General features: G+C 37.5%; 1 pseudogene across 1 annotated transcript; it reads right to left on the bottom strand.

The window, feature by feature from the left end:
* Positions 1-36841: 36841 nt before the first annotated feature.
* Positions 36842-70319, bottom strand: LOC306885263 (protein 4.1-like; annotated as a pseudogene). The gene is made up of 16 exons: positions 69963-70319; positions 66118-66537; positions 66023-66036; positions 64557-64688; positions 64284-64389; positions 63319-63471; positions 61216-61273; positions 60161-60404; positions 59696-59770; positions 58390-58476; positions 50012-50063; positions 49634-49786; positions 40474-40613; positions 37686-37775; positions 37247-37329; positions 36842-36940 (listed from the first exon to the last, which is right to left on the bottom strand). The product of its transcript is annotated as a protein 4.1-like (transcript).
* Between the last annotated feature and the right edge of the window lie 1770 nt (positions 70320-72089).

Genomic DNA, 72089 nt, shown 5'->3' with positions numbered 1-72089 from the left:
CTCGGCATCGAAGTTATGAATTTCTGGAGTTTTGGTGTTGGAATTTGGTCCCATTCTTGCCTGATATTTCCAGTTTTTAAGCTGCTGAAGAGTTTGTGGTTGTCTTTGACATATTTTTCGTCTAATGATGTGCCAAATGTTCTCTATAGGTGAAAGATCTGGACTGCAGGCAGGCCAATTCAGCACCCGGACTCTTCTACGACGAAGCTATGCTGTTGTAATAGCTGCAGTATGTGGTTTTCATTGTCCTGCTGAAATACAAAAGGCCTTCCCTGAAATAGACATCATCTGGAGGGGAGCATATGTTGCTCTAAAACCTTTATGTACCTTTCAGCATTCATAGTGCCCTCCAAAACATGCAAGCTGCACATACCGTATGTACTTATGCACCCCCATACCATCAGAGATGCTGGCTTTTTAACTGAACGCTGGTAACACGCTCAAAGGTCTCCCTCCTCTTTAGCCCGGAGGACATGGCGTCCGTGATTTCCAACAAGAATGTCAAATTTGGACTTGTCTGACCATAGAACACATTTCCACTTTGAAACAGTCCATTTTAAGTCAGCCTTGGCTCACAGGACACAACAGCGCTTCTGGACCATGTTCACATATGCCTTCCTTTACCGACAGTGGTTTCTGGAAGTATTCCTGGGCCCATTTAGTAATGTCAGTGATAGAATCATGCCGATGAGTGATGCAATGCCATCTGAGGGCCCGAAGACCACAGACATCCAACAAAGGTCTTCGGCCTTGTCCCTTACGCACAGAGATTTCTCCAGTTTCTCTGAATCTTTTGATGATGCTATGCACTGTAGGTGATGAGATTTGCAAAGGCTTTGCAATTTGACATTGATGAACGTTGTTTTTAAAGTATTCCACAATCTTTTTACGCACTCTTTCACAGATTGGAGAGCCTCTGCCCATCTTTACTTCTGAGAGACTCTGCCTCTGTAAGATATCTCTTTTATAGCTAATCAGTTGCTAGATGTTCTAGATGTAACTGATTAGCAACTGAAATGCTAATACGGCTGTTTATACAGTGCACAGTGTTTCTGTGACTGTCCAGAGCATGTGAATTTGAGACATACAATTGGGTATCTGTTGCTAAACATCTAGCCGTACCATTCTAACACTGTATTGTTTCACAAAGTACAAGTTTGGCAATGCAGTGTGGGGTTAACACTGCAAAACCGCTGCTAACCTTCTCCGGAACAAGGTTTCTTAACCCTGGCTAGAAAGCAGTGCTAACCCTGCTAAACTACAAGTATGAATCATGCCTTTATTTGGGGTTAAAAGTGGGGTTTAGAATGGTGATAACCCAGGGTTAAGCTCAGTGTGAAAAGCCCTTGAAAGTTTAATGCTTGGGAGTAAATGCATTTAGTTTTTGTTTTCGGAGCAGGAAAGCTTAGGATTCAAGGTCTTCTGTACCTCCACCCACTCATTAACTCACTCACTGATGTCTCATGACAATACCACACAGAATCACTTCGTATTTGGCAATAAACAGTCGCTCTGGAGAACATTCCATTAATTATACAGTGAAATCATGTGCTGGTGCTGCCAAGCAGAATAAAACCACCAATCACCAAGACACTGGTGAGAGTTGTTGACTTTTACACATGAGGTCATGTGTTTAGGTCTCAATGGGACAGATAGAGAATCTCTCCTCACCAGCCCAAAGGGATTTCTCATTAATGTATCAGCAGTTCTATCTCATATGCTGTCCCAACCATGCAGGTTATGAGAGGAGAAAAAGCACTATTAAATACGCAATTTAAAAAAAAGCTCAAGAGCCCAGGAGACAAGATGGTAAGAAGTAATTTAGCAGAGGCCTGTATCCAAAGCAATTTAGAGGGGAAATGTTCCATTGAGTAACCTACAGTATATCTTGTCTAATGGCGCAACAGTGTTATCCCACAGATCAACGCATGCACGAGTTCAACTTGTTGGTTACCATCCCAGATCTTTAACCACAACACCACTTAAAATCAGTTGGCAGGACTTGATTTTGCAACGCAAAAAACGCACTAGTGTAAATGTAGCCTAACAGATGCATAAACTAAAAACTATTTTTACTTTATTAAAATTATTTGCACTGATTTATTGTATAGGATATATTGTGTTCCTTTGTGCAGTGGCTGAGGAGATTAAGTTTTGAGTCTGTATAAATGTCAACAAGGTGAAAAAATAGTTTTTTGAGATAATGATATTTGAGATTTGAGATAAATATGGGTGGTGATGGCGCAGTGGATAAGACACATGCCTTTGGTGTGAGAGACCCGGGTTCGAATCCACTGTGAGACACCAATGTGTCCCTGAGCAAGACACTTAACCCCTAGTTGCTCCAGAGGCGTGCGACCTCTGACATATATAGCAATTGTAAGTCGCTTTGGATAAAAGCGTCAGGTAAATGAATAAATGTAAATGTAAATGTAATCTTGTTAAAACTGATTTCATAAGATTGGTATCGGAAAAAGTTCAGGAACCAGTATCGAACTCGAGGTATCGGTATTGATATCAAATTTTTTTGAATGATACCCAGCTCTAGGAATTAGAGATTGCGATAAACTAAAATGAGTGACAGCTTTTTATAGCCTTTCTTTCTTTCTTTCTTTCTTTCTCTCGATTATATATGGGTCGTGTCAATTTAAAAAGAAAAAAACAGGGTCACTCTGAAAAAAGTTTGAAAACCACTGATCTAGAACAATGCTTTAGACATTCTATTAACTATAAGTAACATTGTAGCAACATGTCAACGAATTCTCATTAATTTGCAACTATATGTCTACTAACTCTCAGAGGAGGCTGTTAGGTTTAGGGTTAGTAGAATAAGTTGACATATACTTGTAAAATGTATCATAGTATGTTGTATGTTGTGAACCCATCAAAATAAAGTGTTAGAAGATATTAAGCAGACAGTCTACTAATACTCTAATGACTGCTAGTCGATGCAGCTACAAAGTTACTTACTGTTAGTAGAATGTCTAAAGTGGATTATCGAAATAAAGTGTTACCAAAAATATTTTGTAAGTAGCCTACTAATAAACAGCCAATATGCTAGTAATATGCATGATAATTATCAACTAGTTAATAGTGAATAGTGTTCCCTAATCTAAAGTGTTACCCATTCTGAATTTTTAAAGCAAGTTCCTGGAGCGTCCGGCTTCTCTCATATTAAATTACAAGAGCGTGTATGCGTAAAATATCTCATATTGAGATATTTTACCCATGCACGCTCTTGTAATTTTCCAGTGGCTGCCAAATTCAATATTTTGATACAAGAAGTCCTCAATAAGATGGTTACATGGTACTTGACAAGCCCAATGGTCCCACCGGACAAGCTAATGGATTCTCTTGAAATTATTTCCTGCCCAGATGTGATTGTGGTTCTGGCTGATAGACTGAAATGCTAATGAGTGTGTCTTGAAAGGATTATCATCATTATCTTTTGGCTGAATCGTCCCAACAGTTCTACCAACTGGTCCATATACTTTATGGAATTCTCATTCCGTATAAAATTCCTAATGAACTCACACCATAAACTCAATGACGAACATATATGCCAAATGTGATGACTAGCAAATCAAAACATATTAGTGATATGCAATTTAACCCACAACCAGGTCATGACTTGACACACAATGTCGTAACTGAACATCATCATGACCTGTTTACAGAGACAAGCCATCTAGAAATTCCTGTCCTAAAATTAAATGCCTTGTCAAGGACAAAATGGAAATGGTTATTCCTTCAGGAATCGAACCACCTTCCTTCCAGTTTCCAGACCTTAGTTTTAACCACTACACCTCACCACCTCTTATTTCATAGCACCAACACTCTTTTACATTCATACAGCTCTCTTTTATAGGAGAGCACCTCAATGTGTCTAAAGCGTGTGTCAGACCTTTTTAATACAGTTTGAAGACTTTTTGAAGGCCTTTAAGCTGTATGACAAATTGAGCAGCAAGAGAAAAGCTAAATCTGCAGTTATTCTCTCAATTATTAACCTGCAGCTACTGCTAATGAAAGGAATGGGGCACGCTGTAATTTTCAGCCCACTGGAGATTTCCTGTGAGTCAGGAAACAGCATAGCGCTGACGGCTAAAGAACATGCTGCTGATTCAGAACACAAATCAGATTTCGAAGGATTACAAGTGTGAATGCCTGCATAATGGGACAACAGATGTTAAATGATGGACTCTTTGGTGAATAAGCCAATCTTTAACTCGTTTAGGTTAATGATCAATGTATGTTATTCGTAAACCATATGTTTCAGTTCAGGTGATATTAATCAAGTCACTTTGAAAATCCACATTGGCTTCATTTTAAATCTCAGAGGAACCGATAGATCATTTCGTTGCCAAAAATATGAGCAATGGTGTTAGAGAGAAAAAGAGTTGGAATGGTCCTTTGAGTGCCAAAACAAATATTTTATTTGCATAATTACAAATGTGTGATACTCGTCACTGGATTTGGTATTGTGTGAAATTCAGCATGCAGCAGACTACCATTATCTGGCATACTGTACCAGTCTGATCTCACAAGAATTTGTTGATATTCACATGGAATATTAAACACACTTTCTGCTCGCTCCCATATTGCTTCGTGTCATGTCCTGTCTCCCACATTGCTTTCCCAATATACTGTGTGCTGAAACATACAAGAAGGACTTATGGGCAGCATCTAAAATATATTTACAAATGATCATCTATAGAAACAAGTTTATAAACAAGCTTTTTTTTTTTCATTAACAATTTAAAGTTTATGCTTCTGTATAATGACTGAATCCATAAAAATAAGAGGTAACACCATGCATATTACTAGCATATTATCACTAGTCTAAAGGGGACTGGGCCTTTTTATTTGGAATAACCTGCCTTTGGATATTAGATGTTATACTACATTGGGTCATTTTAAATCACGTTTGAGGGTGGATTTACTTGCCTTATTCTGCATGATCATATTTTAGATAACATTAATCCACCCCATACCTAAACTTAACAACAACCTTACTATTACTAAGCAACACTTTAGGAGTTTACTGAGGCAAAAGTCATAGTTAATAGTTAGTTACTAGTGAGAACTGGACCTTAAAATAAAGAGACTAAATAAGAAAATGGCACCAGAAATCACAGAACTGAACGAAACTGTAATGTAAAATTATGTAAATGTGATGGCATTAAATACAAAAATAATCAACCTATTATTTCCATGAATTTAATACTTTATTAACCTAAGAAGTTGTTCATACTGTATGTAAAATGCTTAAGTTTGCTGTCAGTATGTGAAGAATGTATGTTTCAGTGTCTTTGCATGTGTATACAAAATGTGCTAGAACCACGTTTCATGCATTAATGACTATGATCATATTGGGCATACTTAACTGATAACATTTGTTCCACCGCTGCAATCTAGACACCCTAATTGACTTATTCAAATTTGAAAGTTAACTTGACTGCAGAGCGCATCTGGATATATGCCTGACTGTAATTCTTTTCCCAGCTGATTATCATTTGATGAATTACGGTTACCAAAATTTACAGGAACATTTAAAATAATAAAAAAAAATAATAAAAAAAAGAAATTAGCAGTGTTTGTTCTGAAAAAAAAAATGACACTGAAGCTTTTTCAGTACTCACGGCTCAGCCCTATTCCAACATTAAATTGTTGATGCTTAGTGAATGAGATGCCAGTCTTTGCACTGAAAACCATGCAGAAAATTGGCACAACTGTTCAGCAAATTCACCCCCTGCTCTGTAAGTTGTAGCCGCATGATGCAATCAGTAAGAAACGGAATAGCATACAAAGCAGAAAAAAAGCACTGGAATGAGAAGAAGGAGAGAGAGCTGAGATAAAAATAAATCGCGCTACTGTTGGCGAAGGTCTGTGCGGACGATAATGCTAACAATCTGCTGCAGAACACTGCCAATGTGTACAGGAAACACAGCGGAACTGCGCCGGGAGGGGGTAAGATGCATACACACATACACACATATACGCATATGATCGCTCCAACACCCAGAGAAAGACCAAAGAAAAACCAGACGAAACCCTAACAAATATTCATTAACAAAACTCAACACACAGTCCTAATTCCAAAAACACACTCTGAAAATAGACTATTGAACATGAGGCCTCACAGACTTTCTGGGCTTGGCTGCTTTTCCTGCACAGCTTTCTGGGTATTCAGCATGGTGGGAGCACATATCTGGATGTCTTAAGCAACAGATGCGACAGGACGGTTTAGGGACTGTCTGGGTCACAGACGTCACGCAAGCACACCCACATGTACACATAGGGGGCTGTGTGTGACTGCCAGAGAACTTGTGTTGCTGTGAATACAAACTAGCAGAGTGGTGCTTCATGGGAACCGTCACCAAGAGGAATCTTTTAAATCTTTTAGAGTATGTTTGTGAACATCTGGATGCCAAGATCAGAAGCGTTTAGGTTCTTGAAAAGCACCATAAAAATTGCATCATTTGTCTTGAATTTTCCATGACAACTACACACCTTGATTAATAAGTGCTGTAAAAAGGTTGTTCATTATTAATTTATGATCCCTCATGTTAACAAATTGAACAGTGCTATTAATTAATCTAATGCAATTAATTATTTGTTTTTGTTTTGTTTTTTCTCATCAGAATATATTAACTCTTTCCCTTATTTATTTATTTATTTAAAGTCGCCAGCCATCTCCTTAATTTTTCATAATTTTCATCATCAAAACGTTCATGGGCCCCAGAATATTTTGTTGTATGGATATTTTATCATGCAATATGTAAAAAGAAAGAACAGAGAATTTACTTAAAAAAAAAAAAAAAAAAAAACTAGCTTCATGCATTATTTTTTTATCAAAATTTGAATGTTGGTAAGTTTCATGAATTTTTTTTAACAAAAAGCTTAGAAAATCATGTTTTTGTTAAAGACTACATCTAGATTGGAATCAGATTTACGATCAAAACATAGATGTAGTAGATCGAAGTCCATCAAAACCCTCAAAGCCTCAGTTGTAAACTATTTTCTGGATTGAGATTGCATAGCATAGTTTTGATTTCTATGCTGTTCAATGTTTGATGATTGCATTATTTTACTTATGCATCTGCTTACATATGCAATCGCTTGTTTCTGTTTCTTCTTCACTGTATTTTGATCCAGATATTCAGTACTCTTTCAGAAAATGTGTAATAGCGCCCCCTACCGTAGTAACAGTGAAACGGCCAGATTCAGTGTGCATCCAGATCATATGGTCACTGCAGTCACCCGGATCCAGTCCATATCCAGCCCAGATGGTGGATCAGCAACTAGAGATGACCTCTACAGCCCTGAATGTCAGCGGAGATCAGGACAACAACATGAGCCCCAGAGACAGATCCCCTCCGAGAACTCATCATCTAGACGGCCATCGGGACGAGACCACGGGAAACAAATCCTCTGCACAATTTGACTTTGTTGCAACCTAGAATTAAACTGCTGGTCTCGTCTGGCCAGAGAAAAACTGCACACTATTTCGACACAGTATTTCCCTTTTTTACTACTGTAAAGCTGCTTTGACACAATCTGCATTGTAAAAAGTGCTATATACATAATGGTGACTTGACTTGACTTGACTCTGCAAGTACAAGAAAAACCCCAGAAAAGTTTGGCAGAAAAGTTTGTTTGTTTCTACAGATGGACACAGAGACTTCAAGAATTAGTTTCACCTAAAAAATTAAATTCTGTCATTTACTTTTACCCTCATGTTGTTCCAAACCCATAAGACTTTGGTTCCCTTTCAGTCGGTCACTCCGTGTCACATCGGGTGACCGATGAATTGGGATCTCGCTTAGAGAGACCAATCCACTTTGAGTGTAACTAAACGAGCCAATGCACATTGGCATGCGATTATTGCATCCAGCTGCCGCTGATCACAGCGTGAGTATAAGTAGGCAGCAGGTGCAGCGCATATTCAGCTTTTTGCTTTGGAGCCAAGCGGTTACATCTTTCTTCTTCTGACTTCTGCTAACGAGTGAATTCAACAAGTTGAGCACACTCTTCGGAAGACTCTCGTGCTGGTGGTACGGCGCTTCAGCGGCGGTGGTTCGTCCCGTGTTGAGTGGATTGCACACACCAGGTTGCACTACCCCCTTTTTGTGTTGCAGGCGACCATCTCCCCTGTGCGCTTCAGCACGCTAAAAGAGCTTTTTCCCTAAAAGAGCATTCACGGGTGCGTCTTTTAAAGACGAGTTGGGTCTTGCTACAGACAACATGTCACCCGAGCGTTTCTGGATGGGGTCGGTACCTGGTGCCGGGGGATGGTCATGATCACTGCCTCACGTGCCTGGAAAGTAAGCATGCTGAGGTGGCGTTCGTGGATGAGGCATCTTCTCAGGGTGGGAAGATGATAATCTTGGAGTTGCGGGCCAGGCTCCGTTACCTCGACAAAGGGGCAGAGATCTGTTGCCTCTGCCTCGATCTGGTTCTTGTTCTGGCTGCAGACTGACGAGGACTACTTCAGGCGGTGGGATGGGTGGTCTGAGGATTACAGTGGTGGCAAACCCTCCAGAGAACCAACCCTCAAGGGACCATCGCTCCTCTTGCGCTCCGAAACCAGTTGTGTCTTAGTGGAACGTGCTGGGCCCTCTACAAGGAGCATACCAGTAGTATCCTTGGTGCTCCTCCCAACGACCGGATGTCAATCGCTGCATTGGATGGTACGCCGGAGCTTTCTGGGGAAGAAGATTTGGCTGCGCTGCTGCTCCGGCAGTAGCAATGCCTGAGTCGAAGGAAATCACGGCTATGCTTTTACCAGAAATCACGGCTATGCTTTCCCGGGCTGCTGAGAGGGTAGGGCTCGAGTGGAGACCTCCACCGTGTCCCGAGCCCTCGAGGTTGGACGACCGGTTTCTCGGGGTAGCTTGTGCTGGTTCTCAGCACCCTGCCCCAGTGCCTCTCTTCCCGGAGGTGCATGGGGAGCTTACCAGGTTGTGGACGGCACCTTTTACTGCCAGAAACTGACCTGCTAGCTCCTCCTCCCTCAACACCCTCGATGGTGGTGCAGCTAGAGGGTATACGGGGGTCCCCTCAGTGGAGCGGTTTAGTGTCCTAATACCGCCTCCACACGGCAGGGCAAACCGTGCCTCCTCTTCCGGGCCTGTAGGTACTCGTCTGGTCTGTCCAGTGATGCTTATGTGGCCTGTGGAGAAGCTGCACTCAGGGACATGCACGAGGGTGGTCAAGATCCGGAAGTTCTGAAAGAGCTTTGTACCGCTTCTGACCTCGCGCTACGAGGCGATCCAACACATCCTGTCCTGGCAGGCAGCTGCTGCCTCCAACCGTCTATTTTTGCTTCTATTGCTTCTATTCTCCTCATTTGTAAGTCACTTTGAATAAAAGCTTCTGCTAAATGCCTAAATGGAAATGGAAACGCTGGAAATTTCAATCAATGGCAGGAAAAGTGTTAATGCCAATGCAACAAATAACAGGCTACAAAATGGGGTTTTCGCAATGATGCCATAGAGGAACCATGTTTGGTTCCTCAAAGAAGTGTTCAGTGAACAGAACTTTAAATAATAATTTTTTTATTCTTTAAATAATCTGAAGAATGGTTTCCGCTATAAAGAACCTTTTGTGCACTTGAAAGTTTTCATGGATGTTCTTCATGGAACCATCAATGCCAATAAAGAACCTATATTTTTAAGTGTACACGAGCAGCTGGATCCAGTATATGACTACGCTCTACTGTAATCATGACTTTACAATGTCACAGTGCACAGTTACATCAGTGTTAATGATGGTGATCTATCAAACCTGGAAACAATGCTGGCAGCCTCAGCGCGCTCCTGCCCACAGGACACAGTTGCACCTCAATGTTATTCCGATCTAGTAATAACATTTATGTCTCTAGAAAAATAGACTGTGTTAGAAGTCGCATGTCTGGAGAGAGGTTAATGACACACATGGGACTGAATGATGAGGTCTATGATGTGCCAGGAGTCAGGGTTGCTTTAGGAGAGGTCACCTTAAAGGTAGAGAGGCACTGAAGCAGATTGAGATCCACTGAGCCTTTTGAGCACTGTCCCTCACTCGTGTATAACCTTAACCACACCACAAGCACACACAACATCATATGAACGACTCCTGAATGCCCGTGTGCCCTTCAGCATTGCTGGATGTCCATTACACCTCTATTATATTGTTATAAAAAGATATTAACATTACTCAGCTGTTGTTGGAAAATGATGGAAAATAAAGAAGCTAAAGTAATCTTAAACATGACAAAATCCCCATAACACCATATCCTAATCAGATGCAACACGAGGCTGCGGCATGCAATAAATGTTATCTTTTGCATGTTCATCAGAGTTTTTGGCCTAATCGGCTGTGACGGCAATATCCCGCAGTGAATTCTATTTTTGGAGTGGTTTCTATTTCTGGATACAAACTGCGTGTCCAATGATGACAATGAAAACCTTAGGTACTGATTATACGCATTGTATTACTCTTAAAAAGGTTCAGTTTGGTCACACTTTAGTTTGGGTACCAATTCTCACTATTAACTACAACTTTAATATGTGCTTTATAAATACTAATAAACAGTCAATTTGCAAGTTATAATAAGCTCTAGTTAATAGTGAGAATTGGTCAGAATTAACTTTAATTTTAGTTCAAATATCATTGTGCGTGATTTTAATAGCCATAATGAAAGCGATAATGGATAATTTACCTCAGATCTTGAAAATAAATGAAAGCAAACAAGAACATTTAAATTGTAAACACTGTTGGTACAAACAAATGTATCCTATGATGAAGATTGTGTTAATAGTTTTAGGGCTGTTGATTCAATTACTTACTCTTTAAGATATTTACCACCACCTACTGGCAGTTTTTGTTTATTATTTGGAGTATTGTTTATTTTTATATATTTTTGCATATTTCCATGTAATAATAATAATAATAATAATACAATTAAAAGGATAGTTTGCCCCAAAATTTAAATGCTGTCACTATTTATTAATTTTTTTGTTTTGTTTAGTTTTTAATAAAAGAAGATATTTTGGTTGGCGTTGACTTCCATTGTGTGTGTATATATATACTGAGACAATATTCAACTTATCTTTTATATTCCAAGGCTTATGTTAGGATGTTGCAGCCTAAAAGTTTGTGTGATAAATTCAATGTTGAATCAAATACCTTTTTGTAGTGTTTATTTGATGTTTAAACAGAATAATGAATTTAATAGTTTTAATAGTTAAAATGGTTTAAATTTGACTAGTTTGATTATTAATTATCCATTTCGCTCCACCCACACATTCTTCTGATTGGCTGTGATGTGTGATTAATTTTGTCGTGTTTTGTAGCTAAGTCTGGTGTGGACAGATTAATTGCTTATCACTGGTATCTTATTGTATCATGTTTATTTAGGAGATGGTTAAATATAACTTGAACCTTTTGCTTTTATAAGACACTGACATCCACAATATAATATATAGACATCAAAGTCAATGAATAATTCATACAGTTTAACTTAAAAATTAATAGTACCATTCTACTCAACTGGATCATTTAAGTTAGCATTCATGTCCATAGCATAAACAGTGCTAGATGAGTTTAATATGTTTTCTCATTAGATTGTACTGAGTATCAGCAACATTCATGCTTGCATTCACAAACACCACCAATAAACAAATAAATAAAAATAAACCAAAAATTTGAAAGAGAATAAAGCTTAAGGCTCATAAGGCTTCAGAAAAGACTTATGTAGTGCAATTACACAGTATCAGATAATTAGCATTGTGTTACTGTTATAGCAGTGCTAGAATTAAATGTTAAATGACTGATGAAATTCACACGTCTGTTATTGTTATAATTCAGCAAATTGTAATCTAGCGGTTGTTGCCAAGCGGCCTCTGAGATGCTAACTATGAATCTTGCAGTACTGAGAATGCAGGCGCAGAGCCAGCACTCCTCATTACAGCGTCTGGAAAAGAGCTGTTACTAAAACACCAACCAAAACATCTTTATGTGACGCAAAAGTCACATTTAAATAGTTTAAACATCAGCTATTATCATCAATACAAAAGACTAGAGGAATTTGGCATTCAGCATTCAGACTCCCTAAGTGCTTTACATAAGCAAAAATGCCTCCTCACATTTCAAGCACTTGAAGTTATTAAATGTAATGAAAACACTTGACATCTAATAAATGGCCAGGCCCACACAAAATCTGTGCACGCATAACTCCACAGAAACACTTTCATATTCATCTGAAAATTGAACATTTTACTTTGTTTAAATCCATTACACTGAATTCAGATACAGATTTTTCCTCAAAACTATCAAAAAAGTTGGAAAGAAGAGATTGCGTCTAGGTCTGTACGTGACCAGTGAGTTCTCAACCGGGTCTCTGTGTTACAGTGGCTTCTCATGAAGGCCATGTGGCCATAGATAATGAGGACAGATCACCCCCGTAATGAACGGCAACCACTGACCCTCGACTGAGCAAGAGTGATGGTGTGACGCCAGATGAAACGAAGAGGGAAATGAACAAGACTTAAACCCTTTCAGATGTGATTACTGTGAGAAACCACCTGTTCATTATCTCAGCTCTCTTTTTTCCTTTAGTCTGAAGTTTTATTTTGCCAACTTTGGTTGTTGTTTAAGGCAGTAGAGCACATCAGAATTTCATGAGAAAACTATAAGAGGCTGATTGTGTATGAATTTGTATGATGTGATATGTAACATTTTTAGAAAGATAGAAAATAATAAGCAGAAAATTCCACCCCTAAACATAATTGTGGCCCTGGACCAAAAAAAACCCAAAATAAATAAATAAAAAACAAAAAACAGTCATAAGGGTAAATTTTTTAAAATTGAGATTTATACATCATCTGAAAGCTTCCTTAGATATTTGGTTCCACTGAATGGCGTGGCGCTTGATGAAAATCTGTCTGTTTCAGATTGGATGTGAGAGATAGACTATTACTGTTAGCACTGTGATCTGGCAGCGGTATCATGTTTAGAGATATTAATACGTAACATTTACAAGCACACAATGTACATTTCTTGACGTTTTTATTGATGCTAAAATGTACAATTTAGACGTATTTCACCATTTAAAACTTACAAATCGATACGCATTTTTAGTTAACAAGCGAAAAAATATTTACGTATCTTTTATATAATTCGGATATTCATATCAATGGATTTTTATAATTTTATCAATAAACTAGATTTTAGACCCTAACCTACCCGCGCTAACCTAAACTTACCCATTTTATAGCGAATATAATAGGATATTGAACGCAATTGACCAAAATATGCAAGAATTATAATTTTTTTTGTAACAATATAGCATTCAAAAATGTTTTTATAGTCGCTAATCCCACTCCTACATCTAAACCTAAGCAAAGCTAAATATATACAGTATAAGAAACACATGACAGACAGATATTTGCAATTGCAATCATTTATTTATTGCAAAAATATGTCAAAAGCACTACCAAAATTAATCCACATGACGATGCGTTGCAGCCGAATACAGTAGGTTTGTGTGAGGTCCAGAGCAGAATTTATGTTGTTAATTATGAGACGCCGTTCAAGACATTATTCAAACTTTCCTCGCGCACACACCAGCAAACTCTCTTACATACACTACTATAAGGTCTTTCACTCACTATCAAAGCTTTCACATGCACTATCAAACTCTCTCCCAAACTCTGCCGTTTGATCCCGTTTCAGAGCCCGTCAGTGTATGATATTACAGTACCGCGAGAGCCATAAGAGAGCTGGACTGGACCGGGAACAAACAGCATGGCGTTGGAAAGGTTACGTGGAGAACTTCAAGACCATACAAGAACAGTTTATTTAATTCTGTTAAGAACTGATCAGTCACAGGCAGCTAGAGGAGAGTGTATACCCTGCTAACACACGACGTAACAGTTACGTATTTGTTTTAGCTGGTTACGATCATTGGAGGAACTGTATTCATGTTTCCAAGCCATCATTACGCCAGGTCCGAATACAGTGTTGGCGTGTATTGCAGATGCTGCCTGCAACAGTTTGACCCAATCGGACGTTCTTTCCGAGTCCGACGCCGTCACGCAATTTGACGACGTGTTTACAGTGTTCAGACTCCGAACTAATTGTGTTACAGGGCTGGGGGTGGACGGCGTTCCACCTACTCGCATAACATAGCGGGCGATTTTGTGTATGATTAACTGCACGATGTCGAATTTTGTGATTGGCCATAATACCTGCAGACTGCAGCCAATGGTTTTCTTTGTCGGTGCGCGTCCCGCCCCTCATAGAACAAATCATGAAAGCTGCATTTTACTTATAATAAAGGGAGTTTGCAAATGTGATTTTATTTAAAAAAAAAAAAAGTTAAATATACAATAAGTTACTATTAAGTGACTTACATTTTAGGAACATGATCGTCTCATTTTACTCTAGTCCAACAGTTCCAAACAAATTCACAGCTAAGCCGCTGCATCTCCAAGCAAAACACAATGTTTCATTTATGAATCAATCTGCTTTTTTCTTTTTCTTGAGGAATCTAGTAAATCAATGATTGAATAATCCATTCATAATCCATCCATTGCTTCGTTCCTGAATGAATCAGCAGTTCCAACCAATCTATATAATTTCAGTTATTTAAATAATTTAACATTTTACAAGAGTTTGATAGTGCGTGTGAAAGCTTTGATAGTGAGTGAAAGAACTTAGTAGTGTATGTGAGAGAGTTTGATGGTGTGTGCACGAGTAAAGTTTGAATAATGTCTTGAACGCGCTCTCATAGATAATCGCTGAAAATATTATCCTGATTATTTTCCTGATCCTTTTGCTCTCGGTGAACTCGTGTGAAGGCGCGCGCGCGCTCGCATCATTCAAAGGCCCTGGCCCAAATGGAACACTTCATGTGCACTTGCGGTCTTACGGACGTACAATGGCCGCCGTGTGCACGTGTCCGTTAAATCCACAAGACCGTAGGGTGTCCCAATCGTCATTTTAGCATTCAGAAGGGTGCTCGCGAGCGCCCCTTTGTGGCCGTTATGCGCCCTTGATACGCACTTCTGTCGAGCACGCACTGGGGCGAGCTCCGCAGCAGACTTCTACCCGACAGTCAAAGCTTCATTACGTCACGAAAGTGCGGACTCAGAGGAAGACCACTAGGGTTTAGGGTGCCATTTGGGACTGGGCCAAAAACACTCCTCACCAGAAACACGGCATGTCGCAATCTGTGACGAATGCAGGCGAGAGCCAATGAGCGTTTGATTATCCTGCCGTAAAACCTGTAGTTTGAAGCTGCAACATTTGAATTCGAGTGCATCAGTCAATCAGCGTGGGCTTTGCTGTTTATGGTCACTGGACTTGCTGCTCGGGATGGAGATGAAGATCGCTTGGATTTGGGTTTGTTCCTCACAGGAGGATCTGGATTACAGCGCACGAATAAAGTTGTTTCATTTTGTTATTATGTTGCAGTTTTGGTGTCTTTTGTACTTCTATTGTCAGTCACAGCATGTCGGAGAAAATATGGCAAACAAAGTAAACATTACATGACAAGTAACGGTTAAATGATTTCAAATGTTATTTATTTTAAGGTTTAAAGTGAAGTCTTGTTTAACATTATGTAGGCCTATTATTGGAAACGAGCTGGCCGCAGAAATCACACAAAACGAAATGTTATTTCATATTAAGTAAACGAGTAAACAATTTAATGATGTAATTGAAAACAAGGTAATTGATATGACAACTAAAGACGTAATAAAAAAATGAATGCCGCTATTTCAAAATTCATAAGGATTAATTTTTAGATGTTTTCAATATGTCAGTTTTGTACGTTTAAATGCTGAATATACGTCAGTATTGTACGGTTTAGTGTCTGTTAAAACGTAAGTAAATGTACGTTTATAGAACCACATTTTAAGTTAAATACGAATTATGAGATCACAGCCCAGCCGAACTGAACATACAAGGAAGCTGTTCTCATTTCATTTCATGTTTCAATAATATTGTGTTCCTTATTTCCACATATTCATGGAGCAAATATTAATTATAATTTCCTTAATTACCATCTGCAAAATTAACAAGAAATGAAAGATGCCACAGTATAATAACACAAGGGTAGCTTACATGTTGTTTGGATCAATTGATAGTTTTCACATGACGTCACACCCTTATAGGAACGCCCACCTGGAGAACAAAACGCAGCTGTGCTCCACTGACCGCCAGCTATTTTTACGCTGATTACATCAAGTAATAATGTAGTAAAACGCAGATATTAAAAGGCGAGATTCAGTGGACACCTTATTGATGATGTATATTTTGTACAGGCAAGAGGATGAAGCCAGAATAAAACCCCAATGTGCAAAGTTTGACATTAAATGTCTTTCCATAGAAAAGCATTAGACGGAAAACACTGAACACTGAAGCGGACTGCGTTCATGTTCCCAGCCTCATCTGCTTGCCTGTGTAAACTATGCATCATTAATATAGAGATTACTCAAATCGATCTTTTAATATTACTGTTTTAAATATATTAAGGCACTTTAAGTGTTTTTACAGCGTTTTGTCGCACTGTTTATGATTTAAATATTGCCGTCGGTGCTTTTATTTTTGATTGCAAATAGCCAAAACTTGCATTTTGTTCAGAAATAATATGTTTCATTCTTTTGAGAGGTGATCTAAATATGTATACATAATATAAAAATGACATGCTTGTGCAGCAGTTCTATGAATGTTTTGCCCTCCAAGTCTTCGAGCCGGTCACATGACTGAAAACTATCAATAATTTTGGGTTGGCAACTGAAACTAAATGAATTAATTAATATCTTTATTATCATTGTACAAGTACAACAAAATTGAAGAAAAGCAAACCTTTAAGGTGAGGAGAAAAAAAAAATACTTTCACATTTCTGCTGGTCATTGGAAAACCTTTAAATGAATGTTTCTTCACATTTTGCTATAGATGTGTCCTCTTGGTCCTCCTTAAGATTGTTGTTGATGTGTTATTAAAGAACACAGTATTGTCTATTCACTGCAAATATGTAACAGAATATCAACAAGATCAGGGTAATTGGCTAGCAGTCCTGCTTCCAGTGCTATGTGTTGTCAATTTGTACAGCACATAATAGGCTACTGTGTTTTCTACAGTACAAATAGTTATTGTGATTTTCCACATGACATTAGCAGTTAACTGTGATTTTATATAAGCCCTTTCTTGCTACTGTGATTCTCTACAGGGCATTCTTGTTTACTGTGAATTTTACAATACTTCCCTTTTTACGGATACTTAGACTGAATATACAGTATAGTACTGTGAACTTCTATACAGTAATTTCCTGTGCACTAACACAGTAAATCACTGTAGATTTCACATGACTTTTTTACAGTGTGCAAAAACATCAATATATTGAGAAAATCACCTTTAAATTTGTCCAAATGAAGTTCTTAGCAATGCATATTACTAATCAGAAATTAATTTTATATATATTTACGGTAGGAAATTTACAAAATATCTTCATGAACCATGATCTTTACTTAATATCCTAATGATTTTTTGCATAAAAGAAAAATCAATAATTTTTAAGTCAAGTCACTATTATTTGTGTAGCACTCTTAACAATGCAAATTGTGTCAAAGTAGCTTTACATCAGCTTGATATAAAGCCGGGTGGCTTTATACAGCTTTACAGTATTTAGACGGGGAAATAGTGTGTCGAAATATCATTCTCCTCTTGTCAGACAAAATCAGCAGTTTAAATCTAGGCTAAAGTAGAGTCAGATTGTGCAAAGGACTCATCTGGTTCCTGTGGTCTTGTCCTGATGGCCGTCCAGGAGACTTCACTGGGGATCTGTCTCTGGGGCTCATCTAGTTGTCCTGGTCTCCGCTGACATTCAGGGCTGTAGAGGTCATCTCTAGGTGCTGATCCACCATCTGATCTGGATACAGTCTGGATCTGGGTGGCTACGGTGACCTCGGAAAAAGAAAGAAACAGACTAATATTAGCGTAGATACCATTCTTCTAACAATGTAACAAGTACATCAGGTGTTTTGGGAAGTGTTCCTGGTTCCGGTTGACCTAATTAATGCAGCCTAACAATCCTTTAACAGATTTGAATTATAGAAATGTGATAGTGTATTATGTGTAAACCAGGTTAAAGAGATGGGTCTTTAATCTAGATTTAAACTGACAGAGTTTGTCTGCTTCCCGAACAGTGTTAGGTAGATTGTTCCAGAGTTTGGGTGCTAAATAGGAAAACGATCTCCCGCCCGCAGTTGATTTTGATATTCTAGGTATTATCAAATGGCCAGAGTTTTGAGATCGCAGCGGACGTGAAGGACTATAGTGTAATAAGAGCTCACTCAAATACTGAGGTGCCAAACCATTCAGGGCCCTATAGGTAATTAGCAAGATCTTAAAATGTATATGATGTTTAATAGGTAGCCAGTGCAGTGTTGACAGAACCAGACTAATGTGGTCATACTTCCTGGTTCTAGTAAGAACTCTAGCTGCTGCATTTTGAACCAGCTGGAGTTTGTTTATTAAACGTGCAGAGCAATCACCCAATAAAGCATTACAATAATCTAACCTTAAGGTCATAAACGCATGAATTAACATTTCTGCATTTGACATTGAGAGCATAGGTCTCAGTTTAGATATATTTTTAAGATGGAAAAATGCAGTTTTACAAATGCTAGAAACATGTTTTTCAAAGGAAAGATTTATATCAAAAAGTACGCCTAGGTTTCTAAGTAATGATGAAGAATTTACAGAGCAGCCATCAAGTATTAGATAGTGATCTAGGTTATTAGATGCAAAAGTTTTTGGTCCAATAATTAACACCTCTGGGGGTTTTTTTCAGAATTTAGCAGTAAGAAATTGCTATTCATCCAGTTTTTGATATCAACTATTCATTCCGTTAGTTTTGCAAATTGGTATGTTTCATCGGGTAGCGAAGAGATATAGAGATGAGTATCATCAGCATAACAGTGAAAGCTAACACTGTGTTTCCAAATGATATCTCCCAAGGGTAACATGTAAAGCGTGAAAAGTAAGGGGCCAAGTACTGAGCCTTGAGGTACTCCATACTGCACTTGTGATCAATATGATACCTCTTCATTCACTGCCACGAATTGATGGCGGTCAGATAAGTACGATTTGAACCATGCTAATGCACTTCCTCTAATCCCAACATAATTTTCTAGTCTATTTAAAAGAATGGTGTGGTCGATAGTGTCAAACGCAGCGCTAAGATCCAGTAGCACTAATAGAGAGATCAGCCACGATCAGATGATAAAAGCAGGTTGTTTGCAACTCTAATGAGAGCAGTCTCAGTACTATGATATGGTCTAAAACCTGACTGGAAATCCTCACATATATATTTTTACACAGACAATGTATTGTTGGCTATTGCTTCAAATATACCCGTGCTACTTACAACTGGTTTTGTGGTCCAGGGTCACAAATGTCAGTGGGGTGTAAAGCAGACTGTATGAAAACCAACAAATGAGCGAATGTATGTGAATTAGCCACCAACTCACCAAAATGTCAAAGTTTGGGCTTGTAAAAATTGTAAAAACCAATTCATCTGAGCCTTATTTAATGTGCATACTGAGTAATAATTACACAATTCTAAAGTACTATAATTTTAAAAGGGAAACTTGAGGTTTTGCACATACTGTGCATATACAGGAAATACCAATTCACATGATTTACTATTCTGACACTGCAAACTATTCTGGAATGCGTTTCCCAAAAGCATCGCTAGCCAACTTACGTTTGCGTGACACAGCTTTAGACCTGTGGTTAGAAGCATAATTTCTTGTTATTAAAACATGGACTTTTATGCTCTTGAGCACAATAAGCAAGCTAACATGCAGCACAATCTAAATATTAAATTTTATCTAAATATATTGCAACAGTCACCGTCTGTCACAGTTATGTTCATGTTATGTACATACTGGCCACTAGGGAGACACATGCAGCTCATCCTGTATTACATAAAAACAGGAAGTAGTAGAGTAAGTGCTAGGTTCTGTTTGAAGCTGCCTCATGGTTACCTGTGACGTACTTCCTAATCCTGTTTGAGAAACCTTTGTTTTTCCTGCTCAAACACAAGTTTAATGATTGTAGCCATTGTTGTGGTGAACTTAAATGGAGCTTGCTTAATTTAATTAGTTTATTTGATGTTTTCTCTTGTAGACGATTATTTATGCTGTAGCTCTTAATCGAGTATGTGGATCCCTCTTTGAGTTTATGGATTATGGCCTTACTATATTGCTGAAGCAACTCCTTGGGTGATATGGAATGAAATCTTCATGCTGACCAGTCATCCAGGTTAGGATCATCAGCCCTCATAATTCTGCTCATCTACAGCTAGGACTGATTTTCCTTATTTTGTGAACTGTTTATGATCTCAACTTGCAGTGGACTGTGCTGACCATTTGAACTGCACACGCACACACCAATTCTGATATTTGCAAATAAGGTGACCCAACTTTTTTTTCTTGTAGCTCAACCAGGGCATAGTAACTGGCATGGTTATAATATATACATTCTACATATTTTTGTGCATCCTTGATAAGCACGGTTTTTGAAGAGTGCGCAAACCACAGAGTATAACGTAAGAGGGAACCCGCAATGAATCAAACATCAAATAAAGGAAAATGACAAAGCACAAAAAATAATAAATTTAATAATAATAATTTAATAATTATTAAATTATTTAATAATAATAATAAATCAGGTGCCATGTTCAGTACAGCAGCATCTCAAGAGATCTTGAATCAGTATTTTGTTGAATTAATGCGGGTCAAACAACGGAGATGCTACAGTGTTTGGGAAACAGCCGTGACTTGGTAGTGAGTTACGTCGTTGTACGAGAAATGCACCCATGATCTGTCCAACACACATATCTGAAAGCAGTGGTGGGGGTAATGCATTACAAGTAACGCAAATTACATAATCCGATTACTTTTTCAAATAACTAGTAAAGTAACACATTACTTTTTAATTTACAAGTATAGGAGTAAAATAAGTGACTCCATTTTTTGACTGACAGCTCTCCGTGTTGAGAGAAATCAGGAGTATGTACACAGGTGTTGTGTTCGCTGTGTGAACATGATCTTACTGTAGTTCTAGACTAAATGCGAACATGCATTTACTCATCTCACTTGAACAAAAACAATTCAGTATTCCTCGAAATGAATAAAAACAGTGAAATGCAAACTCAGAATATGATACAACCCTGCAATAATTAAATATTAAACACCACAAATATCCTATTTAATACCATTTCTTTAATCAGTGTCTTTGCTGCTGACCCAATGACCCAGTTCAACCATATTAATACACAAAAATGATTTTAGATAAACATAAGATTTATTTATTTTTATGATTTTTTTTGTGATAGAGGAGAAATTGTTTAACTTTATTTCCCATCTTCTTCATGCAATCCAGAATGGCAGCACAGCTGAAAGGTTTGTTTGAGCTCTTTGAATTCAAATTTCCTTCAGCCTGAGGTTTATTCTTTTCACTTTTTGTGTGAAAGGGCTTTTACATTTGCCAAAAATAAAGACAAACAAGCAAGTCCAGGCCAGATGAAAAAAAGTAACGCAATGTAATAAAAAGTAACTAAGTAACGCAATTACTTACTTTTTTAGGGAGTAACATATTGTAATGCATTACTTTTAAAAGTAACTTTCCCCAAGACCATTTGAAAGACATTTCATTTTCACACTTACAGTCCCTTAATGTGAAACCACTTCAAAAATAGCCCTTCACCACTAGCCTATACAATCTAAACCTACATGAATTTTAGATTCACATTTTTTAGTGTATTACCCAAACTGCATGTTTGGAATTCTAAAGACATTTTGTGTCTGACAGGGTTAAAGTGCATGAAATTTAGGGGGAGACAGAGGCAAGGACTGTAAACAGCACATATTGAATGATAATGCAGATATGAGCTTCAGTATGCAACAAAGCGTCTCAAGGGCTCAGACTGCAGGTAATGAGAGATGGAGAGAAATCATTTCTGCTCATCTTCATCATTCCAAATTGAACAGATTCCAGTGAGTTCAGTGTGAGTGGGAGGCAAATACAGGTGAGGTTCAGTAACAGAATTGGAAATCTATATCCTTCATACTCAGGTGAGTGTAGTCGAGCTCTATACTGCAAAACATAGTGAGCTATCTAATGTCTACATAGGCAGCTACCTTGTTAAGCAACACGGTATTTTATATAACTGTGCTATACCCAAAAATGTTTGTCAAGAGTGCATCTAAAAATAAGATGTTTTGGAACAGGACTGAAACATATATGCTTGTATACCAATAATACAGTATTTTGTTCCTTGATTTCTGTAGCTTTATTAAATTAAATTGTAAAATGGATTTGTAAGACAGCATTTAGCACCTTCAGGCACTGGTTTATTCCTCCACAGTGCTGTTGGTTGCCATCAGACAGTATAATGTCTCCTCGTGTGTCTTCTGTCTGCGCTGCTGCTGCAGGCACTCTCAGTGAGGAGTAACTGACATTGAACAAGGACAGTTTCTTCATGGACAAAACACAGTCACCAGCAGTGCTGGGCAGCAACTGAGGTAACAATTTACTTACACGTATAATTGATATTATAATGTTTAATGTTAGTACCTGTACATTTTTTAAACACAAAATAATTGTGTTTTGTGAGATTATTGATAAGAAAATATTTTATTTTAAAATATTTTCGGTGCTGCATTCTTTTTTCATTTGCGAATTTCACTAAATGCAAAGGTGCATTTAGTAGTTTGGTGCTAATTTAAAGGGGTCATGAACTGCCTCTGTTTTTTATTTTGTACTGTTTTCTGAGGTGCACTTATAATGTTATCATTTACATCAAAAAACATCATAATTTAGAAGTAATAGGGTATTTTCTGTCCTGTTTTAACCCCCCTCATCAGAACGCGCTGTATGAATAGACGTGGCAGATCGTAGACTCAGAAGTAAACGCCCACTGCTATGATTGGCTAACACTTGTGGATGATTGACAGTCTACATTCCTCACAGATGGACGCTGCTGTGATTTAAGTTAAAAATGCATAAATTATTAAGCAATAGTGATCACGTTATGAAAACAGTTACTCACACTTGTGTGTTGTGACATTACTGTTGGATCCAGTATAGTCGCACAGCATCATCTTTTAGTTTAAATCTTTCTGAAAATCCTGCGTCGAATTGTGCCTTGTTTGTAAACGAAGTGAACACTGTTCTAACTGACGTGGTCTGGATCTTCTTTAAAAATAAAGTTAATTCACTCTTTCCTAATGTTGGGATCAGAAGGGAGGCAATGCAAATACTGTTTTTTCCACAACTTGGCACTGCACGGCTTTGTGTTGCCTTCAGATCCAAATTTATCGTTTGGGTTCTGCGTAGATCTGTGTGTTCGCCTCTCTACATGTACGAATTTTGGTTTCTTAGTTCATGACCCCTTTAAAACTTTAAAGTGCCCCTATTATGGATTTTTGAAAATGACCTTTCATGCAGTGTGTAACACAGCTCTAAGTGAATGAAAACATCCTGCAAAGTTTTAAATTTGAAAGTGCACCGTGTATTAAGTCATTGTCTCTCAAAAGAAAGAGTCAACTCTGAATAATTGAAACGAGTCGTTTTTAAAACGAATCCCAAGCCATTTCATGTTGAAGGCAAAATTAAACTTTAGCATATTGCCCACCCAGTTGTTGGTCGCATTGGTCTGAATGAAAATGCAAATTCATTCTTTGCCACTAGGTGCCGCTTTTGGAGCGGTAAAAATATCGGTTTTCCCCGGTTACGCTGTACACAAAGCAGCACTGCGGTCACAAACTATCAGGCATCACAGGCATGATGAATTGAAAATGAGACCAATCGGATCATTCACCGCAGATTAGCGTCATGCAAAGGAGGGGTTTGGACAAATGAATCGTTAAACCAATCGTTTGAGAGTCGTTGAGCAAATAAGGTAAAAATAAATGCATATTATAAGACAACGAAAGTGTTTTTTGACCTTGCATGCATGTCATCCTGTTGTTGGGGACTCCCAAAACCAAAATTTGAACCTTTCATAACCCATAATAGGGGCACTTTAAAGACATTTCAAAGACATTGGTAAGGCGCACACACAAACTGGAAAGATTTGATGACGGAGAAAACCCCGAGTAGTAATGCCCAAATTACTCCTTTTGCTCTCAGCCTTTAATGTTAAGGAAACTGAGGGAATAATCAAATGTTCCCTCCTAAAATAACGTTTTATCTCTCTCATATGTACAGCTGGAAAGGGTGATATATCCAAAATCTAGTAAACTGGATACTCAATGATCCTCTTTCTCTTACAGATTGCTGGAATGCCTAACTTATTCTAGTGAATTGGTTCATCCGCAATGAATTCTTTTTCACAGCATTGGGGGATCAATTCATTAGAGAATCAGTTCATTTAGTGCGCAGAAGGTTTGATTTGGTCATTCCAGTGAATCAGTTCATCCTCAGTGATTTTGCAGCATTGAAAGATTCATGTATTACTGTGAATTGGTTCGTTCTGATGATTTCATTTAAACTGAACAGACCAAAGTCTCTATGTGCACCTTTCAGAATATTTAACTTCTTTTTGGTATGGTTTCAACTTGGTTAGATAAATTTAATTTATTCTAGTTTCTTGTTTGGATTTAGAGCAAATGTCTGTTTTATTCAAATACACTAATATTTGTGTCAGTCATTTGTGTCTGTCAAATTAATTTATTAATTTAAGTTGTATTCTTTTTAGCACAACATTTACATGAAGTGTTTCAGAATTTAATTCTGATCAAGAATTTAACTTACAGAAGGTTAAGGATGCATAGAATTTGGCTTTGGGATTCTGTATCTACTATCTACAGCATGCAGACTGAAAAAATGTAACACCATTACCTTTTTATAGGAATGTCCAGCCCGATCTCACGACAAATCGTACATATTTTACGAGGTGGTTAATTCGTACGACCTCACTTGTACAAATTTATACGATTTTTGCGAAATCATAGGCATTTTACAAGTTGCACAATTTGTATGAATGACCTACACCTAACCCTGCCCCTAAACCTACCCTACTAGCCACCTCGTAAAATATGTATGAATTGGTCGTGAGATAGCGTTGCAATGTCCAGTCTGCATTTTCTGCAAGTGCAGGCCTGTTTTTATGACTTTGATGCTGGCCATTTTGCACCTGAATTTGTCCTTTGAGATAAAGTCTCTAAAGCTTTTCTCCTACTATAGTTTGATTCCTGTATCAGTTACTGTAATTAGACGGTGTGTGTGTGTTTGTGTGTGACAGAGATGCAGTGCAGTCACCTGAGCTCTTGAGAGGGTCTGTCAGCATATGATGAGTAGATCATTACTGGCTGTTGAATTGTTTCTGTTGGCTGGTGAGACCCAGAGGCCACTTCTATGTCATGGACTTCACAACAAAGTAAATCATCCGCACATACATATAGCCTACTCATAAGCACCTCAATAAAACATTCTGTCATTCCTTCATCGTGAACAGCTGAATAGCAGGAAAATAAGAGGCTAATAAAACTTTAAATACTAAAGCCTTAAAATGAAAAAGCTTCAACAACAATGTATCAATGTGGTAACACATTAGAATAAATAAGGTTCCAGTTAGCTAATGCATTAACTAACATTAACAGTGAGCAGTAGGCTACATTTGTTCCAGTTTTTATTAATCTTTGGTAACATTGGTTCATAAAAATACCTCTTAATGTTATCTGAGGTCCATTAAATAATAATACAAAATATACAACGTTTAATTTTAAAGCAACTATATGTAGCTCTTTTTTTATTTTTATTTTAAATATCAATTTCAAAATCATTCTGATGGTTAACTGACCTACAATAACTTCCCCACATCGGTTCTGGGTGTTTGTAAATTTGGTGAGCAGGTATGAAATTCCCGAAAAGGGACAATTGCTTTACGGGCAGCAACAAATTCATGTCCAATTATGACAGTGAATTCCACAAAAATACACAAAATGTCATACAGTTGCTTTAATAATGCATTAGCAAATGTTAAAATAAAAATTAAATTGCATTAGAATTAGTTTTCATTATTTTCATTGCAATGAATTAGTATTCATTGTCAGTTCATTTTAACTAATGTAGTTAACTAATGTTAAGATAGTAACTAATGGTAAATTGTTGCCAATAATGTTTATGTCTAGGAGACATATTAATCTAAATGATTGTCTATTATATTTGCATTTTTTGAGGTTTTGTCTTAAACCTCAATACCTTAAAAATAAATACTTAAATACTTTTAAATGTCAGTCGTTTTTGTTTTACCATTTTTACTGATCTGTTGGCACATATATGTTAAGGTGCACTATTAAAAATACAAATGTCCTTTAAATCAACATCCGAGTTTAAGAGCCCCTTTTATCCCGAGGTTTGTGTGTGTGTGTGTGTGTGTGTGTGTGTGTGTGTGTGTGTGTGTGCTTATTTTCTCCTGCACTATAGGCTCATGTTCTGTAGGAAACTAAAAGAGCTCAGCTATTGTTACAAGCCTAAGAACACTAATCTGATAACTATTTTTTTTTTCTTAAGTGTGAATAGAGAAAACTGCTGCAGTTTTTATGCTGTTTTGTAGAAAGAAAGGTCAGACTTTGGTAGGCTCAAGATATATTCAGTACAATGTGTTTGTAATTGCCTGAATAATGAACCTGACAATTTATGCAGAGGAGTTTCTTATAGTAAAAGTCTTAAAGGGTCATGGCATACACTTTTATCAGTTTATTTTTCCCCTAAGGTCCACTTATAATGTAACATTATTGATTATTTTCTATTAGCATATTCTGTCCCTCTAATTCCATTTTGTATTAAATCAATTGACCATTTGAATTTTACTGTACCTTTAAGAGACCATCAGTTTTTGCAGTTTAGTTTTGGTAAATTATTTTTCTGGACTGTGGAGGAAGCTTTTACAGTATATAGCTAAGTCAAGGTCTTTAATTTCAAAAGATCAATGAAAAGTCTTTTTAGCAGAAAATTCTCAAATAAGTCAAACATACTCAAATTTGTATTATAAATAATGTAATTCAATCAGAGCAAACGGTGGTATTTATATAAGCAGGCTGGCTGAGCACACACCGTTCTCTAGCTGTAGGGCAGGACTGACTTCACTGAGCAGGAAAACATCCCTAAACAGAACTGTTAATGTTTAAAGATGACGGCAATAAGAAAACCAGGCCCTTGAGTTGGCATTTCATTAATTTTATTTTGCACACAATTTAGTTTCTAAAAATAGGAAAAGCATGTATATATTTACATATAAATTTTTTTTAAATACTAGCATCACAATGATGCCTGTAATCAACACCGATTTTAATGATAGATCATGAAAACAGTTCCCCAACAGTGTAAAAAAAGTCTGTAAAGATAGAATAGTCTCTCTGGAATGATTTCTCTTAGAAAAGATGTTTTAAATCTAGCACAGAGAAGTTTCCTTTGGCCTCAGATTTGGCTTTCAGTATTTAGGACCCAAATCACAATATGCCAAACTATTTAAAAACTGTTAAACTATTAAAGAGGACAGAACTTCGATTGACCTTTTGTTCAAATATTGTTTTTTTGCCATATCAACGTCCATCTTCCACTCAACTATTTTCACAAAGACAAATACGCTAGAACTCCTAAAAATTTGACACATTAAGAAATGTTGATTTCATGTTATAGTAGACCTGCTCAGACTGTTCACATTCACAAAACCAGGTCCAAAAACAGCAAAATTCTGAAAACACATGCTTACTCTAGTAAAAAAATAAATAAACACTAGGGCCATTCTGGCTTTTGGGAAAACAGCCTCCCTTTCTATTTAAGTGTGAAAGATCCTAAAGTTAAAGCTGAAAAAAAAGTTATCTTTTTTAAATTCCTCTCGTGGACCCTTGGATATCACGTCTGGGCAGATTCACATATGGCAGACCAGCTGCTGTTGATATGTAATAATCATTTTACTCAGCGCACTTATGAATATGAATTCAAGACCATGTGCTGCTGGCCTCACGGCTCATTTTGCGGCTCATGCTGGAAGCTTACATTATTTCATTACATTATTAATCGATCTGATTCACCCATGGGCGATACACATGATGCTAACATTTCAAATATTCTGTGTAAAACAGCTGGAAATTCTTCTAACAAGCTCTGCCAAACTCAAACCTTGACAGGCCAGATGTTTAGTCTCATGTATAGGCAATAACTGCATCCCAAATGACAACACTATGATACACTATGCACTTATGCACTATGCACTCAACCATGTAGTGTATGAATTATATTATGAATTATATATGAGGGGTGGTGATGGCGCAGTGGATAAGACACATGCCTTTGGTGTGAGAGACCTGGGTTCGAATCCACTGTGAGACACCAATGTGTCCCTGAGCAAGACACTTAACCCCTAGTTGCTCCAGAGGCGTGGGACCTCTGACATATATAGCAATTGTAAGTCGCTTTGGATAAAAGCGTCAGCTAAATGTAAATATAAGGTTATTTTGTCATTAATAATCAGAGTCTGATAGCCCCTCCCCTTCACGACGTAATTAAAGCTGAGAGAGTTGAATGCATGAAGTGTCCAACATTCCACACTTCATTTTTTTTGGTTAAGTGCATCATCCAGGTATTTAAAGTGCATTGTTTATTTTTGGAATTTTCAGTGTGAACACATTACTCGCACTATACTACAAAACGTCAACGAATAGTGCATAAGTACGCAATTTGGCACACGCCTAATTACAATTCAATGTTGCATTCATGTCACATTCCCGTTCATCTCAATGGCAGTTGCTCTGCCGGCGCAGGACTACCTGATAGTTTAGATATGCCAAATATGCATCCTTTTTCATTTCTTGAAATTCATCACGTTGTACTTAAGAAATTTTTGGAGTCCTAAACTCTTAATCCACTTCACTGTTGAGTACTGGGGTGTGCTGTCGCCCTAGCAATACTTTATATTTTCAAAGTTTTGGCATTTTCACAATATCATTTTCAACTAAAAACTGAAAACTTTTGTGTGTTTTGGCTGTTCGTGGACACAGCATTGATGTTTTGGGGGCTTTAAAACGCAAACTTATGAAAATGGTTTTTGAAAAAGATAAAGTTATCGTTTCCTTGTAAACTACAAAAAAAGTGAATTTGTGACATTATTCACATACGTGTTCACTCTATAGGAATATGTATGTGTGCAGGTGTGTAGTCTTTACAAAGTGGCATCGCCATCTACTGGCCTGACATGAATAATACAACATTTTTAGTTTATTTTCGCATGTCTGTGTGAATAGGGATTATTTTGATAATGATGTCATCTGTACACAAATCTTTTTAGTACATTGATGTTGTGTAAACATACCCTAAGTATTCACATCTGCATTTATGATGTTGTGTAAAGTACTGAGGTCGGAGCATCAAAAAATGCTATTCGTTCCTAGGTCCAGACTGAAACATCGTGGTGACCGAGCTTTTGCGGTTGCCGGGCCAAATCTCTGGAACAATCTCCCCGTAGCTATCCAGACAGCACCTTCTTTACAGACTTTTAAATCTATGCTTGAATCTTAATTATTTGAAAAACCTATGATGGGTTAAAAAATATTTTTTGTATATTGTTTATATTTTGATTGCTGTTGTGTTTTCAGCACTTTGGTCAACCTTTTGGTTATTTTAAAATGTGCTTTATAAATAAAATAAATAAATAAAGTATGAATTTGGTCTGAAAAAAACAAAAACTACAAAACTCACTGCAATTCATAACTATTTAACATTTTGGCGAATTGGTGGCTAATTTGTATGAATTCATTTCATTCATAAATTTTCATATGATCTGCCTAAGCCCCACTGATAGATGGGTTTAAGGGTGGAGCTTCATGCTTTTTTCTAAAAATCATACATTTTCATATGACTTTACAATTGTTCGCATACAATAATTTTGTATTTTTTTACAATATCACATGAGATCGGGTTGGTACTACACTTTAATGAAAAACTAAAATTTCTAACATTAATTGGCATTCTAGGGATAAATCTAAGGGGGGGTGTTTGCATAAAACCATTTTTTTTAAACTAAAAACTTAAAACGTGTTTTGGCTGTTCATTTACACAATGTTGTTTTGGGAACCTGAAAATGCAAACTTTTAAAAATAGGTTTCAAAGTGCATGTTTTTGAAAATAATACAATTATCGTCTCCATGTAAACTAAGAATACATAAATTTGTGAAAAACTGTGGCATCATGCACATACATATTGCATGTTCAGTCTATAGGTATGTGCGCAGGCGGCGCGTAGTGTTTCTTTACAAAGTGATATCGCCATCTACTGGCCTGGCATGTATAATACAGCATCTTTTGTCGTTTTCGCAGATCTGTGTGAACAGTAAACTGTCTGTACGTGACATTTTCAAAAACACAACAAGTAAAATGTTGTTGTCATGTAAACATATTCACATCTACATTTACTGTACAGTCTTGTGTAAAACATGTATCTGGTCTCAGACTGATTGTAGGAAAAAAATCATACATTTTCTTATTATTTTTCTTATGATTTACAATATCTCATGAGATTGGGTTGGAACTACTGAAAAACTGAAATTTCTTGTAACATTCATTAGCATTCTAGGGATAAATATGGTATTTAGCAGAGTGAGATATTGCCTGTCATCCATCGCTAACTGACCTAATTTACTGCAGGTGCCACGATTCGGTGTTTAATCCATCTGCTCCGCGAGCTGATGTTTAGAGTAAGACAGCCTCAAATCCTATTGGTTGGTAGAACAAATAATGCTACAGTGGTTGTGGCCCAGCCCTCTCTCTGACCTTTAAGGCGATGCTAATTGGCAGCCAGAGATTAAACATTCAAAACATTCAGAGTATTCCCATAAATAACAGCTCCAGGAAAAACTAATTGCCTGGATAATTCCTGCTGACTTCAGCTCATGAGTTACAGGGATGGAGCCTTTCTGACGCTCTTAAATATTCCTCCCCGATCCCTTCTGACAGACTGAAGAGAAACGCGCCAACAAGACACTCTGGCTGACATGATCAGAACATTAATATGCGTATGTTAATCATCTTTATATGATGTTAAGAGGATAATCTCAAGTTGAATAAGCAGATATCAAACAAACATAAGACATTAAAGTTGTGTACTAATTTTCATTTATAATATGCACTGTAATGTATGTACTTCACTGGTGACAATGAAAATACATTAGGGCCCAAAACTATGAGATCAAATAGGAAAACATTGGATTTAAATGTGGAAACAAAAAGGAAAAGACAACAAAGAAAGAATCTACTTGTAGTTTAATAATCAGATGTGACACTGACCCATTGTATGAATAATATTCTGACCCTGATGTAAATCATGTTATGGTCTTAGGTACAAAAAAGGCTAAATATAACTTTATGTCCAGAAAGAATCCTAAATGCAGTGTAATCAATTAATTCGACAACCCCATCTGTAGTGAACCGAAGCATAAAGTGCATGACGCAAGTATGAAGCAAAGACAAGAAAATCTCCAATATTTCTCTTTTATTTATCTGCAGAGCACTGTGATTTCCAGCTGAATTCGTCTTCCAATTTTCTCTCAGACCTTTCTGATAAATCTGCTTTATTCTGGACTCTGTAGTGTCGTTCTGTGTTCACACCACCTGTGGCAGCTCATCTCAGCCCGTCTCCAGGGCTATGAGCGAATCCGCTGCAATCAAAGCCATTAACTGCAGCCTCTTTTCATCAAGCTAAACGCTGGTAATAAACCACAACCTGCGAGAAAAATGCAGCACTCATTTGAGGAGAGCTAGGCCTGGGATATATACATGTGAGCGCCTGCATGACAGAGCTGTGACTCAAAGTCATTTCTGGGTTACTATGTTGAGTTTTTCTTTAATAACTACCAAAAATGATAAAATGGTGGCAACAGAGAACAATTAAATCAAATCTACATGAGGTCGATCACATTAACATCTCATATTACTTCTGTAATATGACTCATTTCTGTGAAACAATAAGTTTTATCTCAGGACGTTTTATCTATTGGGAATTGATTGGATTGTATGAAATGGGTGTTGGTTTAATAAGGACTGATGTCAACTGGAAAGGAAGTTATTTTGTTTTAACGAATGATCACTAACATGCACAAAGCAAGCGCTCATAAAAAGACCTGAAACATGCATTAAGAAAGCAACGAAGCTTGTGAATAACAAACAATCTTTAAACTGTGTGAAGAATGTGTCTATGGAGTTTATTCAGTGCATGGTGCTATATTGTACATTTGTCTTTTTTTTCAGTGATGGCAAAAGAAAAAGGGGTGTGATGAGAAGAAAGAGAACCTCTGAGGACAAACGTACGATTCGTTTCTTTTCTTCACCCCAAACTAGTATAGGAAAGGAGTGCCACAATGAAGAAAACAACTCACTGAACGAACTACAACACCTCGGTCTCTGTACAAGATACTATTTGAACTATTATAAAAGCATAACATTTTAAAATAGACATTTAAAAACTGGACGTGTTGGATTCGTCAGTTTGACGTGATTTTCTAGAATTGAATACCGCTCCAGAATTGTCAGTCGTGGCCTTTAAAGTCAATCAGATGCATTTGAATGTCTCGATGAATGACTGAGACTCATTTTATTTTGCTGTAGAATCCTCCTGATCGCTTTCAGATTCTTGCTCAGGACAGTTAATTACCATAATTGCTAATTAGCTCCATTCTTGGCTAATCGATTCCAGTTAATCTAAAACCACTTCAGGTTGTGTGTGGATGCTCGTTTTGAAGGCTTTGCAGATCTGCTATAGACATCATGGGTAAGAACATACTGCCCCCTCTAGTACAAAAGTAGAAATATACTAAAATTGAGCAAAGTTATTCCTGCAAATCACTACAATACCTCACTCCATCTTCATCGGACCCCCAATCCATGATGACACAGGACGACGTTACCAACAAAACAAAAGTAAAATTGTACAAGCCTTCAACAAATATGCAAAACTTTAAAACACAAGAGAACATCTGAAATTGCTCCAGCAATCTGAATGAAAATAACACATTGTTTTTACACCAAGAACAAAATAATACTTTCACATTTAAGAGGAACATAAAATATGGGACTTTACAACAGGATGGAGTTCTGAACTGTTCACTCAAAAATGAAAAAATTAAAAATTATGCAATTCACACATGTTTTTCCAAACCTTTCTTTCTTCTGAGGAATTCAGATGTTTAGCAGAATGTTCAAGCTTCTCTTTCCATACAATGAAAGCAAAAAAGAGTTCCAAAAGTAAGCACCATAAAAGTGTCAAAAAAAGCAGTCATGTGCCTCATCTACAATAGTCCATGTCCTAGGACATCTTATGGTGGTTTTAAGGAACAATTGCCATTTAATCACTGGAATCTACCCCTCCTCTGCAATGCTCAAATCTTATTTGCATGTTTAAACATTATTGATTATTGTAAAACCTGTCAAATTTGACTGCATGCGAACGGAAAGAACTCAAAGGAATGGTTCGCCAAAAATTATATCATCAATTTATCAATTTTGTATGACTTTCTCCTGTGTGGAACGCAAAAGATATTTTGAAGAATGTTGGTAATCAAACTGTTTCAGTGGCTGTTGATTATCAAAAATTCTCAAAAAAAATCTTCTCAAAATATCTTTCAAAAAGATAAGTCATACAGGTTTGGAACGACACTGAATAAATGATGACAGAATGTTCTTTTTTGGGTGAACTATCCCTAAATTTAAGCTTTCTTGAAAAAGAATGGAAAAGAGCAGTGTGAACATTCTGCTAAACTTCTCATTTTTTGTTTCATGGAGAAAATAAATTCTTAAATATAGCTTTTGCATCACTAAATGACAAATTTGAATTTTGGGTGGGTGAACATCCCGGTTAAGTCTTTCAGATTATGACAGATAATCAACCAATTTCAAACAAATATTAAATAATAAAAATCAACAACAACAAAATGATAATTTAAAATTCCTGCCGCCCAGTTGTTATAATGTGAACCATCCCTTTGGAATCCACCCAAAAAATACCGTATGAATTTGAGATAAAAAGTTGCTCTTTAGCCACTGTTTTAGAAAATGATTTTGTAACATGGTTCGGTCCGTCATGGAATGCCATTGATGTGGTGGAGGTCAGGCAGGTTTTTTGAAAAAGTCTGCCTGAGGTGTTGAGAACTGGTCTTTGAATTCTGCTTGTGGACGCTGGACAGGAGTAGATGCTGGATGCTCAGTTTGCAGTATGAGTCGCTTGAGATCTGACAGATGTTTAGAGCCTGGAAAGTGGTGTCTCAGACAGCAATGGCTGGATGGGACATGAGCTGCTACAGGAAGTGTTTGTCTGTGAGGGGAACTCGTGGGTTGATGGGAAGGGGCTGGTTGTGAGGGATCTTGCGTTGTTTTTTTACATTCATAAACCTGACTGGTCCCGTTTTTTCACCCTGCGTTGATGGGAGATCAAAGCTTAATCAGCAATCATGCGAGACAAACAAAACAGGACAGCATTTCTGGTAAAGCGAAAAGTAAACAATCCCACGGGTCACAGAGTCAGTGATGAAAACCGGGATGGCCTGTGGCATGCCGACCTGAACGACGGATGAGTGAAAGAAAGTGAAGTAAACATTGACGGGGCGAATGGGGTGAACTGGGTCTCTGCACGCACAACACGGGGCACTGTGGGAACAAACTAGAAGGGCGGCATTACCCATTATCCTCTGGGAGCTCTGTGTCTGTATACATACCACCCTGACAGCTGGTTAAACAGCACCAGACGCCCAGTGCCTCACACAAACACACTAAAAGACCTTCACTTTCTGGACTTGTTTTTCATTTTTATTACGCATATTTCTGTAAGCCAAGTTCTATGCAGTCAAAACAACAGATCAAAAGCAGTCTAAAATCCAAACATTCTGCTGATTTATTTATTTATTTTTAATTTTCTAAATGTTGAATGTTTTGACATTTTTGGGGTCAGATAAATGATTCTGGAAATGAAGTGTTTATCAGTGTTGTTTTTGTCAACTAAAAGTAAAACTGTTTGGTTAATTAAAAAAAGAAAACTGAAATAAATAAAATAGATTTTAAACTAAAAAAAACAGCAATAAAAATAAATGTTAAAGTACTAAAATTATCGAAAAGAAATATAAAAATCAAAATAAATATATAAGAAATTTTAAAAGTAAAATTGTAATAAAAATGACAAAATCACGTAAATAAATTGCTAATAAAGTAAACTGAACATTTTAATTAAAGGCTAATGTATTTTAAAAAAACACTAAAATAGCACTTCTTCATCATGGCCCAAAAAATTAGTAGTAAGCAGTAATTTAGTAAAATAAATTTATTAAAAAATTTTATAGGTGGCATTAACAACACTGAATATTAATGTCATCTAATTAATATGAGGTATCATCTAATCAATTCTAATATTAAATGAAATTCTGCATCCTCTTTGCCACCTCAATTGAAATTCTGGAGCTGAACTGGGATGTCACTGACCTGCTACAAGCATGTATACCGGCTGTAAATATGGCAGTAAAAGAGTGCTTTGGGACTGAGGTTTTTATTGGAGCACAGTTAATGGTGACAATAGATCATACAGTTTAAGTGTCTGTCTAATTCTCTGAGACCCTATAGGACTTCTTTCTGTTGGTATGAGATGTGCTATGGAGGGTTTCCATCATTACCATCTTATTAAGGGATCTTGCTTTATTTGTAATGGTAAGCTTGCAGTATTCCTCAATTTTTAAATGATACATTTTATAATTTATAAATTTATGTCAAATTTAAAAATTTTACAAGACAAAATCTATGAAATGCTGTAATGGGTTCAATGTATCATGGGAGATGGTGTGGCTGTATGGCCCATGGGAGAAGAGATTTAAACGTGCCATAAACACATGAAACTCTAGTGCTATTAGAGAGCTACACTAAGAGGGAGAGAAGATGATATCACTGATACAATAATGTATTTGTGCAGCAGCAATGCTGGTATAGATGCAGTAGTGAAAGGGAAGGCATGTTATGGGATGAAATCATAGATCTGAAATGTATATCCTAAACACAGAGGTCGGCGATCGTTTTGACATGGAAACACCTTGAAATCACTGATTTCAATTAAATACAGTCTCCATTTCTATGTGGAAAATAACTCAAATTAATTTCTACACATTTTTCAAAAATAGTTTGAAAGAAGCATGCCTAAATTAGTTTTTGCACTATAATAAATAAAGCAAGAAATCCAGAACTGTAGTTTTTTTTTTTCAGCCATATGAATAAAATATGCTCTAATTATGCTGCAGAAGATATAATCATGTGCATGTCTGCAGCAGATCTTATTTTGTAGATTTGCTGCAGTGGCTTATCATTTAATCACTGAATATTCACAGCCGTCATCTGTTAGCAGCTTTAATTCAACTGGCTGACAAAATGAAAAATCAGTTGTTTTCGCACCTTATTTAAAGGGTAAAAAATAACACAATAAGTGTTCATTAACATCAGCATGTTTTTTTTTTTTTTTTTTTTTTTGTAAATTGATCATCTTCCAGCTCAGAATGCAGCACTTTCCTCTCACTCCTTTTGTTTTTCCAGTGTTTGGTTTCTCATATTGATCATAACCGAATAAAACATGCTGAGTGACGACTAGAAAGCATTATCGCAATATGTTTTTTGGCATGCAGATCACTTCAGTGTTTCTAAAATAAAAAAGAATGTGCATATAATATTAATAACTCCAGCTGGAATCGTTCATGTGCCGAAGCGGGTCTTATATTCGGTCAGGTTGTGCAGGAGGAAACTAACCTGTGTCTCATGCAGGAGTTACTCAGGGGTGATCTCTGTTTCCTGATGCACCACCACTTTAGTCACAGACATGTCAGGGTGCTGCTCCTTCGCCTCCTTTATAGCCTGAGCAAGAGCCTGGAGAGCAGAGAGGACAGTACTTAAACCAGAGCAATAAACGCATACATTTAAAGGACCCATGAAATCAAAACTGAAGTTGTGTGGCTTTTAATTCAAGCTTTGAGGTCTTTATTTATCTGTTATATATCAGATATATGCATTTAGTTTTTCTCTTTCAGGAAAATAGACCAATACTTATGACATATTCTCCTCAAGAGCCTTTTGGATGTTTTTATCCTATAAATCATGTCTATGAGAATGTCTGTAAAACATTCTGCGTCTACTGTGTGGCCGACATGATTATTAGCTGTAGGTGCATTTCACCTTATCATGGTCAATCTCAGTGTCTCCAGTGATCACGATTCTCTTCTCGATACGGGTCGCTGAGATCCCGCCTTTCACTTCGTCTGAGCAGAGAAAGGGAAGAGAACGAGAGAACGAGAGAGCCAGAAACACAGTGAAGCAAATATCTCATCTGTGCAGTACGGCAATTCTTCACTAACTTTGCAAAATGGAAATATGCTGTGGAATGGTGATATAAATTGTAATTAACGATGGCTTTATCTTATATACGCAGCCTCTTGGCACCATTGTGCCCTAACTTGCAGTGTGCAGTATTGTATAGTTTTCTGCAATTATGTTTTGCAGAAAGTGCTCGTCTTATTATTTTAAGTTTAACATTGTGCTTAAATAAGACCATTTAACATCAATCAGTCATTCTTAAAGCAGCAGACACTGCAGGTTTCGGCGTAGCTTTATGTACCTTGGTGATCTGGGTGGTGCTGACGGTCTCTGAGGTGATGGTCTGAGCACTCAACAGCATCCCAGACTCCTTCTCTGACAGCGCGTTGGGCTATTAGCAAACAAACACACATGTGCTTAGAAATCTCTTCCATTACATCCCTCATTAATCACTTACATCCAAAGCCATTTCCTATGGAGCCCCAAAGGGGACACAATGACTGAAAAAAACACAAGCTTTTAAATTTGCTTCTGGGTTCTCTCAAACAATGTTTTGAATTTTCTCACAAAAGAGCTGAAATATAGTTTTGTCTCTCAAATTCTCAGAAAACATGTACAAAAGCTGTCACTGGGGCAGTATCCTTTCAAAAGCTACACATTTGTGCCTTATTTATCCCTAAAGGGTGCATGTAAACATATTAAAGGTATATATTAGTACCTAAATGGTACATATTAGTACCTTTTACAAAGGTACTGCCCCAGTGGCAGCTTTTGTACCTTTATTTTTTGATAGTGCACATCATATTTCCATCAGCAGTTTTGCATTCACTAGCAGGAGGTTAAGTTTTTCGAGAGAGCATAAAAGTTTCTTGAGGAAGCATTAAAGGGTTACTTCACCCCAAAATGAACATTCTGTCATTAATTACTCACCCTCATGTTGTTCCAAACCCATAAGACCTTCGTTCATCTTCAGAACACAAATTAAGATATTTTTGATGAAATCGGAGAGCTATCTGACACTCCATAGACAGCAACACAACTGAAATGTTCCCAGGTCCAGAAACGTAGTAAATACATCGGTAAAACAGTCCACGTGACATCAGTGGCTCAACTTCAGTTTTGCGACACTACGAGAATACTTTTTTTTCCGCAAAGAAAACAAAAATAACAATTTACTCAACCATTCTTCTCCCCCGAGTTACGTTGTCCGCCATTTTAGAGAGTATGAACGTAAACAACGCTGATTACGTGAAATATGTTCTTAGGTACTCTCCAAAATGGCTCGGGGGAGAAGAATGGTTGAGTAAATTGTTATTTTTTACCCCCTCCCATGCAGAACGAGAATTTCCAGTGCTAAACATATACTCCACTGTATCCTTGTAATTAAGCCTTGCCAATTTAAGTTCCTTCTTAACCTGTTTTTGTAATACCTTATACTGGGTCACATCACCTTGATTAAAACAAATGTTCCTCTGAATAATTGTGTTTTTTACAGATTTAGTGACCCATGGTTTATTGTTTGGATAAATGCGTTCCGGCTTAGTTTTCTTAAGGACCGATTTGTATAACGGAATCAAGTACACAACATTGTGATCTGATATACCCAAGGGAGACTACAAAAATATTTATACGCTCCCTTCACAGATCTATAACATAAATCAAGACATTTCTTATAGCATGTAAAACAGGTTACATACTGATAAAAAACACTCAAGGACTTCCCCAGTTCACAATGATTAAAATCACCCATAACGAAGTTCGGTGCATCTGGCGTCATCCTTCAAGTCTTTGCAGGAACGCTCTTGGTAAATAATAGGGTCATAGGGAAACAGATAAAAGTTCAATGTCAAGTGCACACAAGGTCTCCCTAACAACCACCGTATCACACCAGTTTTTGTTCACATAAAGACATAATCCTCCACCAAGTGATTTACCCGTCACAGCTGAGTCTCTGTCCAAGCGATAAAGTTCCCCAAAGCCATCAATTTCCAAATCGAAATGAGAATCTTGTTCCTTAAGCCATGTTTCCGTAAAAGCAAGAAGGCATGCACTGCTATACTCCTTAAGGAGATAGCTCTAGGATTTCATCAAAAACATCTTAATTTGTGCTCCGAAGATGAACGAAGGTCTTACGGGTTTGGAACGACATGAAGGTGAGTAAATAAAGCCAGAATTTTCATTTTGGGGTGAACTAACCCTTTAAAATACAATAATACATTAATACATTTACTGTTTTCACCATCACCATGTATGTCCCTTTAGGGTCTTTGTAATAATAATAAAAAACTTCCTACTTAAATAATCAGAAATGTATTGTTATACATTAATGCTGTCTAAAACCAAAATAAGTACTTTTTTAAATTGCCAATCTTTGGTTTGCCAAAAATAAATATTAATTAATTTAAATAATAATAATAACCTTGTTTTATAAGTTTCATATCCTAAAAGTGAATTAGTAGCACTTTTTTTAATTACTGCACATATTTTACAGTCCTGTTCCACCTGAACACTGGGTATGTACGTTGTGAGTTTAGTGTAAGTGCACATACAGTAAAATATACTGCAGCCAGCGAGTTTTGTATGCTTTAAGTGAATTCAGGCATTATAAAGATGGATGATTTTTCATCTGAAATATTAAAAAAAAAAAATAATAAGTCCTCATTATTACAGCAGTGGGACCTCTGGGATGCTGGTTAGAAACTCTGGCCTAAGGTTATACAGTAGAGCTCAAAGAGAGACAACTAATGGATCTCAATGATATAAACTCACACAGAAATGCACTGTGAAACTGACAGCACTGCAATAGATTACAACAAACACTGAACACATACAGTGCAGAATAGGAAGTTATGAAAGCGATACATTCTGAGTGCCGATACATGCACTGTTAAATATCCAATATTCTTGATTATTACTATTATTAACAAAATGACTATTACTGGGGGATGTGGTTACCAATATGTATTGATGCAGATACATTTTGCATCCAAATGCATCCTAGTTAATTTTTCATTCCATGTGTGGCATATTCAGTCAAACAATGGCACAGTGAAAGACTAACCAAAAATGCTATCAGCGACCGGGCTCACCTGTGCAGACTCATATGTGATGGTCTTGGTCTCTGTGTGCACAATCGGGATGTCCTTGGTGGTTATTTCGCTGCGGAGGGAGTTGGTGACATCAGAAATGGTGATGGTTTTCGTCTTCACCACAGGAGACTGCGAGAGGGGTCAAGACACAGTGGAAAGTGAATAGAGAATGGTTTTTCTCACTACATTAACTTCACCTCATCAACAATCTCAAAAAACCATCTGGAACCTTTGGCCAAGTCTTTGTACTGTAAGGTTGATATTCTGTGCTGACTATCTCAGAAAATGCTTAGCCACTTCAGTGATTTCATATGTACTTTATCACACTTTCCATTAAAAATAATTTTCTTTTATGGTACATTATGGCACATTGACTGGATTTCTTAAACATCAATGCTTTCAAATTGCCAGCCAGCTGAGTTAATAATAAAGGCAGATAAAAGTGTGCTAAAATTAGTGCTGTCCAATTAATCAAACATAATCGCAATTACGATATCAACTACAATTAATCTACGAAATTGCAATTATGATATTGAGTAATACAGGAACACAGTTCTGGGTTTGTAGTATAAGAAATAATTGCATGCTGTTGCTCCACATAAAGTAAGTATATTAACATAAATAAGGAAAATAATTGAAAATGATGATTTCTGTCATGATCAGTCTCAGTCGGAATTAAATTATGCTTCACAGAAGTGCGTTCCAGTGGAGAAAAATATCAAGAGGCTCCACAAACACTCCTCCTTTAAGAGTGAAGAGTGTTTATTCTAAAACTACATATTGTCTGAGAGGACCTGAATGAAGCCTTCATCATGCCTAGAAGCCCACCGCTCCTATTACCCACAATGCTCGGGTTAAATATGCAGATTATGCATTTCAAAACCATCACAAATTAGTATGGTTTTGCTTGTTAATCTTTTATCTATAGGCACTTGGCCAAAAAAGCTTTTGATTTAGGAACATTTGGCACATTGTAAGTCAAATATTATTTTCATCCAATAATGTTGACGTCAGGTTGACAGATGATGATGGGAATGAATGCGGAGGCAAATTCAAGCCAAATCATGGGCTCACCATGTGGCGCTTTCAAAAGAACAGATCGGTGCGAAAACTCGCATCCGTCTGTAAGTCTCCTTTTAGTTGCATTTAAACACTAAAGTCACTCAAACCATCAGGGAACCACCAAATCTCTTGTCACAAAAGATATTTAAGAAAGCGATAACATCTCCATAAGCTGTTTTCATACTGAATGGATTACATGCTCTTAGTTAGACTGGGGAAAAATGAATTAATTATGAATATTTTTGAATATTAAACATACATTTTCCTGTCTTCTTACAGGCATCAATAAAGCATTTGCAGTTTGTCTGGAAATAAATATAATTTGGCTATAAGCAAGAAATCAAGATATTGTGCTTATAAGATGACCATGACAAGAAAATAATTAAGAAAATTTGTTTTTGCAGTGGATATGTTGATCTCAGAGTCCACAATAAAACGATATAAGGGAATTTCAGACATTTGAGCTCAATGCAAATTGAAATGAACTGACTTTTATGTATATCTAAAAATATTTCACTAGATTTCAAGATGTTCTGTGAAAATGACTTCATAGAAAAGTTATTTTTAAAGTTTATTGATTGTACCTTGGATTGTCTTTATCATGGAATGGACTTCGTCAGAGCAGAAGTTATATATAATTTGAAACAAATCAAAACCAGGCTTTGAAATATATGAAACAAAAAATTACACAAAATCAGATTGTCTATGACAACCTACTGAACAAGAACGAATTGTACCCACCGACAGTGCCCTTCACTAAAGAAATTATGCAAATGAGGTAAGAGATATGTCCTGAACAAAATTTGCAATCGCCCACCTTGCAGAACGATTCCGAATATTACGCTGCATCAAATCCACAATCTGCTACACTTTACTGGGGCTGTCCGGCATCACTCACCAGTGTGATCCACACACCTCAAATTTGTGTCAAATTAAATATGCCATCTACTCTGACAACAGTTCATAAAAGTGCAAAGGTGTACAAGACATTTTTAAAGATACATTACGCTACCCTAAATGCATATTAAATAAAAAAATTAAAATAAATAAATAGTTGAACATGAAACACATTCTCTTCCTTATATCACTATGCATTATGCAGTCACTCATTGCAAAGAGAGAGACTGTGATTGTTGTATCACGTAAGACACATTTAAAGCTGGCATGATAGTAGAACTGATGTTTTTGATGCATGCTAATATTCGTGTGGTGTGTAATACAAGCTCTGATATGCTGATCCACTTAGTGCTGATGCAACATAAATACTTTACAAAGAAGAAGACGGGATTACAGAAAATGTCCCTTTCATTATGCATTGGCTGGCAATGGAGCAGAGATTTATATCTGCAAAGAGAAGCAAAGTGCAACGTGTGCTGAAAAGTTGTCCAGAGAAATCCAGTGGTCACAGCGTGAAGATGTACGCAGCTAGTGAATAACATAAAAACTAAAAAAAGCTACATTTGCACATACTGAAGGAAATGCAGTGTTTGCAAGGCAGCAAAAAATTGTGTTTAAGTTTCAAATGAACACAGGTTTTAGCCTTTGTTTGTGCATAGCTGAAAGACCAATCACAAACCAGTAAACAAATAAATGAATAAAACGGCCGCTCACAATTTAGCATGCAAATACTATGGTAACGTCATCGTAAGCAGTTATCGTTCAAATAGTTTAGCGACGTACACCACCATTCAAAGGTTTGGCATCAATAATATTTTTTTTAAACGTTTTTGAAAATTATCTTATGCAAATTTATTTTTATTAAAAAAAACATTAATATTATAAAATATTATTACAATTTAAAATAACTGTTTTCTCATGTAATATATTTTAAAATGTTATTTATATCTGTAATCAAAGCTGAATTTTCAGCATCATTATTCATCTTCATGATCCTTCAGAAATCAATCTAATATGCTGATTTGCTGCTTATTATCAATGTTAAAAATAGTTGTGCTGCCTAATATTTTTGTGGAATTTTTATTTTTATTTTTTTTCAGGATTACTAGATTAATAAAAAGTTCAATACATTTACAATACAATTATGTAACAATGTAAATAACGTATTTACTGTCACTTTTGATCTATGTAAAGAATCTTTGCTTAATATTGACACCAAACCTTTGAAAGGTAGTGTAATTCAGTGAGACATTTCTGAATTTTTGATTAATTAATTTTGTTTAACAAAAATATCACTTAAACCTGAAATTTACATTTATGCATTTAGCAGACACTTTTATCCAAAGCGACTTGCATTGCATTCAAGTTACAGTTTTTTTTTACATTTTATCAGCTCTTAGTCTGTATGGTAAATGGTTTGCACTTAATTGCAGAAAATTAAGAAACATACGAAGAAGAACAATGTAACTCAAACTCATCTTGCAAACACAGTAATAAACAACAACAAAAAGTTTAAAAAAAATTACTGAAACAATGCTTATTTTAAGAAGAGCTCAAAATTAAGAAAATCTGAAAACTCTGAATGTGTTTGCTTTGATAAGTAAATCTTTACATCCTATTAAGATAACATAGTGCATCCAGGGTTTTTGTGTCACAGTGCATAAATAGTTTAAAATTATTAAATGTCAATCAACATCCACTCTGAAATGGTGAAAGTATTAAGAATCCATGAGGGACAAACAGAACCTCCTTATTGTCTCATAATCCAAATAAGCTCAGTCTGAGAGCAGCTGCTGCCTCCCTGATATCTATTTCGTTTCTTCCACAGTCTCTCAAATGAAGATAAGCCACCAGAGCACCAGCGTCAGGACCAGCAGGCTGCTCAACAGGAAGGAGACGCGGGGGCGATGCAGTACCACTGGGTACAGCTGGCAGACACGGGCCGGTTCCTCGTGGACACGGCTATGGAGACCTGAATGGTCTTTTCTTCATTGCAATCATCATTATCATCTTCATCCTCCTCCATATGCTGCAGCAGCGGCGGGCCTCCTGGTGTGAGTGCCCACCTGACCCTTACCTGCTGTCGCCTGGACGTGCCTGCTGCACACTTCCATCTCTGCGCAGGGCAACGGTACACCAAGAGAGACACAGAACAATGAACAGACATGTGGAGAGACATGGGGAGAGACTGATGAGGATAGTGGAGATTTCTGGGTGGGTCTGAAGGGTCCAGGCTCAGGAGTTTAAGCGGCCAGATTGATTGAAGCAAAGGCCTTATGGGTTTTTATGGTGTTGATGGACACCAGATTGATATTAAGTTTGGCAGCATACATTGTTTTGGCAGTGTAAATATCCATCAGTGATAGAAAAACACCATAAAAACCGGTAGGGTTTGGGTGGGACGGGCCACTATGCGAAATCCTTAGAGGATCAGATCAGTGGATGTGTCTGTCACAGAACTAGACTCAGAGTTTACTACATCCACAAAGAATAAACAATCATCGCTAACTAAGGTTCGAAATTGGTTCCATTTTTAATGTTTGTTTCTGCCAATTAATACTTTTAAATACTGAACAGAGAATATAAGTGAATCTGTAGCACCAAAGCCAAAGAAACTGTTTTGGTTGAGAGTTAGTACCAATTCGTACGTATTTTACGAGGTGGCTAATTCGTATGAATTCGTACGACCTCACTCGTACGATTTGTCTAGACCCCAGTGATGGGTACGTTTAGGGGCGTGGTTAGGTGTAGATCATTCATACAAATTCATATGAATTTTGCACCTCGTAAAATATGTACAAATTGCCATGAGATCGGGCTGTCTGAATCGAATATGATAAAAGAGAGTGCTTAAATTGACAACATAGTTTAATATTGCAATGTTCTCGCTGACTGCATGCAACAACATATAGCACAACCGGTTTAGACTGATTTACAAACAAATGACTTGTATAAACTGGTTCTTTCAGGTGAATTGCTCAAAAAGACTCACAAATCAACTCATGAGTGATCAGACTAATGACTCACTAATTGACTAAATCGGACAGGGGTGCACCAGTGTCTTCAGGATGATTAGAAAATCACAGTTGTGTGAGTTTGATCAAAGTTGGAGCTAAATGTTGACATATCGTACTAGGACATTTACATGACAGCGATATATAAAAAAAGTTTTTCCATCGCATTTTTAAAAAAAAGATCCCAGTTCATACAGATCCATGAAAACCAGGCCAGGCCAGTAGTTGGCTATGTTACTTTGCCTGTGCACATACCTATATACTGAACACGTAATACGCATGTGCATTAATGACGTCACCGTTTTCACAAATCTGTGTTTTTGTAATTTACACATAGACGACAATGGTATCACTTTCAAAACTTGCAATTTTTACCCCGTTTTCAAAAGTTTGCCTTTTCAGGCCCCCAATCACCGTTGTTGTGTAAATTAATGGCCACAACACATAAAAAAGATATCAGTTTTTAGTGTAAACATGTCAAGTAATTACTTCTGTCTGAATTTTTAATTTAAACATGTGGATATTAATTCATGCCGTGCAGTTACAAAAAATGCTTTACGAAAGAGATTTTTGGTAACACTTTAGAATAGGGAACACTTATTCACTATTAACTACGACTTTTCCCTCAATAAATTTCTAACTTGCAGCTTATTAATAGTTAGTAAGGTAGTTGTTAAGTTTAGGTATTGGGTAGGATTAGAGATATAGAATAAGGTCATGTAGAATAAGGCATTAATATGTGCTCAATTAATACTAATAAATGGCTAATATTCTAGTAATATGCATGCTAATAAGCAACTAGTAAAGAGACCCTAAAATAAAGTATTACCAGATTTTTATAATAAACCATAATTTAATTTAAAAAACTGTTTACGATTTTTGTTTAATCTATATTTAAGGCCAATTATGGTGAATTATTCCTGATAATTTGCAAATGAATCATTAATTGAATGATTAAGAAACTAGAACTGTTCGATAGAATCAAAACAGGCATCTTTCCATTCCTTACTAGGGCTGTAAAAAAAAAAAAAAAAAAAAAAAAAAAACCAATTTTGAATATTCATCAAATTTAAAATAAAAATCCACATTCGAATGCAAAAACGTTGCATTAAAATTTTAGGTGTGCGTCAGGCAGCCTTATCAGTGGCACACGAGCTGCGATGACGATGTAAGTGTCGTTGCATTTTAATGTTTTTCTTAGTCCATCCAGTTGAAGCCACTAGATGCGGTGCTGTTACATTGTTCATTCAAAATTTTGCAGAAAATGAGTACATCAATGCAAAGAAGATGTTGTTTACGTCAAAACTGAAACCAAGCCGTTCACACAGAATGCATATTTATCACATTTTCTAGAGGGATATCATCCATTGCACTCGCATCTTGCACAAGAGAGCCGCATGTTTAGAAAGCCCTGTAAAATTTATTTAAGTTCAACTTTTAAAAAACATGTCTCGAGATTTAATGGCGTTTTTTCCCCATCCCACTGCATCTCACGTTTGAAAAAGTACTCTTAGTGATTGGTTTTCAGTTCTTTGTATTAAACTATACATGCATACGTGATGCTGTTTTGTTTCTAATTGTTTAAGCAACTTAATTAATTATATATGGCTTAACATTAACATTAATTTAAATATTATGCACTTTTTTCAAAGATAGTCGTGTTATTTTATTGCGTTGAAGAAACGTGCATTAGTAATATTTTGCTCGATGCATCCTCTTGTGGAAGCCAAAAGATTTTTTTCCCCCTAACTGAAATGATGCCTTTAAATTTGAATATAAATCGAATATTAATAATATTTAAGTACAAAATTCGAATTTAGTTTTCCAGCCATTTTGACAGCCCTATTCCTTACAAAGTCCATGTCTAGAGCTAACACAGAGACGTTCAATACTGGACATGTCCTTTTGAAATCTATTGAGAAACAAAACAGACACCGAATTTTAAATACAAGTGCACGCTGTCTAGACAGAATGTAAGAGAATAAGAGAATTTGAATTGGGCACTGGGCACTTATTCCTGGACACTCTGGGCACTTATTCCTGGACACAATTCCTGCTTGTGGAGAGGAGGAGGATCGAAGTAGAGCTGGAACTATGGATGAAAGTGGAGGAGGACAAGACTGCGATCCAGGACAAGACTTTTGCGAGGAGAGATGGAGGAGAGTAAACAAAGGGAAGGAAAGGATGGACAAAAAGTGAAGGACAGGAACAAGAGGAAAAAAGGCGGGAAAGACAATGAAATGAAGAGGAGGAGGCATCAGTTTCTTATTCTTTGCTTTTCCTATTTCCTTTTTTACTACTTCCTCCTTTTATACCTACTTTGGTTGACAATAAACTAACAGACTCATTCAGCATCATTATGCAGTTTACAACACACCATGCGATTCGCAGATCAAAGCAGAGGAAAGCCGGCGTTAGCCATTCAGAGAGCAGCAGCAGGAGTAAAGGGGCTTTGGGAGCGGGCGTGGTTAGGGGGGTCTATAAAAGCTGCGGCAGTGAGCAGATTCAGAGACAGAGGAGATCTCCTACTCTGATTGGGCCATGGCCATAGCGTCCAGCAGCCATTTGCGCTTCTGCTTGTGCAGCTTCAGAGACAGAGGAGATCTCCTACTCTGATTGGGCCATGGCCATAGCATCCAGCGGCCATTTGCGCTTCTGCTTGTGTCATTCTTTACCTATATAAAGAAACGTCAGTCTTTTCAGGTGCAGATGCTTCGCAGCCCTGGCAGTAATGACCAAATGAGAGTACGTTTACCTCCGATATACCCCCCGCTACTCTGTGTACGGGTAGGAGAGGAGGCGTCTTCACCTGTGCACACATGCCCACACACACTGAAGAGTTTATAAAATAACTGCTTATTCAGATAACATGCTACATGTGTCAACGAGCAGCTAGATGCATTCTGTATCAGTGAAAAAAGAAAATTAATTTAATCCTTTAATAAAACTTTACCAAATGTAACAATTAAAATTTAATTTTAAAGAAATGTTCAAATTCTTTGTACACGTCCTTTCCAGCTTTATATAAATTCCTTTCTTCTGTGAAACAAAAATGAGACAAGTAGAAGATATATACTATATTTTTGGTGTTTTCACATCCTTTCTACTGTTTCCCACAGGGACTAAGAGCAACCAGCACAACTCTCCTTTGTATTCCATAGAAGAAAGAAAGCTGAGCTTGATTAGCATGAGTTGTTCTTATGATTCAGAATGATTTTAAAAGGCTGACAGGATAAGCATTCAGATCCATGGGTGAAGTTCTGAAGTTGTCTTATTTACTGCCTGTCACATCAAACAGACTGTGACTAGAAAATGCACCATACTGAGACCGTTACAACTTGGCTGATGTAAACCTTTCTCTAAAATTGTATGTTTATAGAGAGTTATTGTAGTTATTATTATTAGCGAAAACTAAAACTATTAAAAAATATTAGATGAAAAAAATTAGAAAATTAAAGAAATGTTACATATTCTTTTTAATATGCCAATAAAAAGTACGAAAGGCTTTCTCACTTTATTAAAATTATGCGAAACAAAATGACAAATGTTCACTTTCACAAGCCGTCACGTATTTTCGCGCTTGCAGCGGGAATCTCTTAAGCGAGAATGAGAAGTCTAAAGCTTACAGGCTTCCATACTTCGTCCGCCCGCAGCGTCTTCCGGGATTTGTAATGTTTCGATTCTCTCAAGTCTGCATTCGATGCATCCTCGATTTCAAGAACACATCCGGGGCACTTTCATGTGTCCTCTGTACTTGCATTCTCGAGTATTGGAATTGAACTTTGACGGTTAATGATGCCATAGAGCGAGAAACGGCCAATGTTTCAGCAGTCACTGACAACAGCACTGAAATACACCCAAAAGTTCAAAATAGAGATAACTCAGAAAAGAAAGCATAATATACCCATTGTTCATTGATATCTTTTACTCACAACTAACAAATTCTGAGAATCCTTGAAAGATTTGATGCCACTTTTTGCGACCTTTGGAAAAACCAGTCACTAGTTCTTCCCCAAAAGTCATCATTGTATTCACATGAAACCGTCAACATGCTACGCAGCTAAAGACGTGGATAGTGGATGGCCAAAGTTACCTCCATTTCATGAAGCCAGTAATCTATCATCAAGACTTCCAGTCTTTAAGAAAAAGGCATAAAAAAGTCTCTACAGTGAAGTGTAACCTTTAACCCTGGCCGTTGATGCTGGCGGTCCGGAAGGGCGTGTGGGTGGACAGACGCGTGTCCCACTCGCTGGGCCTGGGCTCGGGCACCGACTCCATGAAGCTTCGCTTGAGTTCGCTGATTCTGGTGTGATGACGCATGATACTGTCTTTTCCACGTCCTGAGAGAGAAAGAGAGGTCCAGGCAGAGAGAAAGCATACCAAAGAGGTCAAAAAAAAAAAAAGAGGATTTTTTCAGAAGAGAAATTTGGGAACCGATAGCAAAATTGAGATAAAAACTGAGAGTACAGGAAGATGAAGGACAGATGAAGAGATGAATGAGACGGGAAATAACCCAATGAAGACATCTCATTAGTCAAATGATCTGACATGAATCACTGTTTTACCCCAAACTATCTCAGGGGCGTCACATCTAGGGTTGGGAATCAAGTAGATGTACTGCATAATTTCAAGATGTTTGGTTCCGTTAACAATTCTTGAACGTCAAAAGATCCCATCTAGGGTTTGTTGTGAGGTTGCAGTCTAAATTGAATATGAGCTACACTCTTAAAAATAAAGATTCCAAAAGAGAGCTTTTGCAGTGATTCCATAGAATAATAACCATTTTGGGTCCCTCAAAGAACCTTCAGAACTTTTTTTCCACTTTAAAGAACCTTTTGTGCAATTGAAAGGTTCCATGGATGGTAAAGGTTCTTCACCATATATGACAATAAAGAATGTTTATTTTTAAGAGTGTACACAAAATAATACAACTACAGTAACTAGACAACACATTCATATTGCATTGTCCTCACTGCTTGCATGTAACATCAAAAACATCAAGTATTTTTATTTTTAATGAATCAGCCAAAAAATTCTCAAATCAGTCTTGAACGAAGGAAAAATGGCGCCGATGATGGCAGCTATTGTGCGTTGCTCTCCAGTGTTTGTACTGTTTTTGTTTATTTTTCCTGTTTTTTTGTTTTTCAAATACGATCAGTTTTACCAGGGATGACCTGCTGAACATTCGGCAGAACACACCACAAAATCTTTTACCGGATTTAGATTTTTCGGACGTTTTGCTGGACATTGTAGTTGGCGGAGCCGTAGCTCTGGTCAAACGCTACAGGAGGCGCAGACGGCGGGGGAAGAGAGCCGGAGCGCTCGTGAAGCTTCGTCAGCGTGGATTTCGAACGGTGTTGCCTGGGATCCATCTGGCGAATCTCCGCTCTCTACCCAACAAAACAGATGAACTCCTTCTGCTCTCCCGGTCAAAACGGACTTTTCTAAATCTGCTGCTCCGTGTTTCACGGAAACCTGGCTGAATGGCGACATACCAGACAGTGTGCTACATCTGCCTAATTAGCAGCTGATCAGAGCAGATCGGGACATGGAATCAACGGGAAAATCGCGTGGCGGCGGGACGTGCTTTTACATCAATGAGAGGTGGTGTACAGATGTAACCGTGTTAAAGAAGATGTGCTTCTCAGATCTAGAAACGTTCTTCATTAACTGCAAGCCGTTCTATTCGCCGCGGGAGTTCTGCACGTTCATTCTCGTGAGTGTCTACATTCCACCGCAAGCGCACGTGAGCTCAGCTTTACAGAAACTCGCTGATCTGATCACAGAGATTGAGCAACAACACCCGGACTCTGTTTTAATCATTCTCGGGGACTTTAATAAAGCAAATCTCTCCCGCGAACTGCCAAAATACAGACAGCACATCAGACAGTAATATATTGGATCACTGTTACACAACAATAAAGGATGCATATCACTCGGTTCCAGGAGCAGCTTTAGGACTCTCTGATCACTGTTTGGTTCATCTTATTCCGTCCTACAGGCAGAAACTTAAGTCTGCAAAGCCTGTATTAAGATCTGTTAAAAGATGGACTAATGGAACAGAGCGGGATCTACAAGCCTGTTTCGACCTCACTGATTGGTCTGTTTTTAAAGCCGCTGCCACCGATCTGGACGAGCTCACAGAGACTGTAACATCTTATATCAGTTTCTGTGAGGATATGTGCATTCCTAACAGGACTCATCTAATCTACAACAATGACAAACCATGGTTCACTGCAAAACTCAGACAGCTCCATCAGGCCAAAGAAGATGCTTACAGAAAAGGGGATAAAGTCTTATACAAACAGGCCAAATACACACTGGAAAAGGAGATCAGAGGGGCAAAGAGGAATTATTCTGACAATTCTGGAAAATTCTCTTCCAGTGATCCTGCTTCAGTGTGGATAGGAATGAAGGATATCACCAGTTACAAGTCACCATCCCCCAGTACTGTGGAGAATCAACACCTGGCAGACGACTTGAACAAGTTCTTTTGTCGTTTTGAAAGATCACCCCACACCCGCCCTGAACACCTCTCCACACAACCATTCACACCTCCAGCAACCCCTCTCTCCCCCAATCCTACGATTCAAATCAGCGAAAAAGATGTGTGCCAGGTCTTCAGGAAGAACAAAAGAAGGAAAGCACCAGGCCCAGACGGTGTAACACCAGCCTGCCTAAAAACCTGTGCTGATCAGCTGGCCCCCATCTTCACACAGATCTTCAACAGATCACTGGAGCTGTGTGAAGTCCCCTCATGCTTCAAACGCTCCACCATCATCCCCATCCCAAAGAAACCCAAAATTACTGGACTTAATGACTACAGACCTGTGGCCCTAACGTCTGTAGCCATGAAATCATTTGAAAGACTGGTTTTGGCTTATCTGAAGGACATCACTGGACCCTTACTGGACCCCCTGCAGTTTGCCTACAGAGCAAACAGGTCTGTGGATGATGCAGTCAACATGGGACTGCACTTCACCCTGCAGCATCTGGACAGATCAGGGACTTATGTGAGGATCCTGTTTGTGGACTTCAGCTCCGCTTTTAACACCATCACCACGGAAACCCTTCAGAATAAACTAACCCAGCTCTCCGTCCCCACCTCCGTCTGCCAGTGGATCAACAGATTCCTGACAGACAGACAGCAGTTAGTAAAGCTTGGTAAATTCACATCCAGCACTCAAACCATCAGCACTGGAGCTCCTCAGGGCTGCGTACTCTCCCCACTGCTCTTCTCCCTCTACACCAACGACTGCACATCTAAAGACCCCTCTGTCAAGCTCCTGAAGTTTGCAGACGACACCACACTGATCAGCCTCATCCAGGACGGTGACGAGTCTGCTTACAGGCAGGAGGTTAAGGAGCTGGCTGTCTGGTGCAGTCTTAACAACCTGGAGCTTAACACGCTCAAAACTGTGGAGATGATAGTGGACTTCAGGAGAAACCCCCCTGCTCTCCCCCCACTCACCATAATGAACAGCACTGTGTCTGCAGTGGAGTGATTCAGATTCCTGGGCACCACTATCTCCCAGGACCTGAAGTAGGAGATTCACATAGACTCCATTGTCAGGAAGGCCCAGCAGAGGTTGTACTTTCTTTGCCAGCTGAGGAAGTTTAATCTGCCACAGGAGCTGCTGAAACAGTTCTACTCTGCCATCATTGAATCCATCCTCTGCACTTCATTAACTGTCTGGTTCAGCTCAGCTACCAAATCTGACCTCAGAAGACTACGGAGTGGGTAAGCTGAGTCCGGACTGCTGAGCGAATCATTGGTACAACCCTCCCCACTCTCCAAGAACTGTACTTATCCAGAGTGAGCAAAAGGGCTGGTAAAATCACTCTGGACCCCTCACACCCAGCACACTCCCTCTTTGAAGTGTTACCGTCTGGTTGACGCTACAGAGCTCTGTGCACCAGAACGACCAGACACAGGAACAGTTTATTCCCTCAGGCTATCCATCTCATGAACACTCAACAATAAATGTGGAACACACAACTATAATACACTATCCATTCACCACACTCACTAATTTTATCTTTATTTTCTAATTTCTAATTTGCACAAACTTGACCTGTACATACATAGTTGTTTATATTATATATTGTGTTTTGCTGCTTTGTACATTGCCTTTTGGTTAATTGTAGTTATTCTTTTATTATCTGTGTCCTGTCCTGTTGCTGTCTCTCTGTTGCACTGTGGAGCTTCTGTCACTACAACAAATTCCTTGTATGTGTAAACATACTTGGCCAGTAAAGCTCATTCTGATTCTGATTCTGAACTCATGGGTTTATAATTGGATTGGATTGGATTCAATTTATTGTCATTGCACCTGTAGGTACAAGGCAACGAAATTCAATAGAGAAGAAAAATACAGCACAACATGAGGAAAGGAAGGAGAAAAAATATAATCCTCACACTATGCTCCTGAACGGGAGTACAGTGTGAAAACAGACAAAAACCTCAGCATAGAGCACAGTCAATACAGGAACACACAACTTGCTAGTAATCCAGTTCAGACGAACAGCCATCCGGTCTGCAGCCATTACAGCGCTAACACAGACCCGTTATCAGACTGACGGGAAGAAGCGGCAAAGGCGTTGGATGGGGGTAATGGAAGGTGAATGAATATCTGTATGTATGAGCGTATGAGTGTGTGTATGTGTAAGTTCGTGTGCCTAGAGATCCGCCGCGCTGGCGCTCCAAACAAGTTGTCCAATTGTGGTGCGACATAGCAATTGCCATGGAAACGACCTTGGCCGGAACCCAAACGCTCACAAGGTGACAATCACAAGGTGTTTGTTGAGGGGGGGAGGGAAGAAAGAGCGTCTCCCTGCAGCATTCATCCGGGGAGTTAGATTCCAGAGCAACCTTGCCAAGCTGTCTGTTGTTTTGGGAAGCCGAAAAGAGATAAGATTGTTGTGTCTTTGGGCGAACAGCTGCCTAATTTCACAGCTATTCTCATTGTCCATTCTGATCTCCTTGTCCATCAATTTTCCTTTCCAAAGACGATAGCTTATCCGTAATCGAATCCATATTGCGGTTAATAGTCTCTGTCTCAGAGGTGACCGCTCTGCCAACTGCTTCAATCATGACGGGCAGCCTTGTGAGGTTTTGGACAGCTGTTCCCGTCTCCTTAATTCTCCGATAATTCAGGGCAACGCCTAATCCAATCAGCAGAAACCCAGTTATCATGGTTCCGAATAGGTAGATGTCTTCAATGTCCTCCACGGAAAGAGCAGCCAGACACACGACCCGCCACCTCTCCCATGCGTCCATCGTGTAGCCAGCTGCGAAAGTCCCAGCAGGACACCCGGGCTCTCCCGATCCCAAACTTATAGTCGAGAAGATGGTGTCAATTGCGTTAAGAGACCAGTTGATCAGATCCATAATTTCGGTTTTGTAGAATAGTGCAGAGAGTCTCTTCAGTGTTAGACAAGGACAAGACGAGAGAGCAAGCAGGGGAGGTAAGGGTAGGGAGGGAAGAGAATGCGACCGCCTTCGCTGAGAGCCAAACGAGATATGGGTTTGAACTCACCAAACAATTCACTTACTGAATTGTTATAGTACATTTTATATAGTTAAAGGAACCTAAATCATTATATTTCCTGTGATCCCCATCCCTAGTCACATTATTTTCATTCGAGTGAATGACACACACAAAGCCATTCAATCGCATTGGCCACCAAGACAAAGGTCTCTTCTTTCCACTTTTACTGTCTTCTAACTGCATGTTCCTCTTTTTTTCCATCACCTGCAGCCTGATTTGTCTCCCATCATCTCGACTCAGTAGCATCGGGTAATCAGCTATGCTCAGACACTGTAAGGCTATGAATATTCAAGTCGGAGAGGAGGCTTTGTGATTGCCCAAAACAAATGATCCATGTGTGCACAGGCAGATTATGATTAATGAGCTCGAGAGAGAGAGACAGATCAGCTGATCTTTATTCACATAACTACAGACTTTGGAAATAAAACAGATCTGTGTCTTGGTGCCCAACAGAACATTTGCGAGAACGAAACACTCTCATGACAAACCATCCCTCATCCTCTACATCAGACTTCAGACTGACAGCTGACACTTAAAAATAAACAATGCAAAGATTTGTCTGTCTCCTTAATTTTTGACATAATCCTTTTAAAGGTATAGTTCACCCAAAAATTTTAATTATGCCATCAATTACTCACCCCCATGTAGTTTACAAATCCTCTGGTTGTAAACAAGGAGCAGTGTTTTCTTTTCTTTGCACACAAAAAGTATTCCCGCAACTTCATAACATTACGGTTGAACCACTGACGTCACATGGACTATTTTAACAATGTCCTTACTACTTTTCTTGGCCTTGAACCTAGTAGTACCCTTGCTGTCTATGCAGGGCCAGAAAGCTCTAGGATTTCATCAAAAATATCTTAATTTGTGTTCTGAAGATGAACGAAGGTCTTACAGGTTTGGAACAACATGAGGGTGAGCAATTAGTGACAGAATTTTCACTTTTGGGTGAACTATCCCTTTAAGCATAATTCAAGTTACAAGCTGCACAAGTGTGTAACATTTAAGATCACAGGTTAGTACATTGAAACTGCTATGTGGCAAACTAATAACAAATGAAAAGCATTGTGGTATAGTTGGATTTGTTCCAAACTCTAGTGAGCTGCTAAGCAAGACACTTTAAAGTGGAAATGAAACATGCATGTTTGTGGCATTGGAAATGCTCAAATTTATTAGAAAACCGTCTTTTTTCCAAATTTCTACCTATATAGCTTGCGAGCCACCATGTTGGAATGACAATACACAACTTAAAGTCTCCTCTACACATGTACGTGAGAAAGTTTGAAATATATATTTATATTTATATATATATATATATATATTTATAAATCTTTGACCAGTGTCTGTGCTTTTTCTTTCCAAATGGTATAAGGGATAAAAATATATCTGTACTCATTTAAACTAGAGTTGATTTAAACCTGGCCCTCATAAACGCGCTCGTCAAATAGGCATCTATTGTTGTTATTAAATCACAGTTAGTGTTGCCAATGCAAAGCTAAGCTAAAAGTGCAGACCCGGAGATCGGCTGAGTGGATTCAAAAACGGTAAAACTCAACTGTTTGACTCTAGGGGAGTTGTAAAATTTGCCTATTTCCAAAGAAAGTGGAGTGTTCCTTTAACACAATTAACTTTTTAAAAGTGAATTTTATAATAAGGTCAAATAAAGTTTTACTTTAAAGTACATTTTCAATTTTGGTAATAATCTTTTGTTGTGCTTATCTAAATTTCTGAACCAACTCAGGTCACAAGTGATGGTGGCCTTAGACATATGCAATGTATTGTGTGTTATAGCGTTATCTAGCATATGGTTCTGTGTAAAAAAAAAGTAGCCAATCATGTATAGTCTAGGCCTGTTTGAAAGGTGTTTCAACTGGTTTTGAAAATGACACTGCGTGCGCTGTCAGGCGAGAGCACATCTTTAGAGAGCCTATCTGTGTTAGAGAAGAGACCCATTGCTCTGATTTCTTCTTTTCGGCCAATGTTACCATTGCAAAAGCATCCAACTACACAAAAAGATCAACTATACTTCAGACACTCGCAAACTGAGGAGGCATTGACCTCTTCCCTCCCACATCCTCCCAAATGGCTGACAACTTTGCCCATTTTTCACAGATACAGTAACAATCAGCAGCAGGCAATTCTCAACACAACAAACTAACAAACACCCACGACTCACATGCAAATCTCTATTCTCCTCTTATGGAGGCAGAGGTCTCTAAAGTTCTCCTCTCCAACCATCCTACCACCAGCCCCATTGATCCAATTCCCTCCCATCTTTTATATGCCATCTCACCTACACTTTAACCTGCACTTACATCCATCATAAATGCATCACTACGCACTGGCACTCTTCCCGACACATTCAAGCCGACTTGTGCAACTGACACTAAATACCAGACCACCTGCAGACTAGTCTCTTCTCCAATTCACTGCGAAAAACACTTGAGCGAGATGTTTTCTTCTTTCTTTCTTTATTGACTTTATTGACTTGATTACAAAGTGGACATTCAACAGATACAGCCTTGACTGAAGCCTTTGTGGGTGGAAAGGACATAATCCGTCCTCATTTGGTTGGAATTGTATGCTGCCTTTGACACTGTCTCTTTTCTAACCTCTCCAACTTGGGCATCACAAAAAAGCCTAAGTCCTATCTTACAGGTTGATTCTTCACGGGATCATGAGGTATCGACTAACCTAGGGGTACCACAGGGTTCAGTGTTTGGCCCCTTCTCCTTTTCAATATATACATATATATATACTACTGAGATCATCCAGGATGTGTGTGTATGTTTTTTTTTTGTTTTTTTTAGGAAAACAGGTATGTCCAAACCTCTAACTGGTAGTTTATATAAAGTGCAAACATCTCATTGATTTTGTTCTGCAGTTCTGTAATACATTATCAGCATATTTCAGATGACAGATCTAAAGTTTTGAACAAGCTTTAAATTTGAACAAGCTTTAAATTACTTCTCTAAATGTCTATAAATTGAACGTCTGATTTAAAGTTTTTCTTTCAATTATTATTTATCTTGGTTTTAAAGTTGGAGTAACTCAGGTTTGCAGCAAGAGAACACAGTACTCTAAAAACGATCTTCTAAAAAAATGTTGTCTATGTAAAAGACAGGGAACAATGCATGCTAGAGTAAATGCTACAATATCAATGCAAAAGTTCATCTGAACTTCACTCATAATGAACACTTTCCTCATTCCATAAACCTCAGTTTGTACTGACTCACTGTCGCTTCCTGAATAGGTTCATATCTGACAGCTACAGTGCTGTCTGGTACAGCCAAACTCAAGCAAGCAAGCAAGATACAGACAACACAGATGAGAAAACAATAATAAAATGATAATTTGTTGTGAAACATGGGCAGTGAGGAGATGATGAGTACAATGGCATCGTCCTCATGCTGCGATATCCGTACGGAACAAGCTCTGACCTTCCTCATGCGCACCATCTCTGCGTCCGCCCGTGGCGACTGTTCAGACCCCAGAGGGGAAGGAAGAGAGCATTTAAGTTTTTATGAAACAAGCTACTTTGCTACTCACTTACCAGTGAAAAAAGCATGATTCACAATGGTTGTGATTTATTTACAGCTGTTCATGTATGTCTTATAGTATGTAATATTGTCAGAATGCACTAATATATAGTTTAACACAAATATCTGCTGATGATCTATTATTGGAGGTCATATTACTGCTTTTGCAATTGATCCTTCACTAAGCCCCACCTTAACATTTCTGGCCAATCCAACACTACATTTTTACATTTTACATTTATGCATTTGGCTGGCACTTTTATCCAAAGCGACTCACATTTCATTTAAGGCACAAGTTTCTTATGCTCTCCAAGGCTACATTTATATGATCAAAAATGCAGTAAAAACAGCAATATAGGGAAATATTATTACAATCTGTAATAATATCTAAAAATTGAATTTATTCCTGTGATGCAAAGCTACATTTTCAGCAGCCATTACTCCAGTCTTCAGTGTCACATGGTCTTTCAGAAATGCTCATTTGCTGGTCAATTATTAATACAGTTTCTTATTATCAATGTTGGAAATTTTTCATATTTTTGTGGATTTCTTTTAAATTGTCTTTACTGTTGTGTCTTGACAAATAAAAAATATTCTTTTTTTTTTAAACCATGCTTACCTTAAACTTTTAAGTGGTAGTGTATAAAAAAAATACAAAAAATAAGCAGCAATATTGATAACATTGATCAATATTGATAAGTAATAATCATAATCATTTTCTTGCGCATCTAAACAGCATATTGGAATGATTTCTGAAGGATCACGTGACACTGAAGACTGGAGGAATAAATTACATTTGAAAATATATTTACTGTTTGTGCTGTATTTTGAAAAAAATAAATGCAGCCTTGATGAGCACGAAGAGAATTCTTAAGACACTGAACGATGTTAATTATTGCAAACTTTTAAACAGTGTATGTGTAACAAGGTAATGTTAACGTTAATAACTTAACATACTTCTTTTACATACAAGACTGTAGTTGTGGGACATTTTGTAAAACTTGTCTGAGCGAGAAAAAGCAATCAAAAGAGGTGAAGCTTATTGATTGGCCAACTGTGTAAAATGTTTTTTTATATAATAACAGTCTTAATGAAGATGGCCACTAGGGTAAATCACAGTTGTACATGCTCTTATGTGGCTGAAATCATGAGCACAAACCTGGCTCTTTCTCTCCCCATTGGTGGCCGTCACCACCGGGGCATCACGGTGCCGCCGTTCTCGCCGGGCTACCATCTGCAGCAGCACAGAGAGAGTACACATACTCCTACTGTCTCACACAGACCTAAATATCATGGCTGCCTTGCATTTGTGGATAATTTGCGCTGTTTTTTTACGTCGATCTTGCTGAGAATAAGCCGTATTGCTATATGAGCACTTAGTCCAACAAATCAAAAGTCAGGTAGAAGTCTGTGCTGCAGGTTTATAAAAATGTTCATCCAAACATTTGCTTAAATTGTGTTTATGTTTCCAGTGCTTTTAGCTGTACTAACACATAAAATAGGGGGGAAACGTAGACTCTAAAAATAGAAATTATGATTTAAAATATATTTCCATTAATTTCACATTGAAAAGCTATAGTATAAATATTTTGAGTGTTATTTAGCACATTTGTGTGTGTCATACCTTAATTTCAGGTGTGCCCCCTGCTTTGGTGCTGTGTGTTTTGGAGCAATCCGTCACATGGGCCTCTGCCTTCATCTCACTCTTCCTCTCAGTGGAGCGTGGACGGCCCATGGGCGTGGACGTCTCTTTACGGTCAGTGCGGACGGCAGATGCTACTGGGGAAGGAGCCATGTCGCCTGGGAGATGGGAGACATGATGGGAGCGCTGACGGGACGGGCGTTCTTATCCGGGGTCAAGAGCATGGCTGTCAGAGAGAGACGTATGGGACAGAGGAGAAAGAAAAAACTGTTACACTTAAGTCATGGACATGGTTCAATTTTAAGGCCATCAAACAAAGTAACACACATTCTTGCTCTTATTGTGATCATTATAGGATTTAGGATGCATAAGATAATGCAATCCTAAATCGGTTGCAAAAAGCAACTCTCGCTGACACTACCCTTGTGAAAAAGAATATACTTAAGTAAGAACTATACTGTTCAGACACTTAATTGCATGTTAACTGCATGTAAATGAAAATGTATTATATATAAATTCATACCAGATGCAATTAGCTGAATAAACTTCACAGTGCTTGTTGTTCACTTTTAAACCTGTACTTAAGTGTGTTAAGAAACATGGTCATGAAAGTGGGTCTCTTTAAGTACATTTAAGTGGCCTTTTATTTCATTAATATTATATTAATCTGCATGTACATTTTTTTTATATGCTTTATAAAACTCTAAAATATACTTTTAAGATTTGAAGTACACTACAAGCACATTCAATACAATTAAGCACACTTCTTTTTTCTCAAGGGCAAGTTAAAAAAAAGTCTACTTAGTCATCTCAAAATGTAAAAATATCCCCAGAATCATGTAAGCACAGTAACAAATGCTGTTTTTTTGTAAGAGCTGAATGTTTAGAAGGAAAAAAGATCAAGCTGAGGGGATAAATCTCTACCTCTGGTCAGATGGGTTTCAGAAAGTGTGCAGCCCAGGAGCACAAACCAATCAACCAGAACTTTTTCTTTCAATGATAAATATTTTTCAGTTTCGGCTCTAGGACCTTCATACCTTTTGAACTGATCAAGCTCCTGTCAAACTGTGGGAGATGTTCTGGGCTAATACTGACCTGCCAATCAAAGACAACTCCAACAAACACAAGAAGTGCTTAGGTACTCTGAATCTCACTCTGCATGGACTTTAATGTCTTCACATGTGCATTCTGGGAGTTGTGATCCACAAAAATGAACAATACCAAACTTAAAAGCCTCAGGAAGCAACTTATCAATCAAACTACTAATGTCTTGCTTTTCCTTCTACAAGCATTTCAGAGAGGGCCGTTTGCTGATTGCATCAACTGACTATGTATGATTCATGGAGTTTTTATGTATAAATAAATAACCTACAGTCTGCAGAAAGTAATTAAACCTGTGTCCGTGTTCTACCTGAGGGCTGAATGGTTAAATTATCAGTGGGTTAACCAAGGTTGTTTTTTCTGGATCACACCCCTGCTGTGATTTCTCTCCCGCAGTGGGTTCACCTGCACTGCCTAAAGCAAGCACGGTTTATTTAAACCACAAGAAATCACCTCCACTTGACCTCAGAGACACTCTGGCTCCGTTCCAAACTCCAGTGAGCTGTCACTGTCCACACAGGCTGCTGCCTAAATCGAAATGCAACCTCAAGAGATGCTCTAAAACACAAATAATGTAAATACTGGTTGAAATAGTTCATTAAATAAAATGGCAACACTTTATTTTAAGGATCAATTCTCACTATTATCTAGATGATTATTAGCATGCATATTACTAGCATATTGGCTGTTTATTAGTACTTATAAAGCATATATGCATGCCTTCTGCATGACTATATTTTAGATTCCTTAATCCACCCCATACCCAAACTTACCAACTACATTACCAACTATTAATAAGCAGCAAATTAAGAGTTTGTTCAGGAAAAACTCTTAGTTAATAGTGAATATGTCTTCCCTATTCTAAAGTGTTACAGATGAAACATATTTCTAAATACTTTCTAGTACTGAATAAAATCTAAAAAGCATTAAAATGCTTCTTGACTAGCCTTGTTAAAAAAATGTTGTTTAATTGTATTGAATATGTATGTTATAGTGTACTTCAAAGCTTAAATGTTTTTTTTGTTGTTGTTGTTGTTGCATATAATCTAATATTATTAAAATAAAAGCCCACTTAAGTGCACTTATAGCGAGACACTTTCATGGCTATGTTTCTTAACACATTTAAGCACACTTAAAAAATTGACTTTTTATAATGTCAGACAAATTAAGTTTTGATTAAAGTACTTTTTAAACCATTGTGTTTTAATCTATTGCTGTGTTCTAAAGTACACTTAAGTTTGATGTGTTGACTAAAATCACATGTAAAATACTTGATTATAACTGATTTAACTAATTAAACAAAATTAAAATAACTAATTTTAACTGTATTGTGTTATTCGATATTACATGTAAAGTTAGTATATTTTAAATATACTACATTGCAATTTCATCATTACAATATAGTTTTAATAGAAATGTCTAGAAAAGTATATTTAGTTGATCATAAATGCTTGTCAGTACATTCAGCAATAAGCACAATGAAACCACATAAAGAGGTGTGTTCAGCGGCCTCCATGGGGATCTGAAGCAGCCAACGAAGTAAAATGGTACGGCGCGCTTGCTTCATTTTATCAAATGATCATAATCACATCTGTTCATTTTACAGTCCTGCCTTTTATTTAGACTAAAACCCCTTTAATTCGGGTGAGAAAGCCTGCGTTTTGAGTGGCATTTGCACATTCTGTCAGCTGGTGAATATATGCCACTGCAACAGACATTTCGCAATATTAAGGTTAACGATTAATCGATTAATTGATTGTTAATTTAACCGACGATCGATTATTGAACATTTACCTGCCTAGTCATGCCAAGTTTGATAACATTTTATTTAAAATAATAGAAATGAGCTATAAAAATGTTTAAAATGCAAAAATTATTTTTAAATGCTAATAATTAAAAAAAATATATATTAATAAATTATTAAAAAATATTAAAAATAAAACTATAAATACTTCTAAAATAACATTTTAAAATTTAAACCAAATAAAACTTAATGTGACCTGAATAAATTCAGTATTTCTAAGGCTGTTTACACTTACGTCAGATGGCCGTATCTTGATGAAGAAACTGCTGCGTTTGTAGGAGACTTTGAGAACCTTTGGCCAGGGGAATCGATTAATCCTCAGCTTATCCTTATACACCATCAGGCCACTGGAGCAAACACCCAGAATTACATCCACTCCATCCAGATCCTGACAGAAAGAGACAAAAAGAACAGAAAAAAACATATATATAGCGAGAGAGAGAGAGAGAGAATCTTTTGACTGATGACTTAAGTTATTGAAACCCAGTGTACAAACAAATATTTTGCAATCACAAATCTCCACCACTAGGGGGCGTCCTTGCTTCTCTTTTAAAATGTGAATCCATCATTTATTTAGATCCATGGCTAGATGCAAACAGATTGACCTTGTTTCAGCTACCAAATCTGAGCAGTGACAGGACATGCCATGCTTTGATCACAAGCGCTCCTGTGAGACGAAGGACATTTCAGTCTAAACGATGTTTTTATGACAGCTCAGATTGATGATTTCACATAAAGAACGCAGTGGTTTAATCAGTGGCGGGGAAAGTCACATTGTCTAACTGGGACATTTAATTGAATGTATTTTATGTCACAAAGTAAATGGAGAGTTAATGTATTTATGTAATGTAAATGTATTTGTTATTATTATCCAATCAACATCCAAAGTTACTGAAAATAATATAAATAAATTACCAATAAATAAAAAAAACAACTTTGTGTAATCTATTTAAATAAAATAGGTTTTATGCCATTTTGGCAGATTATTTATTTATTCCAAATTTCTTAGAAAATATTATTATATCATGGATTTTATATTGTATTGCAAACGTTGCAAACATCATTAAAAAAAGACAATAAAACAACTAATTTAATAGTATGGCAATTTTATGAAGGTTAACCATTTTTATTTATTTATTTGTTTGTTTTTATAATTATTTATAGTATTTATGAAAATTATCTCCAGTTAATCTACTGTACCTTTGCCTGGTGGAGATCAACCCCATACATGACCAGTTTTTTAGCATTCTCCAGGAACATCACATCAGCCTGAGCCGGACTCATAGATCTGTAGAACAAAAACAAACTATTATGAGTCATAACAACATACCTTGCTACAGAAAGGGAAAGTGCCAATACTAAATATTGTAATGCTAACCTCTTGTCAATGTGCATTTATTTCAACTGTGTTAACAAATATTTCCCAAGCATCCATTTATGATAAGAATATATGTGCGTAAATCATCAGCGCACCAGTAAGAAGCAGTCATGATCACCTCGGGGTCGTACTCGCCCAGCTCCGACTGCAGGGCGTAAGATCCCAGCAGGGCCAGGGTCACGAAAGAGCAGGGCATGTCCTTCCGCAGCTGCAAACACAAGTAGTACCTGCAGAGCACAAAGACTTTCATATAAGCTCAAAATCTCAAAGACATGATATGCCAAGTTATCACATGTTACAAGGTTGGAAAATATGTTGTTGCAAAATGACGTCAGCGCGCCGCTGTGATTATTCAGGGCGAAAGGGCTTTTGTAATTTACGAGTGTGATAATGAAACTGGCTAGAGAATTGCATGCTCACTTGGTAGGAAACAGCAGGAGGCTCTCCATTTTATTAATGATTTGATTTGGCAAGTATCGGAGATTAGGTTTAAAATTTGTGAGTGAGCAAGAGAGAGAGAGAGAGATAGGAAGAGAGAGAACTGGATATCAGTAAGGATGACGATTGTGAGGAATTTAACTGATGTTTCAGTTTTACAATGCATGAAGAATGATCAGAAAATTCAAGATATGGCAGAAGAAAATGTATATATTTATATAATTTCCTATAGTTTCACACGAAGATCGAGCGCCGTTTTTTTTTTGCTCCAAAAACCATCTTGATTACAAATTCATATGTAAAAAAGGAAGTAAATTTTAGCATTTTGTTTTAAGTTTAATAAAAAATAATTATATTTGTAATTAATAGACAACCACATGAGAATGCTTAATGTCAAGCCCTGCAATGTTTTTTCTTATGTTGCAGAAATGTGCTTCCATAATAGAATGCATGTTGTGCACAGTAAGCTAATTTTCTGTATGCATGGAATACCCAGATTCTATAGTACACAACAGAGCACATTGTGCTAGGTACTGTATCCCACAATGCAATGTGTGTGACTTCACTTTCCAGGGTGAATGAACCAGAAGTTATTAGGGACATGATGTTTTTGATTAATTATTATTGCGGGACTGCCAAAGATTAAGACATTTTTACAGGATGATAGCTAGTTCACATGCAAAGTAGCGAGGTCATGTGACAAAGTACACTGTTGTTTGAAACGTGGAATTATGCAGATGGTTTCACCTACTATTTTTGAAGTATACAGTTCATGTTCTATAAAAATAGTTGCCTTGTGTTCCATTCTGAACATAGAGACTCTTGTATGAAAATAGAATCGTTAGCTTAGCTCACTACATGCTAACAGCAGAATTAGCTGTGAATGTAAAGCGAGACTTGCGGGTCAAGTTGCTGTTAATAAGGATTTTCTGTTTCACTGAGGATGATGTCTCTGTAGATAGCAGACATCGAGTCTGCTCAGTTGGTTTCAGACAAGAGCCACACAGTACGATGGCAACAAAAACAGGCCAAAGTGTCAGATCAGCAGAAATAGTATCTCGGTAGTCTGAGAGTTAATTAGCAAAGGAAGTAAAAGCCCTTGAGCAACGCTTGAGTTTCAGACTCTCTCTTGTGGGACTAGACAACGATATGCCACATTTGATAAGCAACAAAAGCCGTGGTTGTGTGTGTGTGTGTGTGTGTGCATATGTCGCTTACTTCCAGCTCACACTCAAACAGAGTATCATCCAGCAGCTTGACTTTGCAGTGCATGATCCTGGGGCGGCGAGATGCTTTCTTCTTCTCCTCCTCCTCCTCCTCCTCCGCGTTCTCCTCCTGTTTCTCTTTCTCTTTTTCTCCTTCCTCCTTTACCCCTGTTTCTGCTGCACCTGCGTCTTCCCGCTTGGCCTCTTCCTCTACTTTCTCTTTTTCCTTCTCACGCTCCTTGTCTTTCTCTCCCTCCTCTCCTTTGGCCTTGTCCTCGTTTTTCTTCTCCTCCTTCTCTTTCTTCTCTGGTTTCTGTTTTTTCTCCAGCTTCTCCTTATCTGCTTTCTCCTTCTTCTTCTCCTTCTTTTCCTTCTTCTTCTTCTCCCCCTTTTCTACCTTGCCAGCGTCTTCCTTCTGATCTGTTACGATTTGCTGGAGGAAGACAAATATGTTAAAAATCCAAAGTTTAGATTATTACACAATTAATTTGGTGGAGGAAGACAAATTTGTACCTTTTTTAGAACCAAGGTTTCTTACAGAATGATTATTTTAGAGTTTTTGAAAGTAGGCCAACTTGATTGCCAATAACCAATAATTTCGTATAAACAAACTAAATGCCATTTTTTGCAGTCTCTGATGATACTAGCATTGATTATAAAACATTTCACAAATGTATCATCATGGTCTAAGCAGACAACCTCGTTCCTCAAGCTGCTACAAAGTAAAACAAAACTCCAAATCAACGCCCTGTTCCTTATCTTTATCATTTCTGTATACCACCACATTGTATTCATTTCTTTCCCTGAGCTTGTCACGATGTATTCTGGGATCGCCAATGTCACTTAGGACACAGAATACTTACTGTACTGTAAATTTTGGAAGATCCTTCAAACTGCTTTCATGAGAGTTCATAATTTGTACAGGATGGTGAAATGACAACAAGAACCTATAAAAATGTAACCTTTTCATGCATACAGAATATAAAAATACCCATAGCATATCTGTACAGGTGGTGCTGGGGGAGGTGGAGGGTTTCTGAATCAAACTATTTAAATGTTAAGCAGCCTTAATTTTTTTAAGTTGAGTTAAATTCTTTTTTTTTCCATTGGGCCAAATGCATAAATGTTAATTCATACCCAGTTGTTTTACACTATTTGTGAATAGTGTAAAACAACACCCCTCTAAACTGTCAAAAACAGCTCTGTTCACAGCAAGCCGTTATGGTGTATTTCCCATTAAAGGCTAATGAGCTCTGCTGACCCCGCCCCTCTCTCCTCTAGGGTGACGCGCAATTCTCTGTGAGACTGTAAAGTTTAGCTGCATTCATCGTGAAACTTGCTAATTAGCACATTATTAGTAAAGGCAATTTCTTCTGGAGGTGAAGCTGGATCACGAATGATTCACGCGAACATAGAGGCACTTAGGTAGATCGGGGGGTGCATTCTCTTCAAAAACAAAGCTAATCCACTGCATCTTCAGCAGCTCAGATGTCAGGAGTAAATGACGACTCCTATGTTCATTACATTACATCCAACAACAAAACACCTCAATCGCTTAGGAGTCGTTCTTGTCTACTCCTGCTCCGGCGTCGAAACAATGGCGGAGCGATGACAGCTCACTGAGGCCGGGTCTAAGGTAAAACGCTAGTCAATCAACAATCGAGGGAGGGCCTGGGTCTGTGTGATGACACACAGACAGGCATCTGAGAACGGGGGTCATGGTCATGATTTATCAAGATAATCAAGGAAGTTTATCAAAAAAAAACAAAAAAAACACTGGGTGGATCTTTATCATTATAGGGTGGTTGTATGCACACATTGCCAACACACATTTCAGTTCAAACAACATGTAAAAGTAAATTTTGCATCCGATGACCCCTTTAACATTTGCAAAAATAGTTGGATATAAACTGAAAAGTGAAAAATGACATTTCTGTCTTCATTTACTCACCCTCAAGGTGTAGCCATTGACTTCCATAGTATGGGGAAAAAATACTATTGGCCACCAACGATTGTTTACAAGCATTTTACAAAATGTCTTATTTTGTGTTCAACAGAAAAAGAAATACATACAGGTTTGGAGCAACATGAGGGGGAGTAAATTATAACAGAATTTTCTTTTTTGGATGATCTATCCCTTCAAAATGCCTCGTATTCAAGAGAAAAGAGAGCAGAATAAATAATGAAAATCTAGCATTGGGGGGGGGGGCACTGCTGAAGCATTTTGACAGCAGTCAGCAATGCCTAAAGTACCAGCCGTTCAGTATGAACAGCCTCTCAGAAAGCTTTTAGTGTACTGTGCTGCTGGAGCAGATGAGAGCTGCAGAGAGAGGGTTTTAACATGCAATCTTTGACCATAACTCAACGTGTGAATGTGAGATGTGTGAAGCCCCACAGTTCAGTTGCTTTTGCACAGACATCCCTTGCTACATGAAAACAGTGTGAACATCCAGTTGTCACCCTGAGGTCAAAACTGTCCACACACCAGTGGTCTGAGTGTACTCTGACGTTTAAAAAGTCTTGGAGATGCTTTACTGTTTTGCTTCAGAAGACTTTAGCACTTCTCTAATGGCACATTGTGACCGTTTCATTTAATGCAAACAAAATGGATAAACTACAACAGACTAACATGTCAGCTGTGTTGATGCTAGGGCCGATTTAACAATAAAAATGTATCGATTTTAATGGATCTTCATTTTTGATAAATCTTTTAGTCTATGCTATTTTCAGTTGATGCCTGAACAAAACAACACTAAAATGATTTGTTATGAATAATCACTCAATCTGTGTTTCAACAGCAAAATGTCAATAAAACAGCTTGAAAACAACACTTAACATTACATTTACCTCAGGAAAGCATTGAATTTGCATAAAATCATTAGTCATCTGGATAAAATCTCTCTAGAGAGGGGCATTTTGCTAAATATATGCACAATCGACCAATTCAATGCAGTGATGTCATTGACCCATGAACATTTCCTGCTTTTTGTCAAACTACTTCAAAACGGTAACAGGAGGCGATTAAGTAAAAACTAACCTTAAAACGACTGTCATAACGTTTTTATCAAAATAAGGATTTTTTTTGGATGCTCAGAAGTTCTGGAAATTAAAAATGGAAATGTGTTAGGACTGTTGCGTTAGATAGTTACTGTTTACATCCCTCAAAATAGTCTATATTACATTTAGATTTAATTCTTCAAGATTTTATGACAGCCGCCATTTAAGTGCTTATATTTCAACAACAAATTAGAGTAGAAACATAAGTATATACTTAAAAAAGTTAATAGAAAAAATGCCTTGTGTGCAATTTAAATGCTTATATGCAACTCAGATTTGAGTGTTGATTGTTAAATAAATATGATTCATTACATGATTAGTAAATCATTTGTAGTTGTACTTTTCAGTCAAATTAAAACTTTAATTTCATATATTTATTTTTTATGTAATTTTATATGTTTTGTATATCATACGTCAATAATTATATAATTATTCTTTATATGGCCATAATCATATTCCTATGAATCAAATGAAACTAATGAATCAAGGCATTAACTTTTGCTCTTCACGTCACACTGCTTAACCTGACGAGATGTGCTGGAATAGCAGCAAAAATTATCACCTATAATTTTGGTATAATCAGATACCAAAATCTGCAAAATTATTATATTCATTTTACTAAGGATTCTCTTAAATAGAAAGATATCACTGAAGAAGATATAACTGTTAGCTTGGATCACATGTGTCTTGATTACCAAAACATTACAAAATAGCCTTGAAATTCATCACTGAATTTCTGTCAGAGTTTAATCTTAAATCTGGCTCTAGTTTTAGTACTATTAATCTGTTTCTCTTTCTCACCTGGTTTTCAGCACTGCTGATTGAGTGCTGGTCTAGAGCAACATCGCCCTCTATGCGCAGTTCTGGCTCGTCCTTGTCCCGGGCCCTCTCCGTCTCCACCCCCTCACCGTCCGAGCACTGCAAGCGGCGCTTCAGGAAGGAGGAGAAGAGGCGGGAGAGGCCACGGCCAGCGGAGGTGCACTGGTGCAGTTTCAGCTGCTGTTCCTCCTCCGAGCCCCCGGGAGGCGGCGAGGTGCTGGAGGGGCTGTCCTGGGTGGTGTCAGCGGGGCCTGGCTCCTGTGCAGCAGGGTCCTCCTCTTTCTGCTGCTACTCGCACACCTGCTTCTTATGAACGCTCTCCGCCTCGTCTGTGGTCATGGCAGTCGCTGCAGGAAGAGATGGTTCGGTTAAAGTCAGGTATCTATTTTACAGCACTGTTGAAAGTGTCCTGATGGTATACTATTTCCACTGGATTTTCAAAGTATGTCGCTCCTAATACGCACTTGAAAATGTGCACATGCAATAAGAAGTAAGTGCGTAAGACTGTCTCAGGTCAGGTCTGAAAAAAAAAAACAAAGCTCAGTGCCCTTAACCCACACTATCTCTAAGATTACTTCGTTTTTGAGATTAAGTGCATCCCATCATTCATCAGCTTTAAGAACTCATGTGGCCTCAACGCACGAGAATTCAAGGAAAGCTTTTAGATGATTTGGTGGCAAATCATGAGAATTTGAGGAAAACTATACTAACTATTAAGGGTGTGTGATATCTGCGATAATATCGTAATTGCTGTTTTAACGATGTGTGATTTGACATTATCAAGTATATCGGGAAAAAACTAATAAAACACACCTACAGAGTGCACGCTTACATTAGTAAAATCTAGTATGTTAGACTAGTGCGCGCGCGCATTTCTTTCACTGCAAGATTCAGTCTATTAAAATGCAATTAAAATGATTACAGCATTCAAGATATGCGGGCAGAAAATTGATATATTTACATAATTTTATATAGTTAATATCACATGCAGAGTACCATTTTTCTCTCCAAAAATCAGCATGATTATAAATGGGATATTGATTTTATACAACAGTTCACAGAATATGAAGAATATAAAAAAATTGGAGTCAGCTGTCCACAGTAGTCCTTAAGATACCAGCACAATAACACACTTAGCAAAATCCGTCTAATTATCGGTATTGATAAAATCCCAGAAAATATTGAGATATCTATTTTTTTTCTTTCTTTTTTTTGTCAATATCGCACACCCATACTAACTATACTAACTAAACTATACTAAAACTATACAACTATTCATAATATATTATTTTACATTATATATATATATATATATAATTACATATATTAATTTGGGAGCAAAACATAAGAATGTAAGGAATATTTCACAGTGCAAGTTAAACTATTAGAAACTACATACAATTTGGTAGCAAAATGTGAGAATTTGAGGAAATCTGTATAGTGTAAGTTACATTAATTAGTTGTTACATATAATTTAGGAGCAGAACATGAGAATCTGAGGAAAACTTTACAGCCTAAGTAAAATGAATTATATAATTTGATTGAAAAAAGAATTCAAGGAAAACTTTTAATTAAACTATTTACATACAATTTGGTAGTAAAACAAGAATGAGGAAAACTTTAATGTGCAAGTTAAATTAGATATTGAATACATGAGAATTCGAGAAAAAACTTGTGTAAATTAAATTAATTTCTATATTACATATAATTTGGGTAGTAAAGCGAGAATTTGAGTAAAAAATATAAGTTAAATTAAGTAGTTATGACATAATTTGACAATTAATTAGTTGTATAATTTGGTAATGTGTTGCACATTATGGTGTAGAGATGAGTATGTGTACAATTGAATATATGTATTTTGTAAAACACTAGCACCTGTTTTATATCACTTAATTAGAAGCATCACAATGACTAAACTCCCTCGTCTGTTACATAAGGACTTCTGATTTATTTATTTTTTTAAGTGCATAGTTAAAAATCAAAATATGTAAATAAAAGCTACTTGCATTTTTACAACACCATGCTGTAAGTGTGTATCATCAGCGAATCAGTTCGGCTAGCAGTTCTACACACACACGATCTTCATGAAAACTTGAACACTTGGGGCAA

The sequence above is a fragment of the Barbus barbus genome (genome assembly GCF_936440315.1).
Source record: "Barbus barbus genome assembly, chromosome: 19".
In the NCBI taxonomy this organism is placed as follows: Eukaryota; Metazoa; Chordata; class Actinopteri; order Cypriniformes; family Cyprinidae; genus Barbus; species Barbus barbus.
Note: the sequence above shows the minus strand (reverse complement) of the source record. Positions and strands in the feature narration are given on the sequence as shown.